The 72,089-nt window shown below is 45.0% G+C and overlaps 2 protein-coding genes and 1 long non-coding RNA gene across 3 annotated transcripts in view; 1 reads left to right on the top strand and 2 right to left on the bottom strand.

Moving 5' to 3' along the window:
- Positions 1–15,147, bottom strand: part of PCTP (phosphatidylcholine transfer protein) — a 20,479-nt gene extending 5,332 nt beyond the window's left edge. The window contains exons 1-2 of the mRNA XM_079965671.1: positions 14,780–15,147; positions 5,636–5,753 (exon numbers count right to left, since the gene is read on the bottom strand). Coding sequence (XP_079821797.1) covers positions 5,636–5,753; positions 14,780–15,130 — 469 coding nt within the window. The 5' untranslated portion in view covers positions 15,131–15,147. The remainder of the gene's footprint in view (positions 1–5,635; positions 5,754–14,779) is intronic.
- Positions 15,148–27,403: 12,256 nt separating this feature from the next.
- TMEM100 (transmembrane protein 100) lies at positions 27,404–47,307 on the top strand. Its single transcript, XM_079965722.1, has 4 exons — positions 27,404–27,423; positions 27,521–27,626; positions 39,256–39,435; positions 46,693–47,307. The coding sequence occupies exon 4, from the start codon at positions 46,758–46,760 to the stop codon at positions 47,160–47,162; it is 405 nt and encodes a 134-aa protein (XP_079821848.1). The 5' UTR covers positions 27,404–27,423; positions 27,521–27,626; positions 39,256–39,435; positions 46,693–46,757; the 3' UTR covers positions 47,163–47,307.
- Positions 47,308–51,130: 3,823 nt separating this feature from the next.
- LOC307209556 lies at positions 51,131–52,956 on the bottom strand. Its single transcript, XR_013835637.1, has 2 exons — positions 52,873–52,956; positions 51,131–52,490 (listed from the first exon to the last, which is right to left on the bottom strand). It is a non-coding gene; the product is annotated as an uncharacterized lncRNA (long non-coding RNA).
- Between the last annotated feature and the right edge of the window lie 19,133 nt (positions 52,957–72,089).

The following is a 72,089-nucleotide window of genomic DNA, read 5'->3' as shown; positions in this document are numbered from 1 at the left end:
ATGTGAAAGGAGTCAGAAACGAATCATAACTGTGTATGTGTCAGACCTCAACAAGGGTCGGGCACAAAGGGATAGACATAATTGGTTCTTTTTTAAAGAATTTGACCCAAAAGCTCACCTAGTCAAGCATCCTGTTCTCACAAAGGCCATCCAAATGTGTATGGAGAACTCACAAGCAGGACTCTCCCAGCTCGTGCTCCCCCAGAAACTAATGTTCAGAGGTACACAGATACAATAGCACGGCCAGCAGCCATTCATAAAGTTATCCCCCACTATTTGTCTAAAAAAAAACCCTTTAAAACCATCCAAGTCAGTGGATAGTGTTATATCTTGTGGTAGCAAGTGCCCATCTAACAATGGGTTGTGTGAATATTTCCTTTCGTCTCTTCTTAATCTTCCAACATTAAATTTCATTATTGTTTTATTATGATTATTTACTGAGTTTATATACCGCCCTATACCCAGAGGTCTCAGAGCGGTTCACAGAAAACATCAATATATGTAATCAAAATAAAAACAACAACCCAATAAGCCCCCCCCCAAAAAAAGAGTCACTTTTTAAAAGGGGATAGGACGTCAATCCGATCAATCAAAGGCCTGGTTAAAAAGGAACGTTTTTGCCTGGTGCCTAAAGGTGCTTAATGAAGGCACCAGACAAACTTTCCTGGGGAGAGCATTCCACAGATGGGGAGCCACTGCAGAGAAGGCCCCGTTCTCGTGTTGCTACCCTCCGGACCTCTCGAGGAGGAGGCACACGAAGAAGGGCCTCAGAAGATGATCTTAGGTGACCCAATGTTCTAGTATTATGATGGGAGGGCAAATTTCTCCACATTAAGCAAATTCTTATTCACCTCTATCATGTCCCTCCTTACTGATCAGGCCTGTCACCACCTGTTCAGACCCTGCAAGCGTATTTGTGAAACTAGGATTTTCCTCTCCCGTGTGCATCATTTGATACCTGCTAACACAGAACTGCTTTTACCATATTAATGCTCTTTCACCCAGTTTGGAGCCCGATTACTTGAGAGGACATTTGTTACCGAGGACTATAGAAAAGAAAGTTGATGCCAGCCCTAATCAAGGAGAGAATTCTAAAACGGCAGTGCCATAACTGAAAAGACCCTAAATCAGTAATTCCCAAATGTGCCCCCCCCCAAAGGATCACTGATGAAGATTGTGGCAGACCACGGTTTTTTTCTGCCTGTTGTACAGTTTGTAATGCACCATGCTAGACGCTATACCATTTTTAAATGCATTTTACAGCTTCTTTTATTTCTCATATATTGTATTTTACTGTATTCCATAGAATTCAAATCATGACACATTAAATTACAATAAAAGAAGCAATTCAAATGCAGTTTAAAAAAACCAACATGAATATATAATGCAGTGGGTGTGTCGTCGCCAATATTTAACCAGAAATCCACTGACATGCCAGAGACCACCTGAATTATTCTTGCAGTCCACTGATAGTTCACAGACCATGGTTTGGGAAGCCCTGCCCTAACTTAAGCCTTCTTCTCAAGTAGGTAGGCTTCATGGACAGATCTCAAAAGTTGGGAAAGTTCCAATGGGGAAGGGAAAGGCATTCTCTAAAGTTCCTTATCGTCCCAAGTAGCTATGGCAGGCACACCATAAAAGTCACTTCAGATGCTGTATTTTCTCCAACGAATGTGGGAATGGCTGCACGAGGGACTATTTTGCTGCAGACACATATGCTGAGATGCCAGTATTCCTCACAAATATATGAAGGGGTCTAACAACAAGTTATTGTCTTAGAAGACATTATTTCCATGCGATGCAATATGTAATGCCAGCTGTTTGATGGATGGTGCTGTTCCCACTATAAGACACCAAATAATATCACATTTTCCACCAGAGGTCACTGGAGTATTAACTTGGTGCCATTTGACAACCTATTCAGCTTCCTACATCTTAAGCAGCAAGCAAACTCAAAATTGAAGGTGTGAGAAAAAGAGTAATATTTGACATGTCCAATTGAATGGGCAATACAGGGAATTCCACTTTAAATGGATATTTTCTCTCACATACCAGAAGGACAAACTGAACCCTATTATTTGAGAAGGCATGCTATTATTGTATCTTAGGTCATCCTATTACTTGCAGAGTCTAGCTTCTTTCAGTATTCCCCGAAGAGTGAGATAGCCTAGATTAAGGGTAGTGAGGATGGCTTGCTGGTTAATATGTCTCAGGTATCTGTAAATCTGTTCATATTTTTACCTTTGTTCACCTTTTATTGCCTTTCCAAAACAACCTTTCCAAGCTCACTATCAAAGCATGGGCTGCCAAAATGTCCATGGGTTCAAAATCTGGGGAAATATGGTGAGATAAGCTACAGTGGCCTACTGAGATGCATGGGTTCTCAGATTACATGTTTGTTTGTTTTTCCAAATCTCCTCACTGCCCCATAAAGCCCTCCCACACTGGGGGTCCTTGGAGAACAGCACCAAAAAGACATGAGAAGTTGCTACTGAAAGGACATTTTGCTTCTCGCCCTGCTAATCTAAGTGGCCTAATCGGTAGGCTTCCAGCATAGACACTAAGGTGAATCCTGCCCATAGATATTAAAATCTCATTATTCATTACCAAAGTTGCTAGAATAATCTGCCGCTTCATTTTAGTACACTGGAAATTATTGAAAGAAGAAGTTTTGTGAGGAGTATTATTAGAAGTATTGTAAAAATGGACAAGGGGGTGGATGATTTGTTAATAGATGTAAAGGCAATATAAAGTTAAGAAATGCATAAGAAGTGGTTAAAACGGTGGATCATGAGAGGTGCTGATGGAAGTCCAAAAAGATTGTATAAGTGATAAGTTTTGTGGTACATTTTATAATTTATATGTTAAAATTAATAAAAAAAATATTATAAAAAAGGAAATTATTGAAATGTTTCTTCTTGTGAATGTAGAGTCCTGTCGGGGAAAAGGTGGAGTATAAAATTAATAACAATAACAATAGTAATGCATACTTTTGTTCCTTAAAATTGATTAATCAAAGTATGCAATATTTTCTACACACACACACACACACACACACACACACACACACAAATTGAAACTTTGCTCTTTGTGGAAGTTCCACAGTCTTAAGTTAAGAAATGCACCAGAAATATATTAGTATTCACCTTTTGAAAACATCTTGTCTGAATGACAATGGACATCTAATATGCTATATATATTGATATTGATATATTAGATAACATAGATGTGAGCATGGCATCACACAAGGGATAACGGAAGATATTTGACACATTCCCTGCTTACCGTAGGCCAAAATATGTGAAGCTCTGCAAATCAGACGTTGTGAGTCATTTGCAGACGGGGACATTCATATCCTATTGCCCTGTCATGTTGAAGTCATGGGTTTCCTTCCCCACCCTTTGTGTCTGTGGCATGCAGCAATAGAGTGTCATCCCAATGGAAGATAGTGTATCTGCTCTTATTAATCTCACAATAGCTAAAAGTTAGCCAAGATGACCAAGCCCTCCCCATGTATCTCAAGGGACACTCAAGTTAACTTCAACATATAATCGATACATGTGGACATAATGGGAAAATCTACATTACATGGTAGGGAAGGGCAGTTGATGCAACTTGGAAGTGCTCTGTCAGTAGCGTGAACCAAGGAAAACTCAATATATAATTAGAACAAACCTATTATAATCAAATATAGGGAGAGACAGTGCAGTGCAGGCAGTGTCCTAAATCACTTGAGCAAAAGAGGTGGGTGTGGGCGATGGCTGGAAAGCAGTTTCCACCAACTCAAGAAAAGCAGAGCACCATTTCTTTGGAAGGATACATCTTAAAATGCTTTTCCGTGGGTGCTACTTAGAATAAATAGCTTTCCAACATCAATCGATGTCACCAAATTCAGTGGGATGTCTTGAGAAATGCTCTCTTGTTCTGGGGCCGAAAAGTCATTGCCATGCTATCTTCTAAAAGGTCTCAGCAGAAACATGTCATCAGGACTAGCTGTGCATGAAGGAACTCCAAGAGTACCGTGGTATCTCTAGATGCGAACGGGATCCATTCCGGAGCCCCGTTCACATCTAGAAGCAAACGTAACCCGTGTCCATGCATCTCCGCGTGTCACATTTCGGTGCTTCTGCGCATGTGCATGATGTCATTTTGAGCATCTGCGCATGCGCAAGCAGCGAAACCCGGGAGTAACGCGCTCTGTTACTTCCGGTTTGCCACGGAGCGCAACTCAAACGCGCTCATCCCAAAGCACATTCAACCCGAGGTATGACTGTAGTGGTTTTAGCAGGCAGTAATCTTAGGTACAGTGGTACCTCGGTTTGCAACCGTTTTGGATTACAATCACGTCAAACCCTGAAGTGTGTATCCCTTTTTTTTTTTTTACAACCCGTTTATTTTATTTTTTTATTGCAACCAATTTTTTTTTTGAGGCTCCAATGGCGAAAGCGCGACTTGGGTTTCAACCTGTTTTGGTTTACAAACGGACCTCCGGAACGGATTATGGTTGTAAACCAAGGTATCACTGTACTGCTACAGCTGCATCACCATATGATATGTTGCACAACTAGATAAGGATCTCATGTATAGTTTATATGGAAAGACAAATAGTCACTTGTTTAAACTAAACATGGAGAAGAGAACCGGAACTTTGAAGTTTAGAATAGGGATGGAAATGCACAAATGTCATTCCGTTAAATAAAGATGTACAGAACAGTATGACATGACACCACCTCTGACAAATTTCACCTAAAGCAAATTTTGAGGCAAAAGTGGAAGTCCAAGAGGAGTCGTGATATTTCTCAGTTTCACACACCCCTAAGTTGCCACAAAATTCACCTTTAGTGCTAGTAAGAGGCAAATCTGGAGGCTTCTGCCCACACAAAACATATGAGGAACTCTGAGGGAAACCTGAAGAATTTCAATAACACTAGTTAAATGTCATAGGGGCATCCCTGATTTGGAGGAATGGAAAGCCATGTAATGAAAATTATTATAATTGTTTTAGGCAACCAACTGGACAAAAATAAGGGGAAATTCTCTCTAGAATCAAAGAGATCAAAGCTAAAGAAGGTCTTAGAGTATAGTAGCCAATTGCAAAAGAGGATAGACTTCTTCATCTTTTCATAGATATTCAGGAGAGGGAATTTCAGCAGATGTGGCTTGCATAACACATGTGATTCCCTTTGCCTCCAAAACGATTAAAGTTTCTGCTTTTGCATCTGACTGCTCTAACAATCTAATAAAAACTGATGATTAAGGGGGTATTAAAACACCAGTCCCCAGATTTCCCAGATTTCACATAATGATCAAGAGACAAGTTCATTTACCCATAAACCAACACAAGAACAGTGTCGATGGATCTAAGAAAGTTGGTTTTAACACAAAAAGTGGCTAGCAAGAAAAACATTGCTTCTTATTTGTTTTTCAGGGCAGCACAAGTGGATGACTATATTAGCATTAATGCTTTGGTAATGGAAATCTACTTCATGCATTTTTCATACTGAAAAACTGTACAGAGCACTTGAAAGAGTGAAGTAAAACAATCTTCAAAACGATGGTGGTCAAGGAGCAGAGGAAAGGAACCTATCACAGCGACCAAAGAAAATGACATTTTGGTCTTGAATAATTTACTGACCTCTAAGATACCGGTCCCATTTTGTTCTGTAGGTTAAATCCATGTACACTTCTGCACATACATCTGGGGAACAATCACCAAGAGTGGCATAGACTTTATACTCGTACAGTCCAGATTTCTGAAAAAGCAAGAGAAATAGGAGGGAGCAGGTAGGGGAGAATCAAGAATCCTGTATTTCAGGCCTTTGCTTGGTTGCACTAGCAATGTCCAAAAAGACTCTTTTATACCACTGTGCTTGCACAATGAATACATTTACAACATACAAATATACTCTGTGATGTTTGCGTTAAAATAGAGGTGAGTTGGTCCATTCGCCTAAAGAACTGGACGGCTTGATGACAGACTTATCTTAAAATATATACCAATCTCTCTGCTAGGCTGGAGATATCTTTTTTCCTCATATTTACACACTAGGTGCCATAGAAGTCATCCTATATATAAGTGGATGTTAGAAATATATCTCAGTTGTTTATTTTAAATATCAGAGACTACTGTATAGTCAAATGAAAATCTTATCAGCATCTAATCCCCCTTTATCCTTTGAAACATAAACTGCAACAGGAGTCATACTTCTGTTATGACAGTCAAGTGAAACAATAAATATATATTTAAGCACTCTGACTGTATTCTACTTTTGTTAGACTCCACCAAACCACCACCACCCCATCTTCACCCTGACCAGTCCAGAAAAATTCACGTTATTTATTTTGTTTTATCTGACTTAGTGGAGCCCTATGCACAAATCAAATAACCCTTACACTAAGAGTTGGATAACCCTTTGTTCAGAGAGTTGCATTATTTGCTAGCAATACCAATTACAGAAACAGAAGTTTTTTGGGTCTAATTCATCGAGGAGATGCAAAGATGTCAAAGCACGGTACACGTGAATGGAATTTAAACTACCTTTTACCCTTTTCAGTCTTGTATTCTGTAAAATATTTTTTAACAGAGCTCTGTTATCATGAACTTTCTCATTCAATAAACATCACTTCATCCTTCAGCACAATCAGCTAGACCCTTTATGAACCCAACATTTAAAGAAAGGAAATATTTAAAATAAAGATACGGCATGACTCACACAGCATTTTGTAACAAGGCATTACAACACTGCTTCACAAACAAATTCTGGCAATGTGAAGTAGACCTCCACCCAAGCCTACGCCCTCCGGAGTTCTATTTTCCAAAGATACATCAAGCCTGCAATTATTTAAGAGTGATTCCTGAAATTTTACACTCTGTAAAATCGCTCTAGCTCCATTTATTTAAAGGACTACCCTTTACTGCAGAACATTACAAGAAGAGTCTAGACCATCATCTACCACAACAGATGGTTTTAGTTGTGGTTTTAGTTCACAAGGCTTGCAATATCTCAGATAACCTGAGCTTTCAAAGGTTAGCAAACCTATTTTCCTGTACGAAAGGAATGTGAATATCAACTGAAAGTGAGATTATGACGTGCCTGCAGATTACAGGAGATGTTTGTTTAGAAGGCTGGAAAACATACAGTACCATGAAGTGTTCTCAGACTGGGCCATCGCAGTAACAAAACAAAACAAAACTGTTAAACATTAGTCTGTATTTTGGAAACAATAAATTCAAAAGACAAACCACTGCCTATAGCTAGTCTAGATTTTAGTATGATCCCACTGCTCTGGCAGTGTTAGTTGCTTTCCACCACGAAGAGACTTTTTTGTATTTAGAGATTTCTACCAAAGTTGCTACAGTGGCACAGATTTCTTTAAAAGCAAAAAGAGAGGTGTGGGTTACAAAATATTTTGGACACTTTGAGAGCTTTTTCTTTCTGGTTTATTTTATAGATTTGTTTATTCTTAGTCTGAGATAAAGCTGGCTTTAGTCAGCAAGCAAAGCCTCTTTTTTTTTTTCTTTTTTAAAGCAACTCTGGGACACTTGCTAGAACCCTTAACGTTCCAGGTTTCGTTTTCCAATCCTCTGTTCCTCAGGCATGTTTGCAAACTGCTAAATTTCTTCAGTGTATCTGAAGAAGTGTGCATGCACACGAAAGCTCATACCAAGAACTAACTTAGTTGGTCTTTAAGGTGCTACTGGAAGGAATTTTTTTATTTTGCTAAATTATTATTTGTCAGGGAACTGCCATCAGAGCTGGAGGCGGAGGGAAGGCTCCAGAGGGATGCCGGAGAGGGTCCCAGTAGGGAGAGAGGCAGCCCATCTGCTGGGGAAGGAAATCAGCGTAACACCAGTGGAGAAGGGGGGCAGAGAGGGGATTTGGAGAGGAGGCTCCAAGACTCTTCGCCAGAAACCAGCAGGGAGAGCACGGGAACTCCGCTGCCCACTCCCTCCCTGCGCAGAAGACTTCCGCGCAGGGAGAGTAGGAGGAGACTTGGCGTCAAAGAACTTCTTTGCTGGAAGAGATTCAAAAAACGCCCACTGACGGATTCTGCCAGCGACTGAGACAGCCACGAAGTGAAGGGCTGTCCAGACAGAAAGGGTTCAACCAGGCAACCAAGCCAAGAGTGGCGGCAACTTACGCACAAGCAACCCCTAGAACCATTACATTATTACTATAATTTTATTACCCAACCTTCACCCTATGGTCCCAGGGCAGGTTACAACAATTTAAAATACAACATTAAACATTTTAAAAACTTACAATTACGCCCCCCCAACCCCAACCCCCACAAAAATAGGGTGGGTCCTAAAATTGTACATCTCAGGTGTCAAAGGCCAGAGCAAAGCATGCTACCATGGGTTACCACAGTATGATACTACTACAATAGTTAAAAAAGCTGTCCATCAGAGAATTAACAAGCCAACCCTAATTAAAAAGAAGTGCAAATGTGTGAAGAAAAGCTATGTAATCCCAATATCCATACACCTACTTATTTTGCATGCCTCTAATTACAGTGGAACCTTGGTTGAAGAACAGCTTAGTTTATGAACAACTTGGATTAAGAATGCTGCAAATCTGGAAGTAGGTGTTTTGGTTTGTGAACTTTGCCTTAGAATAAGAACCATGTTTCGCTTCCTGTTGAGTGTGTTCCATTTGTAAATTGAGTCCCCTGCTGCTATGGGAAAGCACGTCTTGGTTTAAGAACACTTTGGTTTAAGAACGGACTTCCGGAACCGATTAAGTTCGTAAACCAAGGTACCACTGTACCAGATAGATTCCACCACTTATGCTACCTGCCAACTTGTTTTAACTTTCACTGCTGGCATATGTCTACAAACTGCAGCGTTTGTTTTGATAAAACAAATACAACCAATTGCTTCCTTTAAAACCGAGCCAAGTATGACATCTGCCTACTTTCTTCTTGAGGGATGATACTGCATTCCAGTCTCCAAACAATCACCATGTAAACTTAGAATGACCTCCCAGGCAGGGCTTAAATGGCCTTTGAGCCCCACTGGGATGACAGTGTGATTGTTCCTATAGGTAAAGGTAGAGGGACCCCTGACCATTAGGTCCAGTCGTAACCAACTCTGGGGTTGCGGCGCTCATCTCGCTTTATTGGCCGAGGAAGCCGGCGTACAGCTTCCGGATCATGTGGCCAGCATGACTAAGCCACTTCTGGCGAACCAGAGCAGCGCACGGAAATGCCGTTTACCTTCCCGCTGGAGCGGTACCTATTATTCTACTTGCACTTTGACGTGCTTTCGAACTGCTAGGTTGGCAGGAGCAGGGACTGAGCAATGGGAGCTCACCCTGTTGCGGGGATTCGAACTGCCAACCTTCTAATCGGCAAGTCCTAGGCTCTGTGGTTTAACCCACAGCGCCACCCGCGTCCCTGACTGTTCCTATAGTAGCAGAGAAATCAGAAGAGAGGCATTTCTCATTTCAATCATCAGTCTGACCAATGCAGATCTTGTATTCCCATTGAAAAAACAAATTAAACATACAAGCCACATGTGAAATTGTTCTTGATCTGTGCCAGCATTTGCTGACTGGACAGAATTATCACACCAACTAAACAACCCATCATTTAAAATACATTACAGTGGTACCTTGGGCTACATACGCTTCAGGTTACATACACTTTAGGTTACAGACTCTGCTAACCAAGAAATACCGGTAGTACCTCGGGTTAAGAACTTTGCTTCAGGATGAGAACATAAATCTCCTGCGGCGGCAGCAGGAGGCCCCGTTAGCTAAAGTGGTGCTTCAGGTTAAGAACAGTTTCAGGCTAAGAACAGACCTCCGGAACGAATTAAGTACTTAACCCGAGGTGCCACTGTACTTCCAAGGCCCCAATTATCCAAATTCCTGTCGTATCTAATACAGCAGGGCCGTGCAACACACAACAAAATAGGAGAGGCTTCAAGCATTCCACCAACGCACGTCCCAATTTTGATAGCACTTCGGTTGGTAGAGAATTGGGCTTCCTGCCTGCGCTAATCTCCACTTCCAGGCATTTCTGCCAGTTGCTTGAATAACGCTGTCTCTGACCACAGGCAGCCCACAAAGTTTTCCTCTTGGCCAATAAACCAGCAGGGCTTCAGTATTTCAGTGTTTCAAGGCAGAATGCCCTGCTGAGTTGGCCAGCTGTTTATCCTGAAGCGGAAGCAGTCTGAAATCTGTGCTGAGGAGGCTGGGATTTGTCCTCAAACGTATACAAGAGTGAAATCAATTTAAAACAGACAGATCTGGGCCAGACAGATCTAGGAATATGATGGTAAGGACTGGCATACAGGCTTCAGAAATGAATTAAGAGTGGTGTGGTTGCTGCCATCTAGGGCTGAGTGATACCTGGTTTTCAATACAGCGATATATCATGATGTCTGAAATCAGGATGGAGCTATGTAGAGGCCCACACTAGCCCACGGCCAAGATAGGAGCATGGTACTTTTCTACCTGAGTAAATAAGCTCATGACAAGAAATTACCGTATTTTTCGCTCTATAAGACGCACCAGACCACAAGACGCACCTACCGTATTTTTCGCTCTATTGGACGCACTGGACCACAGGACGCACCTAATTTTTAGAGGGGGAAATCAAGGAAAAAAATATTATTCCCTCCCCCCAGCCCCAAAGAGCAATGGACAGGCTGCGCGCTTCCTCTTTAGCCTTGAGAAGCATCTTTAGCCTTGCACAACGGGATGGATCGTGCCCGCTGTCCACCGGAGCTGGACTAGATGACTCCTGGGGTTCCCTTCCAACCCTGCAATTCTGTGACCTCGGAAGTTGTTGGGGGTCTCCACCACTGGAGGCTTTTAAGCAGCGGTTGGGGGACCATCTGCCTGGCGTTCTTTAGCTGTGATTCCTACATTGTGAGGGGGCTGGGCTAGATGACCCTCGGGTGGCCCTCCCAACTCTATACAGTCCTACACTTCTGCGGCAGGAGATCCACAGCCACTTCACACAATGCCCACTCCCAATTTTCATCTGAGAGACATGTGGCTTCACTGTCTAGGTAGATACCCCCCTACCTGCCACTCTTCCCTCACCCCACTTAAGCCGAGGGAATTCCTGCCCAGAGAAGCTCCCAGGTGAGGCAAGGGTTAAGATCTACCTCTGGTAAATGGCTTTGTATCCTCCCTCTTTCCCTTTTCTCTTCTTCTTCTATGCTAGTTCCTTCTCTTGTGTTTTGTTTGATCTGTTTTTATTGTATACTAAAATAAAAGCTGCAAAGTTTCCTTTTTTATAATATTCCCCCCCTCCAAACTAAAACGTTAATCTAGATAAAAACACTGATCCAGAGGAAAATAAGGGGGTGGAGAAAGGATGAAAAAAGAAAAAGAGGGAGAGATAGAGAGATTTTTAAAAAGTTGGCTTCTTTAGCCTTGTGCAGCCTCCCGCGGCTGGAGAGGCACGCACGGCTAAAGAGGAAGCCCGGGCAGCGAGCGGGATGGATCGCGCTCGCTGCCCGGGCTTCCTCTTTAGCCTTGCGCAGCCTCCCACGACTGGAGAGATTGCGCAAGGCTTTTCTAGAGGAGGGAGAAGGGACTGACTGGCCGCGTCAGTCCCTTCTCCCTCCTGGGGAAAAGCCCGCAAGAGCCGCGCGAAGCTTGTGTGTGGCTCTTGGGGGCTTTTCCTGCTTGCCTCCCCCCCTGCATTCGCTCCATAGGACACACAGACTTTTCCCCTTAGTTTTTAAGACGGAAAAACTGCGTCCTATGGTGCGAAAAATACGGTAGTTTTTGGAGGAGGAAAACAAGAAAAAAGAAGAAGCAACAACAGCAAGAGGGATTGCTGTGCAGTGAAAGCAGCAATCCCTCTTGCTGTTCTGGCTTCTGGGATAGCTGTGCAGCCTGCATTCACTCCACAAGACGCACATACATTTCCCCTTACTTTTTAGGTGGGAAAAAGTGAGTCTTATAGAGCAAAAAATACGGTAAATGGAGTAAATTTGAACACACAAGTGCAGCAAGCAGAACTCTTCCGGAAAACAAGCTACTTGAAAGTAGGTTGCAGCGTTTAGAAAATAAATATTGTTCGTCTTCTAACTCTCAAGCCCACTCCTAATTTTTTTAAAAATGCAGTTTTTCCAAGGACACAAACTGCTTTGGAAGGGAGGGAAAGAATAAATTCTGCCTGTGTCTGTACTCCTGGCGTTCTGCCCACCTCCCTGACACATTCAAGGATGCTGTGAAAAGAAAAAGAAAAAGCTAATCCTTGAACCAAGGATTAGATCAGCACAGGTTCTCAAACATTGTCCTACAAAACTTTCTGTGAAAGAGAACAAGGGAAAAGAAAAACAGACAACTGTGGTGCACCCCCATGGTTAAACAAGACAAAGTCCAGCTGTTAGTACTCAAGACTCAGCTCCTCTCAGGTCTGGGAAGCAGAACACTAAAAAAAAATAGAAGCCTCAGGATCATGAAAGGTCATGAAGGATGGGATGACGCAGAAGCAGAACACCCATGAAAAATGGAGCTAACCCCACTATGGTTACAGCAAAATTCTTGTCGATCTAAATCCAGAAGCACCCTTGAGATGCAGGTCTCCACCGTTCCATTTCAAATGGAAATATATAGCAATTTAATCCTTCATCTGTCTGGACTGTAAGTAGTTTTACAGGAGGATCACTTTGAGGAGGGGGTAAAGGTAAACGTAAAGGTAAAGGGACCCCTTGGTCCAGTCATGACCGACTCTGGGGTTGCGGCGCTCATCTTGCTTTACTGGCCGAGGAAGCCAGCGTACAGCTTCCGGGTCACATGGCCAGCATAACTAAGCCACTTCTGGCGAACACGGAAACACTGTTTACCTTCCCGCTGGAGCAATACCTATTTATCTACTTGCACTTTGACGTGCTTTCAAACTGCTAGGTGGGCAGGAACTGGGACTGAGCAACGGCAGCTCACCCTGTCACGGGGATTCAAACTGCCGACCTTCTGATCAGCAAGTTTAACCCACAGCACCACCCACGTCCCTAGAGAACGATTAGCCAATCTCATTTCCTAAATCAAGTTCTATAGTCATAGTAAGTGCTGCACATCCCTTCGGCTTGAAGTATGGCAAGGTGGAGGGAGCAAAGGACACTCCACACCCAGCCAGGTTTGACCCATAGGCTGTCAGTTGCTGATCAGTACTCTACAGAAAGCTGTCAGTCCCTAATTTATGCTTCCTATCTGGAATACCCAAATATTGCTACTACATCTCAGGGGAGGACCCTGTCTATTTCATGGTCGCATAATGCACACTTCCCTGCCCCTCTGCTCCCTTCGGTTGATTCTGTCCATTTGTTAACTCCCACACCAGGGCATTAACTACTTGTTTTTTCCTTCCTGGCAGTGCTATTATGTCCCTAACATCCGCATGACAGGTAGAAAGGCAACAGGTAAGCCGTTCCCTATCACTGCATCTTTGATTTCTGCTTTTCCTGTACACAGGAACAATGAATGCAATGGCCAGGGGCTGCCTTCTGGCATATGTTTTGCAATACTACACGCGTATCCTTTAAAGTTCATTCACAAAAAGTCTAATACTGAAAAGAGAGGTGGAAGTAGATCTTAATTTTTCAAATGAGGTTCAGGCCTCTGAGCAAGTCTTGTAATCTGTCCTGGAAAGAAGAAGCCCTGCTCCTATGTGGGTGTCGGTAAACAAAAAAGGACTATGTAATGGAGGGCAGGAACAATAAAGATCTACATTGGGATCTGCTGCCCCTGTGGATCCTGCTCCAAGACGCAATCACCTTACCTTGCCAGCCCTGTTTTGTTTGATACAGTGGGGCTTCTCCTTAAATAACGAGAGGCTGCTGTTGCCCAGCGGAAAGGCAAGGCATTTTGTTCATGTTCAGGAACTTTGTGATCTATTTCTTTGAAGAAGAGACATGGCCCAAAAACGAGAGCAGGCTGTAGTAGAGAATAGGAGTTGGCAAACCTGATACATTCCCCACTCCTCCAAAGGCTGGAAGTGGTTTTAGAAGTGCAACGGAGGCCTCAGGCCACTTTCTCTCGGCCTTGCCTACCTTGCAGGCCTGTTGTGAGGGCCATGGGGCACGAGGGGGGGGGAGCCCCACTGGCCACCGTGGAGGAAAGGCCAGGTGGAAGTTTGGCCAGGGGGGTCTGACTAACGAAAAGAGCTGCTGTCCCACACAATGTTTCACAACCTTGGGTCCCCAGCTGTTTTTTGACTACAATTCCCATCATCCCTAGCTAGCAGGATCAATGGATGGGAATTGCTGGGAGAACAGCTGGAGACCCAAATATGGGCAACCCGGGCCTAGTGTTTCTCAACCTTGGGTCCCCAGCTGTTGTTGGACTACAACTCCCATCATCCCTATCTAGCAGGACCAGTGGTCAGGGATGATGGGAATTACCACAAAAACAGCTGGAGAACCAATAATATTCAACCCTGGCCTGGCCTAGCTCTTGTTAGACTACAACTCCCATCATCCCTAGCTAAGCAGGACCAGTGGCTGGGCATGGTGGGAACTGCCACAAAAACAGCTGGAGACCCAAGTATGGGCAACCCTAGTGTTTCTCAACCTTGGGCCCCCAGCTGTTATTGGACTACAACTCCCATCATCCCTAGCTAGCAGAATCAGCGGCCGGGGATGGCGGGAACTGTAGTCCCCAAACAGCTTGGAGGCCTCTTCTTTCCCTCGCGTTTCCACGGCAACGCGGCGCCGGTGCCTCAGGCTCCCTTGCTCCGTCTAGGCCTCGGCGGCCTTTTCCACCCCCTCCTGGTCCGGCCGCAGCGCCGTCGCCCCTTTCCGGCCTCGCACCTCGTCGAAGAGCCGGAAGATGCAGAAGCTGGCGGTCTCGGCCATGAGCTCCCAGGCGGCCCTGGCCGCTTCCCGGGGCTTGGTCGACTCCCGGCAAACGGCCAGGAACTGCTCTTCGCCGAAGGGGCCGCGGGCTTGCTCCGCCCTGCGCGAGGAGCAGCACGTGGAGGACGAGGACGAAGAAGACGAGGACGACGACGAGGGGCCGGCGCTGGCGCCGCGGGACATCCCCGACCACACGGGCAAGCAGCGGGCCGGCCACCACCGCCACCTCCGACGCCCGCCCTTCGCCGGCGGCAGAACCTTCGGGCGCCTCTGCAGCAGGGCGCGGAGGGCCTCCGGGGGGCACATGGCCCGCGGCGGCGGCGGAGGCGACGGCAACGGGGGGCCTCGACGGCGCCGGAGGCCGAGCTGCTCGCGGCGACTTTCTGCCGTCGAACGGGGCGCGGGCGGGGGCGGTGCCGCGGTTAGAGTGCCGGGGTAGGGACGCCGAGGAAGGCCTGGGTTCAAATCCCTCCCCACCACCCTCACCCCGTCGAGGGGGGGTCTCTAAAGCTCGCTTGTCGTGCCTCCCAAGCGGGGTCGTTGTTGGAGGGTGGGGGGAGTGTGCTTTTTTGTAGGCAGCCCTCCAGGATTTAATTTTTGGGGGGTTGGGGGGGGTCAGAACCGAGTTATCTGCAACTCAGTTGGCCAGTTAAGTATTTTTTATTTACTTACTTATTTTAGTTGTTTTTATTTATTGACTCGATTTACAGGGGCTGATTTACATTTAATGAGGGGAAATGCAAAAACGAGAGAGAAGGTTAAAAAAAAGTGGTTACAGAAATGCTAAGAATAAAGTAATTATGTATGGAAGTCAGAAAGGGGGGGAGGTCGATGCTCAGTTAGAGCAATGCTTGGGTTTATTGAATTATGTAATGAAACGGTGATCATGATAAAATTGAAAATGCAATAAAATTATTATTTAAAAAATGACTTGATTTATAGGGGCAGCTGTACCCCCCTTGCCAAGCCCATGCTGCCCTCCCCTATGGTCAAAAAGTTGGGGTGCTGCTGCATAGGGCACCCCCTCTGCTGTTTGTGCTATTGTTGTTATTGTTAGAGGTTAAAACATGTTTTGAGTTCAAGCCCCACCAACCTCTTTCTGAAAGGGTCTGCTCTGCGACATGTGAAGGAAAGATGGTGCCCCTGAGTCTGTGCAGAGTGCACTCAGGTTCTCCTTCCCAGTCTTGGAGTGTGTGTCCCATGGGCTTCATTTGAGCCAGGAGGACCAGCCTGAACATAGGAAGTAACTATATGGGGGGCGGGAGAGGGATTTCTCTGGGGTTTGAAGAGTCCTGTGCACCATGACCTAGCCCCATGTCCAGCAGTGCATTTTTCTCATCCCTACTGACACTTCATACATGAGATAATACACCTGTGAAACACTTAGTGATTACATTGCAGTAGCTGCTGCCACCTCCTCCTGTACTCAACATAACTTGGATGGATTAGAATCCCCATTTCACCAGTAAATAATCCAGTTTTTTGCTGTAGGCAAAACAATGATTTACAGCCCCCAGGCTTAAGAGGAAAGCCAACCAGAGCTCAGCATTTTCCAAGGATTCCCCACCTGCAGCTGAAATAGCTATTAAGTTCTGCCAGGGTTCTCTGGATGTTGAAGTCAAAGAGTTTTCTTTCCCCTGACATCAGTTTGAAGGGTGGTGATTACTCCCAGTCTGAAGGTGTTGTGCATTCAATCTGACTAGGGAAACTGAGGTTTTGAATAAAGTATTTGAAATGTTTCCAGATTACGCCTAGATGATTGCCTTTTCTATGCTTTCGTCTTGCACTCTGTTATCTGCCAGTAAGGATCCTCAGTTGCTTTAATGTGTTGTAAATACAAATAACTGAAAAGAACTAAAATTAAATGAATAGAGGGAGATATTCTAGGGCTTCTAAGTCATGCTCAACAATCAGACCAAACAGTTGCTTTTTAATAGTGTTGGATGGGAACTTCATGGTTGCTTATCTTGCATTTTTTAAAAGTCTTCTGCAAGGGCTGTGATTGTGACTGTTTAGTTTTATCAGTAGTTTTACAGGGAACGTTCTGCAAGATTATGTTGCTAATGTAGTGTGGAAGTAGGTGTTGCTTGGCAGTTCAACAGCAACCCACATGTAAAGAGAGCGAGAGCGCAAGAGCAGAGCATCTCTCAAAGCTATCCTTATTAGAATAGTATTAGCATGTTTCCATGTGCATTGTACCCCTTGGGTGAAAGATTGGGTTTTAATGGGTTATATATTTTATGGCTGCATGAAATGCCACATATATTTTTCTCCTTAATGTGTGCCACAGGTCTTCTTGGCCAGGATCCAAAGAGTCCAAGTGCTCACTGCTTCTGTAAGCATATTAGTCCCTTCCAAATTTTTTCTCCGACTGCTGCACTGGAGATTATTACTGAGCATCTTTCAAATTCCCAGAATGACTTTTCAAAGGATGAAAGAGGCGCTGGTGGGAAGTGGAAGCCACAGTAATGCCATTCATGAGTCTTTAGATCCCACCGTCTTAACTCTGCAGAGTTGTTAACATGCACAGAGAGAGCTCAGCTGCATGCACACAAAACATTAAAGCAGAAGTTGTAGTGGATTTTTCTCCTTTTGCCCTGTACTTGACATATGTATTGCTGATTTAAACACCAATTACTCTTGCTCCCCACCTATGCTTTAGGGAAGGTTGTTCACCATTTTAATTCTGTGTTCTTGATTTAACTATGCTCACCTTAAAAAGAAAAACTCATTTTAAAATGTTATGGGGGGGGGGTACAGGTTCATGACAACACATGTGCTGCCCAATTGGTGCTGTGCATAACTGCCTTTGTTTGACCATTTGCAGCTTCCAGATAACCTCACACAGCAGTTTTCATTTAGATTGGAGATGGGGAAACTGTAGCCCTCCAAAAGGGCTCCCAATTCCTGTCACCCCCAGCCTACATGGCCTGTGGTCAGGGATGATGGGAGCCTGGAGTGCAGCAGCATCTCAGAGGCTACAGGCTCCCCATCCCTGATGCAGATGTTGAAAAAAGGGGAACTTGTGACAACCTATAGTTCAAAGGCCATGAAGTGGAACAGCAGTTCCCTAGCACTACCTCCGGGAAGTTGATCCAGCAGGATTAACTCAGGCCACTGCAGTACAGTGCCTCCCACTCCCAGTGGGAAGGGAAAGAGATAAGGAAGGGCAGGCACAGAAATCACCACAGGCTGCTTCAACTGGGGTCCCTCTTTCTCCCTCTGGCCAACTGTCCTTATACAGTGGTGCCTCGCAAGACGAAATTAATCCATTCCTATTAGCGGTTTAGCAGCTTTTAGCGGATCAGCTGATAAGCGGCTTAGGGCTTAGGAAAAGGGGGGGGGAAGGGGGAAAAACCCGCAGGAACTCGCAAGACATTTTCGTCTTGCGAAGCAAGCCCATAGGGAAATTCGTTTGGCGAAGCGCCTCCAAAACGGAAAACCCTTTCGTCTAGCGGGTTTTCCGTCTTGCGAGGCGTTCGTCTTGCGGGGCACCACGGTATGTTGATATTGCTGTGTATTCAAATGTGCATTGTTATTTGAAAGCTACCTTAGAAGCTTTACAATTAATAATAGTAATAATAGTAATAATAATGATAAATTTTATTTTTACCCCACCCTCCCAAGCCAAGACCGGGCTCAGGGCAGCTAACAACCAATAATAAAAGCAACTTGATTGAAATACAACTTAAAAAACAAGATTAAAATTCAACATTAAAATGCAGCCTCATCACAGGAGGAGAAAGGGAAAAAGAAAGAGGGGAAGGGAATCAAATTGATTCTAAGCCAAAGGCCCAGCGAAACAACTCTGTCTTACAGGCCCTGCGGAAATAAATCAGATCCCGCAGGGCCCTAGTCTCATGAGACAGAGCGTTCCACCAGGCCGGAGCCAGTGTCAAAAAAGCCCTGGCTCTGGTTGAGGCTAATCTAACTTCTTTAGGGCCCGGGACCTCTAGGGTGTTGCTATTTATGGACCTTAAGGTCTTCCGTGGGGCATACCGGGAGAGGTGGTCCCGTAGGTACGAGGGTCGTAGGCCGTGAAGGGCTTTAAAGGTCAAAACCAGCACCTTAAACCTGACCCTATACTCCACCGGGAGCCAGTACAGCTGGAAAAGCACTGGGTGAATATGCTCCCATGGCAGAGAACCCATGAGGAGCCTCGCTGCAGCATTCTGCACCCGCTGGAGTTTCTGGGACAGCTTCAAGGGCAGCCCCGCGTAGAGCGAATTACAGAAGTCAAGCCTGGAGGTGACTGTCGCATGGATCACTGTGGCCTGATCAGGGTGGGAAAGGTAAGGGACCAACTGCTTGATACAGCAAAGGTGGAAAAATGTCGTCTTGGCTGTTGCTGTAACCTGCACCTCCATGGAAAGGTAAATAATTAGTAAATAATTCCATTCAGAAAGATGAGTCACATCTGAGAAGTGCAGAAGAATCATCTGTATCACATTCACGCTATCCATCTCAGCATAGGGTATCCTGGTTTTGGCCCCCCCCCCAAACCCAGCCAGAAGCCAGATTGGAAGAGATCGGAATAATAGGTTTCATTCAAGAACACCTGGCTAACCATTGTCGGGATGCCACAATGTGCTCAGAGACCTTGCCTATCTATGGTAAATTAATCTTGCACAAGGTGATCGTTGCTGAGACCTGTAGGCTCATGCAGTCTTCTGGGGTTTTTTAGGAGTCTAGTATTGGCTTTAAGTGCTGCCAAAGTGCAAAAGGATAGAGTTGGATTCAGGCAGAGGAGCCCAGGAGGAAGAATAGGTGGTCAAGTCCAAAGGAATGGGGTGATGAAGGCAAGGGGGGTGAGGAAAACAGAGGCAAGGGGCCACTTGATCAAAAAGTGGAGATATAAACCTCAATGAGAAAGGAGGACGAAGGTTTATTTTTGCTTGCTTTATTAAAGTGTGTATACATAGCCTTGGAACAGGACTGGGTTTTAGAAGAAGAAAAGTAGACCTAGTATGTAGTTGTAGATCAGGGATGAAAACCTCGTTGCCCTCAGCTGTTTCATAAGGAGGTTCTCCATCCCTGCCATAAACAATACAGAGTCAATGAAGCAGGAGAAGTCAAAGAGGTAAAGTCTGGGATTAAAGTTTGAATGCTGCCTTGAACTACCGGTAACTAGCCATTCCTGCATAATTGCACCACAGCAGGGGCCTCAATTTGATTTGGTCCTACTCTGGGGCTTATTTTGTGTAACAGTTTGCAAAGCTGGTGTTTCATTTCATTAAAAGAAAACAACAACCCAACATTGTTCTTTTAAGAAGAATTGAAGCCACCTAAATCCAGTGTCAGCTGCATTGCTTCCAGTCTCCTTACGTCTGCCTAATTGGAAAACATTTGGTATTTCAAAGGGTCTTTTGGCACTCTCACAAAGCACTCGAAACAAATCATGATTATGAAAAGTTACACCCTATCCTTGGATTTGTTAGTTTTCCAGGAAAAGAGACCTTGTTTTCTTAATAACAAGGGGGAGTTTATTAAATCCAGGCACTGACTTTATTGCATCTGGCAGACAGTGTAGTGAGAAACAAAAAGACTTGCTCCTTGCTTTCACACAGACTTTTAAATTCTGCCTCCTGGCCCCTGCTGGGAATTTCCCATTCCAAACTTCCTATGCTACTTGTGGAAGAGTGAACACCTCCCCTTTCCATGTTGCCATGAGGATTTTTGCAACCATTTTGGCAAACAAGTCACGTTCCCTCTTTCTCCTCGTTGAGGCCAGCCAGCCGTGACAAAAATGCAGATCGATATGATTTGAAGCCCTTGCACTAGAAACCACATGGCATATGAGACCAGCTCCAGAGAGTATCAAAGTTCAAAAAACTGACCAGGGCTTCAATGGACCATAAGGGCAGTGGCTACTAAAAATGACTTAATCTCCATGTACAGATCCACGTGCGCCCCATTATATTTTAAACTTAGAGAGGCCCATGAACATATGGTTTACTTCAGTGCATTGACTTTTGTACAACTCCGGAAAGCTTTTACAGAGTTACGATTAAATACAATAAACTCTGCTTATAGAGATGGGAGACATAGAGGCGTACCAGTAAATGAACGTGTTTGTATTAGGTGATGCCCTGAATTAGAGGACCTTACGCATTACATTTTACGCTGCCCCTTATATAATGAAGCAAGAAAACAGTTTTTGACACCTATAACGACAAGGTCCTCTGGCCAGAACCCTCCTGACATGATTCTTTATCTCCTTGCAGAAACAGATACCGTATTTTTCGCCCTATAGGACGCACTTTTTCCCCTCCAAAAATGAAGGGGAAATGTGTGTGCGTCCTATGGGGCGAATGCAGGCTTTCACTGAAGCCTGGAGAGCGAGAGGGGTCAGTGCGCACCGACCCCTCTCGCTCTCCAGGCTTCAGGAAGCTATCCGCAAGTCTTGCAAGCCCAGCAGGAGGTCCCGCGGGCTCGCAAGGCTTGCGGGCAGCAGCCTGTAGCCCAAAAGCTCGGGGGACAGCGGGGAGGCGCAGCGCCGCCACCCCGCTATTCCTCGAACTGGTCTGGAGGCTGGCGGGGGGGGGGGAGAAGCGAGCTTGCTTCCCCCCCCCCCCCGCCAGCCCCACAAGCTCGCGGGATAGCGGGGAGGCGGAGAAGCGAGCTTGCTTCCCCCCCCCGCCAGCCCCACAAGCTCGCGGGATAGCGGGGAGGCGGAGCGCCGCCACCCCGCTATTCCCGGACCTGGGCTGGCGGGGGGGGGGGAGAGAAGCAAGCTTGCTTCTCCCCCCTGCCAGCCCCACAAACTCGGGGGACAGCGGGGCAAGCCGCTGCCCCACGGAGGCTAGAGAGGCTGTCCCTGAAGGCAGAAGAGGGAGACGGAGCGCAAACCTGGGGGGGAAATAAAATTTTTTTCCTTGATTTCCCCCCCCAAAAAACTAGGTGTGTCCTATGGGCCAGTGCGTCCTATAGGGCGAAAAATACGGTAAGTATGTGACCTGGCGTGTAGCATTTTTTGCAACTGCTGCCAGGAAAGTTAGAGAAAATTATATTGCCGAGATAGCTATCAACCGTAAAGGAGATGAATTTATTTGACCCCATCTACACCAAGCTGTTGGCAGGCGCTGGGACCGAGCAGCGGGAGCACACCCCGCCGCAGGGATTCGAACCGCCGACCTTTCGATCGGCAAGCCCTAGGCGCTGAGGCTTTAACCCACAGCGCCACCTGCGTCCCAGCGCCTGCCAACCTAGCAGTTCGAAAGCACCTCCGGGTGCAAGTAGATAAATAGGGACCGCTTACCAGCGGGAAGGTAAACGGCGTTTCCGTGTGCGGCTCTGGCTCGCCAGAGCAGCGATGTCACGCTGGCCACGTGACCCGGAAGTGTCTCCGGACAGCGCTGGCCCCTGGCCTCTTAAGTGAGATGGGCGCACAACCCCAGAGTCTGTCAAGACTGGCCCGTACGGGCAGGGGTACCTTTACCTTTTACACCAAGCTGTGGGACAGGGGTGGTGCTGTGGGTTAAACCACAGAGCCTAGGACTTGCTGATCAGAAGGTTGGCGGTTCAAATCCCCATGACGGGGTGAGCTCCCGTTGCTCGGTCCCTGCTCCTGCCCACCTAGCAGTTCAAAAGCACGTCAAAGTGCAAGTAGATAAATAGGTACCGCTCCGGCGGGAAGGTAAACGGCATTTCCGTGCACTGCTCTGATTTGCCGGAAGCAGCTTAGTCATGCTAGCCACATGACCCAGAAGCTGTACGCCGGCTCCCTTGGCCAATAAAGCGAGATGAGCGCCGCAACCCCAGAGTTGGCCACGACTGAACCCAGTGGCGTAGTGTGGGGGTGCAGGGGGGGCCGGCCGCACCGGGCGCAACATCTGGGGGTTAGGGTTAGGGATAGGGTTAGGGGGCGCAAATCCAGGGTTAGGGGGCGCAAATTACTTGCCTTGCCCCGGGTGCTGACAACCCACGCTACGCCACTGACTGAACCTAATGGTCAGGGGTCCCTTTACCTTTACGATGATTTTAGCTTATGAATTTTATTGTCTAATGTTTCAATTTGTATATTAAGGAGTTTCTATAGCTTTGTGCAGATTAGGTCATGTTTTGTCAATGTAAATGTTTTAAGTTTGTGTATCAAACTAGTATATATTTTATTGAATGACATTGTATACATTGCAGCAGCCTTTGGCTATAAGCAATAAACTTGACTGACTGACATTGCACATACAGAAGCTGACCAGATTAGTTGTTGAATCTCGTTTCTCTGGAGGTGACAGGACAGCATCTTCCACTGCATCCAAGGGGAAACTGACTAGCTTATGGGATGCAAGGCATCTCTTCCCTCCAGCACTTTGCCTGCCAGTATCCACTGCCTCCTCACTCTGCCTAATGGTAGGACCGGTTCTGTCCTGAAGAATATATTGCTCTAAGAGCACCACTGTGCTGATCTTTCTCAGAGCAGCTTAGGAAGCCAGAGGTAATGTGAGAGGATACAAGCTCCATGTCTTCCAGATTAATGGGGTCCAATGGCTTGCCCAAGAGCCCCCAAAATACCGGACATGAGCCCTGAACGCACTGTCGCTGAGCCCAAAAATAAATCTATGGCTCAGAATTTAGAGAGGAAGAGTTCCCCAGCCCCTCATCACTGAGGACCATACTCCTCTGTGCAGTTGGTGGTAGTCTGGTATCATTCCTGTAGGATTTGTGGGAAATAAAAAATAGTGACCACCAGTCATACAGAGAAGCACCATTACTATCAAAGCCCACATTTTCCCCCTAAATCTCCCATTCACCAAAATGTTCCTCCCCAATTTTTATTTTGCCAGCTGCAAATGGGGCAGTGAAATGTCGGATATCAGAGAGTATTCCTGGTCAGCAGTTAATAATAATAATAATAATAATAATAATAATAATAATAATCTTGATTCACTTACAGTGGTACCTCAGGTTAAGTACTTAATTCGTTCCAGAGGTCCGTTCTTAACCTGAAACTGTTCTTAACCTGAAGCACCACTTTAGCTAATGGGGCCTCCTGCTGCTGCTGCGCCGCCGGAGCACGATTTCTGTTCTTATCCTGAAGCAAAGTTCTTAACCCGAGGTATTATTTCTGGGTTAGCGGAGTATGTAACCTGAAGCATATGTAACCCGAGGTACCACTGTATTTACTAGCTTTTTACTAGTTTGTATACCTGTGTATTGTTGATTGATTTGATTAATTATATTCTGTATTTTGTGCTTTAATATTGTAACTTTGTGTTGTGAAATGCCCTGAGACCTATGGATATAGGGCGTTATACAAAACAAATAAACAAACAAACAGAGTGTGTGTGATTGTGAAGAGTCTGACATACTTGGAATGCACTATGTAAAATGGCAGGTCAGGCAGGAAGGAGGCAACCGGTTTTATTTCCGACTGAGCAGATGGGTAGAAGCCTGTTTGCATGTTTTCCCTTTTGACACAAGTTCTTCTAATAGCAAACTCCGGTGGTGAGTGGTGATGGAAATGAAGTGAAAACAGGACTGCTTAGAATCCAGAGTGTGGCAGAAGCAAACTATCTATCTATCTATCTGTCTGTCTGTCTGTCTGTCTATCTATCATCTATCTATCTATTTTTTTCTGGGGTATGCATACCCCTAAACATTTTGTGAATCTAAGTTTGGCCTCACTGAGGGGCAGTATTTCAATATGAGTAGGAAAATGAGAGTACCCCTAAACTTTTTCTCTCTTTTTTAGACGCTGGTGACAATAATGGTGAGCCCTTTAAGAAAAGTGGATTTATAAATTAAGAGACTATATAGAATTGGCAAAATTAACTTCAATTATAAGATATCAATCAAATCAAAAGTTAAGAATGGAGTGGAAGTATTTCGAAGATTATATGTCAAAATATTGTTCTAAAAATGACATGTTAATAGGCTTAGAATAAAAAACGTAAGCAATAACAAAACCAATAAAGAAAAAAGGAAAAATCAGGATTTAACAAAAATAATTTATTAAAGAGTGCAAGGGAAAAAAGGTAGAAAGAAATATAAAGAAGTTGAATTGCTGTGGAGAGAAGTAGAGGGGTGGGGGTTTTAGAATTGTGTATAATTATGCAGCTGTTCTAATTTAGATATTTTATGTGAGGGAATCATTGGGAATTTGGGTTATTAGGTATATATGTTAAGTTTCAATAAAGATCTTTGAAAATTAAAAAAGAGAGAAAAAAGGCTGAAAAGCAGAGAATGTTTAGCCTAGAAAAGAGGCCGCTGAGATATGATAGCAACCATCAAGTATTTGAAGCCCTGTCACATAGATTTGCAGCAAATTTGGAGCTTACTGCTGTTGTTTGCTGTTGATTCATTGGTTCAAATGACAATAAATGGGATTCTTACTGATCATTAGGAAGAATATCCCCTCCCCTGACTGGGGAAGATCCTTCCCCACTTACCAAAGGTGTCATGGACTTTGAAGACGCTCAAACTCAGGCCAAAAGGGAGAAAGAGGAAGCGCTTGTTTGGCAAACCCTCACCATGATCAACTCTTGTCCGGAAACCTATGTCCCCACTGTGGAAGGACGTGTGGATCCAGAATTGGCCTCCACAGTCACTTACGGACTCACTGATAAAGGCTGTGTTCATGGAAGACAATCTTACTCGGCTACAAGATATCACCAAAGAAAGAAGACTTGGCAGAGGCTGACCTGCAAACACTGGTACCTGAGTAAAACGCTGCCCTGATATCAGCTGGGCAACTTACAGTGTTGTGGGGAACCTGACGGTTTGCAGGGTTAGCTTGTGCAACCAGCATCAGAGGGTATGGAATTATCTGACCCCCAGAGCCATCTGAAGGCAGCCCTGTAGATGGAAGTTTTAAAAAGTGTTTAATGTTGGCTCCCAGTACCTTTCTGAGCACAATTCAAAGTGTTGGAGCTGACCTTTAAAGCCCTAAATGGCCTTAGCCCAGTATACCTGAAGGAGCATCTCCATCCCCATCGTTCAGCCTGGACACTGATGTCCAGCTCCGAGGGCCTTCTGGCAGTTCCCTCCCGGTGAGAAGTGAGGTGACAGGGAACCAGGCAGAGGGCCTTCTCGGTAGTGGCTCCCAACCGTCAGATGTCAAGGAAATAAACAACTATCTGACTTTTTGAAGACATGTGAAGGCAGCCCTGTTTAGGGAAGTTTTTAATGTTTCATGTTTTATTCTGTTTTTAATATTCTGTTGGGAGCTGCCCAGAGTAGCTGGGGAAACCCAGCCAGATGGGCAGGGTGTAAAGAATAAGTTATCATTTTTATTATGTTTTTTATATATGTTGAAAGCTGCTCAGAGTGGTTGGAGCAATCGCCAGATGGTGGAGAATAATAATAATATAGGTAAAGGTAAAGGGACCCCTGACCATTAGGTCCAGTCGTGGCCGACTCGGGGGTTGCGGCACTCATCTTACTTTATTGGCCGAGGGAGCTGGCATAAAGCTTCCAGGTCATGTGGCCAGCATGACTAAGCTGCTTCTGGCGAACCAGAGCAGCGCACGGAAATGCCGTTTCAAACTGCTAGGTTGGCAGGAGCTGGGACCGAGCAACGGGAGCTCAACCCGTCGCGGGGATTCGAACCGCCAACCTTCTGATCGGCAAGACCTAGGCTCTGTGGTTTAACCCACAGTGCGACCTGCATCCCCAATAATAATACAGTGGTACCTTGGGATGCGAACGGGATCCGTTCTGGAGCCCCGTTCGCATCCTGAATGGAACGCAAGACGCAACAGCGTGTGTGCTTGGGTCACATTTCACTGCTTACGCGCATGCGCTTGACGTCATTTTGACTGCGCATGCACGAGCGGCGAAACCCGGAAGCGCTCAACCTGAAGTGTATTTATCCCGAGGTATGACCCACAGGATGTGGGTGGCGCTGTGGGTTAAACCACAGAGCCTAGGACTTGCCGATCAGAAGGTCAGTGGTTCGAATCCCCGCGATGGGGGTGAGCTCCCGTTGCTCGGTCCCTGCTCCTGCCCACCTAGCAGTTCAAAAGCACGTCAAAGTGCAAGTAGATAAATAGGTACCGTTCCGGCGGGAAGGTAAATGGCGTGCTCATGCTGGCCACATGACCCGGAAGCTGTACGCCGGCTCCCTCGGCCAATAAAGCGAGATGAGTCAGCCACAACTGGACCTAATGGTCAGGGGTCCCTTTACCTTTACCTTATGACTTTATAGGCTGTCCCTATTTCCATCAGAGCAATGTTGGAGGGTACCCTAATGTACGGGTTACACACACGCAGCGGAACTAAATGTTAAACACCCTCCTCCGGGGAAGCCCCTAAAATGAACCATTCTGAACTTTCTGTCTCTTTCTCTCCTCCCTATCTCAGAGTCAGGCAACAAAACAAAGGATCTATTTTCCTTTTCTCCTGCAAAACGTCCTTCTGTGGCGCCTCCCCCTTTTGCGCAGCCCCCCAATCAGGCCAGTGCTACCCTTGATGAGCGTCTGTTCCCTCCCACACAGCTTTCCTTTAATCCTGTGAAATTGTCTCCGGTCCCTTGATCTTTTCCTCTCTCCCACTTCTTTTTTTTAAACTCCGGCTCAGCAGTTTGTTTACGGTCCCTTGCTTCCCCTTCTTCTCGCGCTGCCGGACAAGTGTCTGCCCAGTGGCATTCCGAGCGAGCGAAGGTAAGCTCCGCGCACGGCTGGCTGGATTTTGTCCCTTTTTTATTCTTATTTTTGTTCCAAAATTTTTTTTATTATATATTATTATTTTTTGCTCCAGCTGTTGGTCGCGCTCGAGGGAGGGAGCCCAGCGCCAGAAGCGTCGGCGGAGATCTGCCAAGCATTTGCTGAATGGGAGAATATTCATCGCATCGGAGCTTTTGAAAGTGGGTCTATTTCTTTTCCTTCTCTCCCCGCTCCTCGTTTGCTATTGTATTTCGCCTTTTCTGCTTCTTAAAAGTGGGGGAAGTATTAGAGTGGATGGGGAAACCCAGCCAGATGGGTGGGGAATAAATACACAAACAAACAAACAAACAAACTATTATTATTATTATTATTATTATTATTATTATTATTATTGGTACCCGCGCCAACTCCAAATTTCACTTTTCCGGGACTTTATATCAAAATGCCATGCTATGATACTATAAGAGAAAACGACGTTCTTTCTTTCTTATGAAACGATGTGCTTGGGATAAACTTCGATGGTGGTGGAGTGTTCAGATGAGAGATAAATTGGGCAGCGAGCACTTTTCTTAATGGCTTGGGAAAAAGAGACCACCCCCATCCCTCCAAGATTTCTTGGTTTCCTAGTCCTCTTACACTCTCCCCCTTTTGGGCTTCCAACAGTGCAATCGTCTGCCAGTCTACTCGGAAGTAAGTCCCATTGTGTGCAGCGGGGTTTGCTCCCAGGTAAGTATGCATAGGATTGCAAATGTAGGGCGACTTACTGGAGAGTAAGCCCCCATCAAACACAATGGGACTTACTTCTGAGTAGACACACGTGGGACTGGAACTTATGGTTGCTACTGTAATAACTGAATTCGAACCTCGAAAGAGAATTTCCTAAAAGTTAATGCCCCGGGAGAGCTAAGCCTGTGTTTTCAGAACTGGCTTCTCTACCAGAATCATGGGAGGGAGAGACTGACCCAATGTAAAAACCCTTTCCCTATGAATCCCCATTAGAATCTTATTATTGAACCCAGGTCTCTTGTCGCCTTGAGAAATATATTAAATATTTTGCATTTCTCTATGTTACTGTCCTAACAGTTTAGCAGTTTTCATCCTGCAGCACACACAGGACCAGAGTGGTCTTATTTTATTTTATTTTATTTTTTGAGATTAGGGGAAAGGGGGGGGCATGAACTTTTACTTTTAATGCTTGTATTGTGGTATACAAGGACACCTCCCAGCAAACCAAGTATGCAGGGCTACGCTCAACAAAAGGATCTGATCCGGTAGACATGTGGCTCAAATCACCTGACATCAAATGATCAAAAAGTGTGTGTGTGTGTGTGTGTGTGTGTTTTTTTGGGGGGAGGGGATTGTGGTTGCCAAGGAAGGAGCAAGGGAGATGGCATGGAAACTCTCCTGTACGTTACAATTTTCTTAAAAAGCAACAGGTCTCTGTTTTATTTACTGGTGTGTGTTTTTAAGTGGGTAAGCGGAAAAGCAATTTAACCTCCTTCTCCCTTCCCCATACAAATACTACTGCTCTAATTATAGCATTAAGGCTGCAAGCCCATGCAGACTGTGTCAGGAGTAAGTTTCATGGGTAAAGCTTACTTCTGAGTAAGTTGCATGAGATCACATTAAAACTGCAGGAAACTGTTACAACCCAGCAAGGGTCTTCTTCTTCTTCTTCTTCTTCTTCTTCTTCTTCTTCTTCTTCTTCTTCTTGCTTATTGTTTACTGGATCTTTGTATTTTTAAAGAGGAGCAAGGACACAAGTGGCAATTCACATTCTTTCAAAGGTGCAGAGTGTTGTAGTTAGTCATGGAGATTTGCTCTGCATGTGCTCAGTGACTTTCTCAGTGCTTCAAATACCCCCAGGGCTACATCCTAGCCTGAAAACAGGTTCTGGGGTGACCACAGATTTTCTTGATGATGACTTAATGTTCTGTAGCCCCAGGAATATGTAGGGCACATTATAGGAGACATAAATGCCCAGAGGACCTGCAGCCTAGTTCATACAGTTCTTGTGGAGTATAAGGAGACATTTGAGAATGTATAGCAAAGGTTGGTTAGAAGGGATTTTACTAGGGCAAATCTGAAAGGGGGCTGAAGATAGAACCCACTCCTCACCCTCTCCAGAATATCGTAAGGTTAGATCCATTTTGGTGGTCACAATCATTCTGCCACAACCCCTGTCCGTAAAACTCTGCAGAGATTTAAATATCTGCAAAACTTTCCTGACGGGAGATGACAGTGGGACAAGATGAATGCCTTATGGACCATCACAGCCTTCTGAAAAGCCAGCTATTATCTGCCTCTGGCCTTGGGTGAAGAAAATAAAGTGGTCATTAGAAGGACACTGAATAGATTAGAGAAGCGTGTTCTGAACCCACATGGAGTGTCGTGGCAGGAAGACATAGGAAACAGTGCTTTTCAGACTGAAATCTCTCAGAAGAAAAATTTCTTTCTTCATTAGTGGGGCATTACTTCCAAGTTAAATATGCTTAAGGTTGCAGCTGTTGGCTGCAATTGTGTTCCCACTTACCTGGAAATAAGACTCATGGAACTAAATAGCGCTTACAATCTGAGTAGACATGCCTTGAAATGCGCAGTCAGTGACAAAGTTGCATATGTCAAAGCAATATTTATCATCCTAACTCCCTTTGCGCCTGTTCTATATTACCTCTCCTGAATCAGTCCTGACGCATAAATCCATTTTATTCCTAGTTGATTACCGCTTATAAAATTGGTGAAATTTGAAAGTGCTTACTCCTGTGTACTCAATGCTCGTTCTGCTTGGGGTTCTTCAGCTGGGTCCCATCCAAACAGACTAGGTCTACATCTAGGAACACAGGAAGCTCTTTTATACTGAGTCAGACCATTGGTTCATCTAGCAAAGTTCTGTATACACCAGGGCCCTCCAGAATTTGCTGGACTACAACTCCCCAAAGCCCCAGCCAACAGAGCCAACGTTCAGAGGCACTGGGATCTGTAGTCTCACCGCATCTAGAGGACCAGTGATTCCCCATCTCTGTTCTGTGCTGCCTTGCAGTGGATCTTTGGGATTTGAGACAGGAGATTTTCCCAGCACCACATAGAGATGACAGTAATGCCTACTGCATTCATAACCCTTCCTTTGACACCAGGTTTCCCAAACTTGGGACTCCAGATGTTTTGAGACTACAATTCCCATCATCCCTGACCACTGGTCCTGCTAGCTAGGGATGATGGGAGTTGTAGTCCAAGTTTAGAAAACCCCGATTTGACACAACATCACCTACATCTAGTAAACCAATCTGAACAAAAGCTTGATAAAAGGGTTGTCTGGAAGTTCTGCTTTGTCTCCATCCTCCTCAAACAATTTAAACCTTTTGTCTTTTGGGATTTTCTGTACAGTGGTACCTCTGGTTACATACTTAATTCGTTCCGGAGGTCCGTTCTTAACCTGAAACTGTTCTTAACATGAGGTACCACTTTAGCTAATGGGGCCTCCCGCTGCCGCCACTGTGTGATTTCTGTTCTCATCCTGAAGCAAATTTCTTAACCCGAGGTACTATTTCTGGGTTAGCGGAGTCTGTAACCTGAAGCGTCCGTAACCCGAGGTACCACTGTACTAGCTAGTGAACTGAAACCAACAGCTTGTGTCTCACATTTTGCCTCAAGGTTGGTCAGTTTCACCTCAGCCTTTATGCTAGCAGAATATGGTTTCCTCGTCCCCATGCACTGAAACACCTATCGGCCGGAAACACCTAGGTCCGGAATTTCACGGACATAGCCGGGATTCGTCCTTCGAAAATGGCGTCTGGGCGGAATTTTCGGAAAGTGGCAAAAACGACGGGAAACCCGGGTGTATGGCAGCACATATTGGAAATGTTGCTTTTGGGGGGTGATTTTCCAGGGAGGCACGGTACCTTCATGGGGGGGGGGGGGTTGTGCAAAAGCTAAACTCCCCCCCTCAAAAGTAACAACTTTGCCAAACAAAAAGCTCAAAACCCTTTTTGTGTCTGGATTTTCACTTTCTGAAACATCAGGGAGAAATGGTGTCTGTTACATGCGTATGACATATTGTCCTATATTGCCTTTGAGCTGGTTTTCCCAAGACCTTAGGTGCAGTTGCATGTTATGAAACACAGAATCATAGAGTTGGAAGGGATGCCCAAGGGTAATTTAGTCCAATCCCCTGCATTAACTCAATCAACTCAAGCATGAATAATAATAATAATAATAATTTATTATTTATACCCCGCCCATCTGGCTGGGTTTCCTCAGCCACTATGGGCGGCTCCTAACAGAATATTAAAAACAGAATAAAACATCAAAAACTTCCCTAAACAGGGCTGCCTTCAGAAGTCTTCTAAAAGTCAGATAGTTGTTTATCTCTTTGACATCTGATGGGAGGGCGTTCCACAGGGCGGGCGCCACCACCGAGAAGGCCCTCTGCCTGGTTCCCTGTAACTTGGCTTCTCACAGTGAGGGAACCGCCAGAAGGCCCTTGGAGCTGGACCTCAGTGTCGAGGCTGAACGATGGGGGTGGAGACGCTCCTTCAGGTATACTGGGCCGATCCATGACAGATGGATACTTTATACAGGATTCTTCACAACATGTTTGCCCTGGGTATAAGAGAGCTTAAATGTCTGGTGTGGGTGTGACCAACGGCTGCTTCAAAGTCCTGTGGCTGGCACTACATGACTAAACCTGAATGGCGCACCATGTGCACAAATGGCTCCTGTTGCTAGCAAGGACATGTAAGTGGGTGCTGGGTGGCATCTTTACAGGTCTGCCACTCCTATGTTTTGGTGGCGCAAGACAGAATATGCGCACACATGTGCGCCAGCCCAAAAGTGTACTGCTGATCTCTGCTTGGGAGTCAGTTCCTCTGAGTCTAAAAAAAGTGATTGCTGAACTTTCCGTAGGTATTTGAATCATCCCTTGACTTGACTTGGCTTGCCTGTGAGGTAGAGGGAGAGTCTTGTCCTATAAACCCTGATTGCGATTGAAAATAGATTGTGTCTCATTGACATGCTTGACTCGTTTGCGTTGGTTGGGGCATCACAGCAGGGCTTTGTTTTGTTTGCATGTTGGGTGAAGGGAAACCCTCATCCTAAACACATTTACTTGGAACATAACAGCACTCCGTGGAGCAGGGATGTCAATGGCAGTGTACCTAATCCCGAACTTGCATTTAGAACTCGTTGTTTTTGTTGTTTAGTCGTTTAGTTGTGTCCGACTCTTTGTGACTCCATGGACCAGAGCACGCCAGGCACTTCTGTCTTCCACTGCCTCCCGCACTTTGGTCAAACTCATGCTGGTAGCTTCAAGAACAGTGTCCAACCATCTCGTCCTCTGTCGTCCCCTTCTCCTTGTGCTCTCCATCTTTCCCAACATCAGGGTCTTTTCCAGGGAGTCTTCTCTTCTCATGAGGTGGCCAAAGTACTGGAGCCTCAGCTTCAGGATCTGTCCTTCCAGTGAGCACTCAAAGCTGATTTCCTTCAGAATGGATAGGTTTGATCTTCTTGCAGTCCATGGGACTCTCAAGAGTCTCCTCCAGCACCAGAATTCAAAAGCATCAATAGGGTCACTTAGTCCAGCATTTCCGATTCTGGCCAGCAGCAAGGCTCTGGGGTGCTATCTGGATTTTTTAAACTGAAAATCTAAGATAGATCTTTTGTATGTGCTCTGTCTTGGAGCTACATACAGTCCCTTCCCCTAAAGGTTAACTTATCTTCCCTAAATTTCATAGATTTGTCTGGGAAAGGAACTCAGGGCCTCTTAAGCAGCTGCTTCCTCCATTGAAATGAACAGGGTAGGCCGGGAGGGTATAGAAGATCCAGGTGTGTATCAGGGCTGCCAGGATGAATTGCTGGAGCAGAGCGAGGAAACATGACTCAGCAAAATAAAAGAAACACGACCCAGACAAAAAGGAGGCCCATTTTGCACTACTATTTCAGTTATTTAAGCTCTCATAGACAATTCAGCTGTGCAGTTTTGAGAACCACAATGGGAAAGGAAGGACAGATTAATGTTTTCCTCCAATGACCACTATTAAGGCTGCTCCTTTGGGACGTATCATGTGTGCTAGGAACATGGGGATTTGCTTTACAGTGGTACCTTGGTTCTCAAACTTAATCTGTTCCAGAAGTCCATTCCCAAACCAAAGCGTTCCAAAACCAAGGCACGCTTTCCCATAGAAAGTAATGCAAAATGGATTAATCCATTACAGACTTTTAAAAACAACCCCTAAAACAGCAATATAACATTAATTTTGCTATCTAGCGGGACTATTGATCCATAAAATGAAAGCAATAAACAGTGTACTTCAGTCACACAATCAATCAATCAATCAGTAGCTGAACTGGGTTCCACACAGTCACACAAAAAAGAGAGCCGCAAAAACACAAAATAAATAGCAAAAACAGACAGACCTCAGTGTAACACTCAAAACGGAAGAGTAACACTCAAAATGGAGCACACTCAGCTTCCAAAAAAAAGTTCGCAAACCAGAACACTTACTTCCAGGTTTGCAGTGTTTGGGTTCCAAGTTGTTTGAGTACCAAGGCGTTTGAAAATCAAGGTACCACTGTATATCAGAACCACTAGTTCATCAGTCATGTGTACACTGACTGACTGGTAGTAGCTGTCCGGGGTTTCAGGCAGGAGTCACTCCCAGCCCTACCTCGAGTTGCCAGGGATCGGGACCTTCTGCCTGCCAAACAGAGGCTCTGCCCCTGAGCTACTAACGGTCACGGTGCTGAATGTTGCTCTTCCTCTTGAATATCCCACACCTTTCCAGCTTGCGCCGGCTGCCGTGTTGAAATGGCCCTAACAATCCCTCGCAACCACACATGCGTACCAAAGGAATGTCGAGTAAGCTTAGTAACAAATCTTTTGCTGGTTCAGAAGGTTAACCCGGCTGCCTGGCGGTTTCACAGCTGTTGCTCCTGTTGACAATCGCTTTGGCTCTCTCTTGGCTGAGATGTGTCACGGAAAAGTGTCTGCCCTGAGTTCTGGCTCGTCAAAGCGCAGGTGGCTGAAGAAATCTCTTAAACATGTTGCATTTAAACAGGGTCTTCTCCTAAACTGCCATGGGGCATGGCTTAGGGCTGGGGTGTTTGTTAGGAATGAATGTTTTTTCATGATAGTGTGTGTGTGTGTGTGTGTGTGTGTGTGTGTTTGTATTCTAGACACAATCTGTGGAGGACCCATGCAATCTAACTTTAGTGCTGTGCTTCTTCCAGCACTACCTCAGGGGTTTCTCTGACCAAGGATGGGAAATACAGTGGTGCCGTTTCGCGAGTCTCTTCGTCTAGCGGTTTTTTCGTCTTGCAAAGCAAGCCCATTGACGGCTTAGCGGATTAGCGCTATTAGCGGTTTAGCGGCTTTTAGCGGCTTAGCGGATAAGCAGCTTAGCGGCTTAGAAAAGGGGGGGGGAGGGAAAAAACCCCACAGGAACTCGCAAGACATTTTCGTCTTGCGAAGCAAGCCCATAGGAAATTCGTTTTGTGAAGCACCTCCAAAACAGAAAACTCTTTCGTCTAGCGAGTTTTCCGTCTTGCGAGGCATTCGTCTTGCGGGGCACCACTGTATCTGTGGCCAAGTCATCCTTGAAACTATAATCAATTATTTCAACAGGCAACAATGTTTTCAAGCGTTGCTTATCCCATTCTACGATAATTGCATTTCTGCATTAAAACAAGCTCTTTTCCCCTGCAGCAGACCCTCCAACATTTCTCCGATGAAAATAAGGACATCCTATTCCATAATAGTAATAATAATTCTATTACTTATACCCCGCCCATCTGACTGGGTGGCTTCCAACATATATAAAAACATAATAACACATTAAACAACGTCCCTATACAGGGCTACCTTCGGATGTCTTCTAAAGGTTGTATAATTACTAATCTCTTTGACTTGTGGATGGCATAGCTCCATACTTGCCAATGTTTCTTTGATGAAAATAGGGATGTCCTAAGGGACGCAGGTGGCGCTGTGGGTTAAAGCCTCAGCGCCTAGGGCTTGCCGATCGAAAGGTCGGCGGTTCGAATCCCTGCGGCGGGGTGCGCTCCCGCTGCTTGGTCCCAGCGCCTGCCAACCTAGCAGTTCGAAAGCACCTCCGGGTGCAAGTAGATAAATAGGGACCACTTACCAGCGGGAAGGTAAACGGCGTTTCCGTGTGCGGCTCTGGCTCTGGCTCTGGCTCTGGCTCTGGCTCTGGCCAGAGCAGCGATGTCACGCTGGCCACGTGACCCGGAAGTGTCTCCGGACAGCGCTGGCCCCTGGCCTCTTAAGTGAGATGGGCGCACAACCCCAGAGTCTGTCAAGACTGGCCCGTACGGGCAGGGGTACCTTTACCTTTACCTTTAAGGAAAAGCGGAACATTTCAGGATCAAATCAGAAACTGGGACAGCTTCTGTAACTCTGGGACTGTCCCTGGAAAATAGGGACACTTGGTCTTCTGCAGCAACAGACTGCCACATTTATTTTTAGTAACTTAAAAAGAAAATAACCTTCTCAGTGTTATTTCTGCACCTTCCTGCTGCTGCCACTAAGTGGGGTATGGATGCGGAAAGAAAAAAAAATTCATAATGGGTTTATGTTTGCCTCTACATAATTCCATCCTTATTTCAGACAAAGTGATATATCCGTATATCACAATGTTTAGCTGGTGATACATTGCTATGTTGATAAATAGATACCTCCCAGTCCTACTCCAGTGCTGGGCTTCTTCCTGCACAGAGGGAAATACGAATCTTTTATTCCAACTACTGCAGGGATGTGTGGTTAGGGAAAGGGCAATCATAGAATTGTAGAGTTGGAAGGGACCCAACTCCATCTAGTCCAGCCCACTGTAATGCTGGACAGTGGCGTAGCGTGGGGGGTGCAGGGGGGCCAGCCGCACCGGGCACAACATTTTTTGGGGGGGCGCGCTCGCACTCGCAGCTCTCTGCCCCTACCTGGCTCACTCACTCTCTCTCACTGCAGTGCTGGCTGTGCGAATCCGATCCGAGCTGCCGGGTCGCCGCCCACTGTGGAGGGGGAGGGTGCCAGGCGTGCGTTGTGGTACAGAGCGGAGAGAGAGCGAGGGAGGGACTATCTGGGGGAGGGACAGTGCAGCGGCCGCCCAGCGCAGCGCTGAGCGCGGGAGAGAACCACACCCGACCAGCCCAGGCAGCAGCAAGAAGAAGCTGGCAGCGGCGGCAGGTTAGGGGTTAGGGGCGCAAATTACTTGCCTTGCCCCAGGTTAGGGGGCACAAATTACTTGCCTTGCCCCGGGTGCTGACAACCCACGCTACGCCGCTGATGCTGGAATCACCCATGTTGCCTCTTCTCCCAGTGATTGCCTCCAAGCTGTTGCTACTCCCCTCAAAAAAATCAGATTGTTGCACAGTGGAGGTGTGCTCAGGGAAGTGTGAGTTAGCGCTCGCTTTCAAGCGCTGTCATCATACAAATCGGAGTGAATTCTTATTAAATAGACAGCGTGGCCTCATTGCCCTGAAAACAGATCAGGCTGAACCCTCAATAAACAAGTCTTTTGGAAGCATGCTGTATCTCTTTGTCAGATAAGGCTGCTTGTGGGAAGAATTATTTGGAAAGCTTTATGGTGAGCACTGAGGTCCAGCTCCGAGGGCCTTCTGGCGGTTCCCTCGCTGTGAGAAGCCAAGTTACAGGGAACCAGGCAGAGGGCCTTCTCGATAGTGGCACCCGCCCTGTGGAATACCCTCCCACCAGATGTCAAGGAGAAAAACAACTACAGTGGTACCTCGGGTTACATATGCTTCAGGTTACATACGCTTCAGGTTACAGACTCCGCTAACCCAGAAATAGTGCTTCAGGTGAAAAACTTTGCTTCAGGATAAGAACAGAAATCTTGCTCCAGCGGCGCGGCGGCAGCAGGAGGCCCCATTAGCTAAAGTGGTGCTTCAGGTTAAGAACAGTTTCAGTTTAAGAACGGACCTCCGGAACGAATTAAGTACTTAACCCGAGGTACCACTGTACCAGACTTTTAGAAGACAGCACTGTTTAGGAAAGTTTTTAGTGTTTAATAGACTATTGTATTTTAATATTCTGTTGGAAACCGCCCAGAGTAGCTGGGGAAACCCAGCCAGATGGGCAGGGTATAAATAAATTATTATTATTATTATTATTATTATTATTATTATTATTATAAAGAAGGAAGGCAATAGCAGGCCACGCAACATGAACAATGGAACTTGTGGAGCTATGGATGTCTGTTCTATGAACTTCTAGAGGAAAATGTTCTACTGAGTTTTGGAAATAGCCTGGAATCAGGGTGATTCCCGTGGGTGGGGAGGGAGATCTGGCAATATTTGATTCCAGAGAATCCTTCACAAAGTGGTATTTTATTACGGAAAATCCCTGAACCCCACATTTGAGGAAGGAGAGATCCTAAAGTGTGTGTTTCCTACCCAGTGTAAAGCAACAGAACTTTTCTTACATGGAATGCTGTTGAATGGTTCATATACCGTATTTTTCACTCTATAAGACGCACCAGACCACAAGACGCACCTAGTTTTTGGAGGAGGAAAACAAGAAAAAATATATTCTGAATCTCAGAAGCCAGAACAGCAAGAGGGATCACTGCACAGTGAAAGCAGGCAATCCTTCTTGCTGTTCTGGCTTCTGCGCAGCCTGCATTCGCTCCATAAGACGCACACACATTTCCCCTTACTTTTTAGGAGGGAAAAAGTGAGTCTTATAGAGCAAAAAATACGGTAACTATAGAGTTCTTTTTTTAATATATTTTTTTGTTTGATTTTAGAAAATGTAAACATACAACAGGAAACAATTCAAAATCCAAATATCGAGATTGCTCTGAATCTCCTGACTTCCCCCTATCCCTTCCATGGGTCCTAATGGTAATATTTACAACTGCGTACCAATACTATCCAAGTTTTATCCTTCCAAATTGTCCATGCTGTCCACCAGTTTACAAGTGTGGTTAAAATCCTGCTAACATTTTAACCTGCTTACAATGTAAATAGAATGTAAACTTTTCCCACTCTTTTTTTTAAAAAAATTGTCCTCTTGATTTCTAAGCTTCCCAGTTAATTTTGCCATTTCAGCCTAGTCCATCAACTTGGTTTGCCATTCTTCTCTGGTTGGGATTATTTCTTCCTTCCATTTCTGGACTAATAGCACCTGTGCGGCTGTTGTTGCATACATAAACAGTCTTTTCTGATCACTTGGCATCTCAGTACCTGTTGTAACTAATAAGAAGGCTTCTGGTTTTTAAACAAAAGTTATTTAAAACATTTTTTTTCCATTTCATTATATATTGTCAGGGAACTGCCATCGGAGCCAGAGGGAGAGGGAGGGCTCCAGAGGGATTACAGAGAGCGTCCCAGGAGGGAAAGAAGCAGCCCATCTTTTGGGGAGGGAAATCAGCGTAGCACCAGTGGAGAAGGGGGGCAGATGGGGGAATCGGCGAGGTGGCTCCATGACTCCTCGCCAGAGACCAGCGGGGAGAGCATGGGTCCTCCGCTGCCCACACCCTCCCTGCGCAGAAGGCTTCCGCGCAGGGAGAGTAGGTGGAGACTAGGCGTCAAAGAGCTTCTTTGCTGGAAGAAGTTCAAGAAACGCCCACTGACGAATTCTGCCAGCGACTGAGACAGCCACGGGTGAGTGGCTGTCCGGACAGAATAGGGTTCACCCAGGTAACTCAGCCAGGTGTGGTGACGACTTACGCACGAGCAACCCCTAGAACCATTACATATATCATCTCCTAGAATTTTTTTATTGCTTTGCACATCCACCACATATGATAAAAGGTACCTTTGTATAACTATATAGTTCTAACATCACATCTTCTTCCTTCCTAGGTCACCTCTCTATCTGATCCTCTGTCTGGTTTTAAAAAGGAAGCCACATAAAATCGGTTTATTTCTGGTGTTTGGGAGAAGAGGTGGTGGTGGGAAACCCAGGGAAGATTTCCAGAACATACCCTCAAGTTTATCTCTTTGCTCACCAAGCCAAGCCGTCATGGACTTCCTATGGATGAGGTAGGTGGATACAGGTAGTGGTGTGTTGGTTGCTTGCTGTTTCTTAATTTTGGAAGCAAACAGGAGGATCTCTCTGTTGACAGCTGGCAACCCTGGTCAAGTCTAGCACTCGCTAAGCTGGAGCTACCTAAAGTAATATGCCATCCCAAATAGGTGCTGTGTGCCCCCTTTCCCCCCTCTGCCTGGGCAATTTGTGGAAATAAAAGGTGTCAAAACAGCAGGAGAAGGGACAGGAAAGCAGGTGTGTGTGCTTTGGAGTCGAAAGACAGAGCTTTACCAAACACAAGCACACAGATTTCCCTGTCCCTTCTCATTTGCAAATATGCTCGGGCTGCTTACTTAACTGGGAGTAAGTGCACTGAACTTACGTACAGGTGTAGGGTACAAGATGGGCAAGGTATTATTATTCTTATTATTACTATTATTGGAATAGGACGTCCCTATTTTTGTTGGAGGGTATGATAAAGCACTGGTGGGTTAAACCACTGAGCCTAGGGCTTGCTGATCAGAAGGTTGGCGGTTCGAATCCCCGCGACGGGGTGAGCTCCCGTTGCTCGGTCCCTGCTCCTGCCAACCTAGCAGTTCGAAAGCACGTCAAAGTGCAAGTAGATAAATAGGTACTGCTCTGGCGGGAAGGTAAACGGTGTTTCCGTGTGCTGCTCTGGTTCGCCAGAAGCGGCTTAGTCATGCTGGCCACATGACCCGGAAGCTGTACGCCGGCTCCCTTGGCCAATAAAGTGAGATGAGCACCGCAACCCCAGAGTCAGTCACAACTGGACCTTTACCTATGATAAAGCACTACTGGGTCACTGCCACCAGAATTATATGTGGAACCCCAAAGCAATTCTGTTCTGAGATGCCTCTAGCCTCCTGAGCTGTAACTCTGGAAAGATACGCAGGAATCTATAGGTCTAGTTCTGTGACATAGCTAAGCCCACAGACCCTTTTAAGCTACGTAGACTTGTGGCACCTATGCCACAATTTGGGCATCCCTACCATAAAACAATTTCCAAAAGATGTATCTATTGAAGAATCAGATGGGCAACCTCTAGGTGCCCTTTATATGTTGCATCCATGCCTGGATAGCTCCACTACTACTACTACTACTACTAGTAGTAGTAGTAGTAATAATAATAATAATAATAATAATAATAATAATATAATATATTATTTATTCCCCACCCATCTGGCTGGGTTTCCCCAGCCACTCTGGGCGGCTCTCAACAGAACACTAAAAACAGAATAAAACTTCAATCATTAAGAACTTCCCTAAACAGGGCTGCCTTCATATGTCTTCTAAAAGTCAGATCGTTGTTTATTTCTTGACTTCTGATGGGAGGGCATTCCACAGGGCAGGCGCCACTACCGAGAAGTCCCTCTGCTTGGTTCCCTGTAACCTCACTTTTCACAATGAGGGGACCGCCAGAAGGCCCTCGGTGCTGGACCTCAGTGTCCAGGCTGAACAATGGGAGTGAAGATGCTTCATCAGGTATACTGGGATGAGGCCGTTTAGGGCTTTAAAGGTCAGCACCAACACTTTGAATTGTGCTTGGAAACGTACTGGGAGTCAATGTAGGTCTTTAAGGACTGGTGTTATGTGGTCTCGGCGGCCACTCCCAGTCACCAATCTAGCTGCCACATTCTGGATTAGTTGTAGTTTCCGGATCACCTTCAAAGGTAGCCCCACGTGGAGCACATTGCAGTAGTTGAGCATCCCCTTTCAAGAGCATTTCCTACATTCTTTCCTATGCCAAGGAAGCCCCTCCCCCTTTTTTGCATGGTCTCTCATCCCTCAGCGCTGCTGTCGTAGAACCATAGAATTGTAATCTAGAAGGGACCAGCCCTCTTGCAATGCAGGAATATTTACCTCAATATGGGGCTCAAACTCACAACCCTGAAATCAAGGATCTCATGCTCTGCTGACTGAACTGTCCCATGTTCAAGACCTGTAATGTTATAGCTGCATAATGGGGAATGCTGCTTTCATGGCACTGCAAGTGTGAGCTAGTTGATATAATGAGGCGGCTGCAGGCCTGACTCTCATATAGCCTCATTCTTGGCGATTCCTTTCCATCATGGAGGGATAAGTGATAGAAAACCTTTGGGTTTGGTTTTTTTTTTGCTGGGAACCATCTTTCCCTGTGAAGGGTGCCTGCCCAGTGTTCTTCTTTACAGAGCACAGTCCTCTGCTTGAAGGCATCCTCTATTTAAAGGGCTGCTGTGTCCAGTTCAAGTCCATTTTAAAGACAAAAGACCTTAAAAAGGAAGGACAGAGCTCTTGAATTTGCCCATCAAAAGTTAGCAGCTGGACAACAGACTTGGTGATCATGTTGCTTTAAGAGCAGCAATCCATTCTCAAAAAAGAGGTGTGTGTACTAGGCATAAAAGGGCAAAGGAACTATATGGCATATGAACCCAAATTGTCCAAAATAGAATTGGAACATCCTTCTGTGCTAACAAAAGTCTTAGTTAGATTCCCTCTGTTGCCTGCTAAATCTACATGGCACATAGCTTGTGGTAATCACCTGCAGCAATACACTTTACAGCACACTCACTGTGATGAAGAAACTTGTCAGGGTGCGATAAGGTCTGTTTTACCATGACTTTAAAGGTAAAGGTAAAGGTACCCCTGCCCGTACGGGCCAGTCTTGACAGACTCTGGGGTTGTGCGCCCATCTCACTTAAGAGGCCAGGGGCCAGCGCTGTCCGGAGACACTTCCGGGTCACGTGGCCAGCGTGACATCGCTGCTCTGGCGAGCCAGAGCCGCACACGGAAACGCCGTTTACCTTCCCGCTGGTAAGCGGTCCCTATTTATCTACTTGCACCCGGAGGTGCTTTCGAACTGCTAGGTTGGCAGGCGCTGGGACCGAGCAGCGGGAGCGCACCCCGCCGCAGGGATTCGAACCGCCGACCTTTCGATCGGCAAGTCCTAGGCGCTGAGGCTTTAACCCACAGCGCCACCTGCGTCCCTACCCATGACTTTAGTTGTCTTCAATTAACCTAATGGAAAATTTGTTCTGATTGTGGAATGGTTGAGAGGGTTAGATATTTGTTGTGAACCTCGAAACTAGCTGGGATTTTTCTTGAAAGAAGCATGCAAGAATTTCCAGAACAATGCCACATTTTTTTCTATTTTTTTTTTCAAAGTTTAAAAAACAACAACATTTTTTTTATACACACACACGTTTACATTACATCACAGTCCATATCAGTACCTTTCTGGGGTTCCCTGAACCCCCAGACTTCCCCCGACCCCTCCCTTGGCTTCCAAAATTTATCTTCCTTTTTTTACCGCATTTAATTACATTTATCTAAATTATTACACTTCCATTTTATCCTTTGCCGTTTTAAATTACAAGTGCTATATCAGTCCTGCTAACATTTCTATAAAGTTATGCCATTCTTTGTTGAATTTATTATCCTCTTGGTGCCTGATCTTCCTAGTCAGCCTTGCCATTTCCGCATAGTCCATCGTCTTCATTATCCATTCTTCTTTCGATGGGGTTCTTTCTTTTTTCCATCCCTGAGCAAATAACATTCTTGTCGCTATCGTCACATAGATAAACAGTACTTTTTTATCCTTTGGTAATTCTTTTCCACAGAGCCTAGGGCTTGCCGATCAGAAGGTCGGCGGTTCGAATCCTCATTACGTGAGCTCCCGTTGCTCGGTCCCTGCTCCTGCCAACCTAGCAGTTCGAAAGCACATCAAAGTGCAAGTAGATAAATAGGTACCGCTCTGGAGGGAAGGTAAACGGCGTTTCCGTGCGCTGCTTTGGTTCTCCAGAAGCCGCTTAGTCATGCTGGCCACATGACCCAGAAGCTGCACGCTGGCTCCCTCAGCCAGTAAAGCGAGCTGAGGGCCACAACCCCAGAGTTGTCCGTGACTGGACCTAATACTGAGGGGTCCCTTTAATTCTTTTCCTGTTATATCTAATAAGAAGGCCTCTGATTTGTTTTAAAAAAGTTAATTTAAACATTTTTTCCCCAGTTCATTTTAAATCATTTCCCAGAAGGCCTTTGCTATTTTACAAGTCCCCAACGTGCCACATTTTTAAGAAGAAGAAAGAAAGAAACTCTCTCAAAAACGAATATTGGTCAGATCACTGCTCCTTCTCTAATCCCACGTAGCAACGCAGAAAGGCAAGATTTTTCATCAAGGATGGTGTGTTTTTTCTAATGAAGTCCACTTTTAAGTGGAAACAAAATGGCCTTAAAAGGTTTTTTCTGAGAACAAGTTAAAATGGAAGTCCACAGAGAAGTAGCCTCAACAATCGCCACAGTTGCTCTGTTGTAGCACCCTGCTTGTGGTTAACGCTTAGCTGGAATGAAATATTCAACGCAGCAATAGAGAAATTAAAATAATAATTTATTTGTCGGACAAATAAATATGAGGCACAGTGGTATATGGTTACCAAGCTCTGGCCTCGCCTCCTGCCGTTATGGCCAGCACTTATATTTCCTTAATCCAGCCCCCTTGCTCCTCCTTTGGCTGCCTCTGTCCAATCAGCCTGGTTGAAATTCCTATTGGCTGTTTGCTAGAACCAATCACAAAAGATACACCCATTTCCTTTTGCCCTTTTATGGGAAACAAAAAGCTATATATTCTTCTATCTATAAATGACAAATAAGTAGTAATATATCTTACATGTGTCTCAACAAGGAACCTTAATTACCAGCTCACCTCTTGCCCTCCTTGCCCTATTGCCCTCCAAAACAAATGGTTAATCTTAAATTTTTATCTTAAACAGATGTCAAGGATCTTGAGTTCACATCATCATTGAAAGATCTCCTTCTTTTGGAGGTCTTTAAACAAAGGCCTGACAACCATATGTGTGCTCTAATGATGTTTCCTGCTTGGCAGGGGGGCTGGGCTGATGGCCCCTGTGATCTCTTTCAACTATATGAAATAAGAATCTAGCATAAGGATTTAACATTTCTTAGTTTCTAAATCCTTTGCATAATTACATTTAAGCCAATATATTTAATACATAACATAAATAACCTTTTAAAAGGAAAAGAAATCTTAAAAGGATCTCAGTTTAAGAAAGAAACAACTTTAGAAAAAGACTTCCCAAAATACTCTCTTCCTTTCTGCCAGCCAGATGCTCTTGGCCTTTTAACCTTAGGAAAATATGGCTCAAGTTTAATGGGAGGCACATGGTTTTATTTTACTATTTACCAACTCTTAATTTAACCACTCTTACAGCTTAATTGTACTTTGCAACATGCAAGGTCAGTGTCCTCGCTCTCAGCCTGTAATTCCCTTTTTACGACTTTGAGAATTGTTTTCTGCTATAAATCAGGGGGCCCCCTTGTCCAGGAGGATAAACATTGCCAAGGTTCTTAGGCAGCTGGTCTTCTGCCTGGCATGAAACATTTGAAAATCTTTAAGCTCATCTTAATATACAGGCCTTAATCAAAAATATAAGCGTTGATAAAAATGCAGGCTTATGATTAGATGCCTCACTGTGACTCACCATAAAAGAATCTGAAATCAGAATTAATATTTGCAGAAAATGAGCTTGTGTGGTGTGTGTGTGCGTGCGTGCGTGCAAGGAATGCTTGATAAGCAGTTAAGCAAGCTTGAATACTGCTGGGCCCTAGGAAATTGCAAATGAATCTTTGTTCTTTCTTATTTGGCAACTATTCCTGACCAGCGGGCGATATCTGATGATTTAGGCAGTGATGGCAGTTTACTATGCAACAGGCGAGAACAAAGACTGATGAGAAATGGGAGTGTGCAAAAAAGGTTGTGAAGTATTTATAGGCTTTGTTTTTAAAATGCAGCAATATTGGATGTATTATTGTGTAAAAGAAAACCCTCCCTGTGTTTCATAGCTATGCTCTTCTTATAAGGGTTTCAGTTTCATTAATTCACGGTAAATGATAAAGTGGACTGCATTTTAAAATCGCCTCTGAGTGTTAAAACAGTTAAAACTGTTGATTGCTGAGATATATGTGTCTAAGAAATGTGAATGTATCTATCGTTCTAAGGACAAATTTAGGTAACTTCTGCTTATCAGTTTTGAAGCAAAAATAAGGTATTGGTTTCTATAGATCCGAGGTGGAGCAGATATATATGTTCATAACTTAAGAGAGATTTTAAAAATCAGGATAACTGTCAAGGAACTATGAACCTCCAGACTTGGGCTGTGTATGTATTTTGCTCTGGCTCCAGTGGGACACCCACAGTGTTTGAAGCTGTGGACACAGGATGTTAGCCACAATCCGTATTTATCCTGTGGTTTCTTGAGAAATATTGCTGTTTGATCAAACCAGCCCTCAAATCAAATCAGCTTCCATTTGATTCAATAAGTAAGCTGCGGTTAAGCTGAGGTCTATAGCAATTGGGTGGAGACATCCAACCTGCTGCTATGTACAACATAAAAGTGCAACTCGAAACACAACCTCTCTGCATTTCTGTTGAATTAAGGGTAGCAAAAATGAATTGAACCAATGTCCAGACTTTCAAAAACTTAACTTGCAGAAACGTATCGTTCTAGATCAAGCATAGGCAAACTCGGCCCTCCAGATGTTTTGGGACTACAACTCTCATCATACCTAGCTAACAGGACCAGTAGTCAGGGATGATGGAAATTGTAGTCCCCAAACACCTGGAGGGCCAAGTTTGCCTATGCCTGTTCTAGATGAATTAAAACATAATATTTATAGTCACATGCTCATCCAAGCATGGGCTTACAAGTCTCTTCATCTAGCTTCTAAACAACCGTGTTTTCCTTCCTTTCTAGAGCTCAGCACTCAGTCTTCTGTATCTCAGTTAGGCCATGCCTTGCAGCTCCTATGAGAGATTTCCTCTTTTACTTTCTCCTGCAGCTTTGCTCTCTTTCTTTCAAACCGAGAAGAAGCACTCACACTATGCAACTTAGCAGTGTTCACAGTGGAATCTAAAACAAAGTCATCTTGCTTCACATAAAATGGCGTCTCTCCTTCACTAGATGGTCCCATGTGACCAATGTTAGCCAATTCCATGAGGACTACTAGAGAACTCCCTAGAATTCAGTTGCCAACCAAATTTGAGCACATAGTAATGCATGCAAGCACTTACAATTTCAGTGAATTAAATGACCGTACTTCACCATTTCAAGTTGTTAGTGTGTGCATAGCCTTTGTTGTTGGTGGTTGAGCCTACAGAGAGAAGAAATTCCAAAGTTTCACCCTTTTGTCTGGGTGAATCATTCTAAAATCCACCCTCAAACACTCACCCATTCCAATGCTTCCTCCCCCACTTTCCACAGCTGAAACGTTTTCAACAGCACCCGGTCTATCTCCAGCCGTGCAAAATCCAACCAGAAGTTGCAAGATGACTGACGAGCCCATCAAAGAGATACTGGGAGGTTCCAAATGTCCTCAGTGTGCAACGCTGGAAAAGTGCAACAACAATGACTGCAGGGTGACAGCCGTGCCTCTGGTGAGCGAGTGCCGACTGACAGCTGCCACGGGGGGAGCCGAACTCTCCTGCTACCGCTGCACGATCCCGTTTGGGGTGGTCATCCTCATCGCCGGGGTGGTGGTCACAGCGGTGGCGTACAGCTTCAATTCCCATGGATCCATCATCTCCGTGCTTGGGCTGGTCATACTGTCCTCCGGACTCCTTTTGCTGGCGTTGAGTGCGTTGTGCTGGAAAATCCGACAGAAGAGCAAGAAAACAAAGAGGCGAGAAAGCCAGACGACTCTAGTGGCAAATCAGAGGAGCCTGTTTGCTTAGAACAGAACAAAACTGCAAGCGAATAGGGATGGGGGGAGAGGTGGATCGCGGAACGGACGAGCCTATTTATTTGCAGTTGGGCTGCAGGATTTTATTAATGGCTGAATCGGATTTATTAAAAATAGGAGCTAAAACACGCTTAACAGCTCAGGAGTCCTTGGTATCTGTTTAATCGCAAGCGTGCTTCAAGATGCACTAGGTTCGGTGTTTTGCGTTGGGTTTTTGTCCTCCTCCTCTTCTCTTTCAGCTGACTTCTGTCTTTCAGTTACCCAACTTGCATCGCAACGGTCAAATGTTATTGTTTTCATTCTTTGAGGGGTGGGAGGGAGTTGCCCTCCATTTTGTAGTGCAATTGTGGCCAAGCACCCAAGTAAGAAGGCCCAGATGGGAAAACGTAGTCTGGTCAAAGTTAGCTGCGGGAAGCTGGTAATGCATGTCTGAAAAATTGACAGAAGCCAGGTAACCCACAATGGCCGGTTCTCTGATTTGTGGTAGAATTAACATGTTTCATGTGTCTGCATGTGAAGAGAAGCCTGGTTTGATTATCCTTTCCTGAGAAGGACTGTCTTAAAAACTTGGGACAAGGTGTACAGACAGTTTTATTTATTCATTATTAAATTTATAGCCTGCCCTTCCTCCAGAGGCTATTTAACCTGTCAGTGTTGATCTGCCATAAATTTGGAAGGGACCATGGCTACATCTTATGTGGAGTTGGCAGGGAAAGGGTCAAATCCCCCCCCCCAACAGCTGCCTCTGTGCTTCAAATTCTGCTAGAAAAAGTAGCTATCATTCCTTTGTTCCGGGAATTCCTGGACCTCCAGATGTTACAATACTCCACATCCCATCAGCCCCAGACAGCATGAGCAATGTTCAGGGATGATGGGAGTTGTAGCCCCAAAGCAGCTGGAGGTAGATAAGTCCCCCAGCTCTGGTGTTTCTTCCGGATTAAATAAAAAAACTTGCACAGCATGCCATGTTAAATCCAAGTTTGTTTGCTTTGACTGTTGAAAATTGTCCTTGCCGTTGCTCAGGAAAGCACTTTCCTCTTTCCAAGGTAAGGAAAACTCCTCTGCCTGCAACTCTCTCTTCTCCCCGCTCCAAAAAGACACTACCTGCCACCCAAGGTAATAGCAACAGAGCCGCCAAGTGTCCCTAATTTTCCAGGGACAGTCACAGATCTACAGAAGCTGTCCTGGTTTTTGATTTGATCCTGGGACATTCCACTTTTCCTTAGGACAGACACCCTTATTTTCATCAGAGAAATGTTGGAGGGTATGGAATAGGACGTCCCCAGGGTTTGTTTGCTTTTCCAGCCGGAACTCAATTCCGGCACCTCTCAGGTGGGCACCATTGCTGTTATGTAAGAGAACAAGGGAGGCATTCACGGTGAGTTCCGGCACCTCTTTTTCTAGAAAAATAGCACTGGACCGTCCCCATTTTCATCGGAGATACTTTGGAAGGTATGGAATAGGATGTCCCTATTTTCATCGGAGAAATGTTGCAGGGTATGTAGCAAATATTTGGACAATACAGTGGTACCTCGGGTTACATACGCTTCAGGTTACATACGCTTCAGGTTACAGACTCCGCTAACCCAGAAATAGTACCTCGGGTTAAGAACTTTGCTTCAGGATAAGAACAGAAATTGTGCTCTGGCAGCAGCAGGAGGCCCCATTAGCTAAAGTGGTGCTTCAGGTTAAGAACAGTTTCAGGTTAAGAACGGGCCTCCGGAACGAATTAAGTACGTAACCAGAGGTACCACTGTATTGGAGAAGAATATCAAGAAAAATCAAGGATGTGACCCAATGGTTCCAGGGACCTGCTCCTTAGCACTGTTTTTCAACAGACGACAAGCCTATGGACCAGCTTTTCCCTCCGACATGTTGCCCTCTAGATGGTGTTGGACTCCCCGCAGCTCCAGCCAGCATGGCCAATTGCTAGGGATGATGGGACTTGGAGTCCAGCAACACCTGGATTGCAGCAGGTTAGGAAAACTGTCATTCATACATGGCTTTGACTTACATATGTAGAGTTGGGGCTCCTCGCCCCTCTCCAAGGAACTGTGATAGCTGCATCAGCCCGGTTCTTGGGTATCAGCTTGGCTCTCCATTTTGTTCCCGTGACGTTTCTCTGTGGTACTTTGTAAAGAGTAATATTGATTTTCTTTTCTTTTTTAATGATTATTTTATGGGAAGGGTTGCTATTGTTTAGATACAGGGTGCTCTCTCTGTACTTATTAGCCCGAAGTAAACAGAAAGGTATGTTTATAGCTTTTTTAAAAAGTGACCTTTTTTTTTTTGTAAGTTAACTATTATAACACTGTCATACTTAGCACTTTGGGTGGTTTTGATATAAAAAAAATGGTTTCTAAAAATTGTACCCTCCATTTTAAAATAATAAACCATCTCTGCTGCTACAGCATTATAGAACCTAGTCCTTTGCATCCTGTTCTGAAGCTTTTTGCCCCGGTCCATCAAAGACAATCTCTGCAAATAGGTGGATTTTCTTTGTGAGGCTCATCCCAGCTCCATTGAATTGGATGGCTGCATCTCATACAGGAGAAGAATCACAGTGCCATCCAGGACAGTTAGTTGGCATTGGTCAAAGCACGTCAAAGGTAGGGTAGGGTCTTTATCCATGCCTGAGCGCTTCTTTTTTATTATTTATTTATTTATTATTTTGACAGAGTAATAATCACAAATAATTAAGAATCAAAATGTGCACCCCACCCCTGCGACCATTCCATTGTAACTATCCAACCTCCCAAAATTTCAACACCTCTTACGATGGTATGACCCTTTCTGGTTTAACAGTACAAATTCTACAAACACCTTCCGTATCTCTTCGAAATCATTTCTCCTGAATATTCCCAATGTTACCTTAATGGCACATGTTAATCTATCATTAATAGCTATATCCCACACCTCTTTATACCATTCTTCCATTTTATATCCTGCTTGCCCCTTCCACCTCCTAGCTATCCTAATCCATGCATCTGTCAATAAATTTGTGAGCAGGTTCTTCATAGCGAGGAATTATGTTCACATGTGGTGGGGGTGTAGATATGTACAATTTTTCTGGGAAATGGTGTTTAAGAAGATAACAGAAATCACTGGGTTAAAGCTGACCAAAAGTCCAGAGATATTATTATCAATTTAAGATGGGGTGGAATGTTCACAGGCTATGAAGGCCTGAGCGCTTCTTAAACTATGGATAACTTTCTTTTTGCACCTTTAAACGCTGACCCTTATCTTCTGTAACTCATTCATGGAACTCACTGTCAAAGGATATGACTGGTTGGTAGCTAATAGGCTGTTTTCAATGGGGAATTGATTGAGGATGGAGCTCAATTTAATATGTAGATTATATATTATAAATTACATATTATAAATTTGAAGGAAGTGCCTTTGATTTGTGTTGTGGCATCTTACATGATAGAAAACAAGGTAGAAATGGATGGTGGACATCTGTAGGGTTCTTACATTTAAAGGGTACAGACATGGAGATTTTGCTGCCACATTGTTAATGATTTTAAAGCACTCTCTTGGATAGAAACAAGATTGTGGTCCAATCCTCTGCGGAATAGGAAGAAACCCTACTTTTTCCAATAGGGCTTCCTCCTAGGTAAGTGTGCACAGGATTGCAGCCTTCAAATGATTGCACACATAATACTGTCTTGCTGTGCATTGACCAAGTTTCAAAACCATGCCCCGAAGCATATGCCCGATTGTTACTTCTTCCAGATGAATGAAACCCTGAAGCCCATCATTGCACAGATAGCTAGCTTATGTTTATATATTGCTTCCCACCGGTGCCTTTCTTCTGAGGAAAAAAAAAGAGTGGGGGAACTCACCACCAAGTTCATTTGTTTATTTATTGCGGGCCCAATCACAGTGCCACCCCCACCCCAACCCCCAGGCAGCTGCTAAACGTAAGGTGTGTTTAATAAACTCAAGCAGACAATGATCTAGATTAGAAATGACCACAACTTTATTGATTACAGATACTGTATTCTTCTTCTTTGGCGATCACTCGTAGCCAAGTAAGATTGTCTTCCATGAACACGGTTTTAGCAGTGAGTCCGTAAGTGACTGTGGAGGCCAATTCTGGATCCACACATCCTTCCACAGTGGGGACGTTGGTTTCCAGACGGGAGTTGATCACGGTGAGGGTTTGCCAAGCATGCCTTCCTCTTAGCACGTTTCTCCCTTGCATCCTGAGTTTGAGTGTCTTCAAAGGCCATGACACCCTTGGTCAAGGCTGTTCTCCAGTTGGAGCACTCGCAGGCCAGTGTTTCCCAATTGTCGGTGTTTATGCTACATTTTTAAAAATTTGCCTTGAGAGAGTCTTTGAACCTCTTTTGTTGACCACCATCATTATGTTTTCCATTTTTAAGTTCAGAATAGAGTAGTTGCTTTTGAAGACAATAATCAGGCATCCACACAACATGACCAGTCCAACGAAGTTGATGTTGAAGAATCATTTACAGATCTAGACAGATTTTCAGCTCAGGCATTGGGTGTATATCTGTTACAGCCCCCGCAAACTAACAAAAAATCAATTATTTAATTTTTTAAAAGGTAAGGGAATTCAGTTCCCCTGAGTTCCTACTGGGGAAAAAAAAAAACCCTGCTTCCCACAACCAGAGGTGTTCTGATGCTATTTTATAATAACGAAATGCAGAATATCCCCTTATCCCTTGCGCAGCACTGTTCAAGCTTATTTTAAAAATCCATATACCCACACGTATATACCCCTCATAGCTGAGATCCCTGGCCTTGTAAAGTGGAAGCTGTGATTTAAATAGAGCAGGCGATACCTATGGGAGGGGATGTTTAGAGTCAGTATTTGTGTTGCTACACTCCGCTGTTACCAGACGCTATAATAAAATCGCTTGCATCAGAGGAAAGCTGACCACACATTTTAGCACTTTTCATAGCTCGGACTTAATCACGGCAGGAAGCTTTCCTGCTGCTAGGGGAACATATTGCGTCACCAGAACATCTGACACGGGTATCGTGTGTCAATCACTTTGCTTAAGGTCATTAAAAATATTAGGGGGTGTCCTCTTACAATATAAAGCCTTTGCACGGAGCGACAATTAACGGGGCCCGTAGCAATGACAAATAATTGAACAGGTGGATTAAAAAGAAACATCCCTCCCGTTCGCAGCGTGGAAAGTGATTAACATCAGCAAGACTCTGCAAACTGATCTGTTGCCGAAGGGAGAGCATTTAGCAGGTTTCAGCATGGGAAATAAAAAGGATATCTTCCGATGCTGTTCCCCTTTCTGTTCCACCACCACCTCGTCATTAGTGCAGCAACCTGCTTTGGTCATATTTTGAGTTTAAAGGTAAAGGTAAAGGTACCCCTGCCCGTACGGGCCAGTCTTGACAGACTCTGGGGTTGTGCGCCCATCTCACTTAAGAGGCCAGGGGACACTTAAGAGGCTGTCCGGAGACACTTCCGGGTCACGTGGCCAGCGTGACATCGCTGCTCTGGCGAGCCAGAGCCGCACACGGAAACGCCGTTTACCTTCCCGCTGGTAAGCGGTCCCTATTTATCTACTTGCACCCGGAGGTGCTTTCGAACTGCTAGGTTGGCAGGCGCTGGGACCGAGCAGCGGGAGCGCACCCCGCCGCAGGGATTCGAACCGCCGACCTTTCGATTGGCAAGTCCTAGGCGCTGAGGCTTTAACCCACAGCGCCACCTGCGTCCCTATTTTGAGTTTAGATGCACTGAAAACAGTTGGGAGACTGACATTAGCCCTACCCCCACCCCCCACCCCCGCTCCAACTGACACAGGTTTTTTAAAAACAAAAATAATTTTTTATTTCAGTTTTTTTAGGTTACAAAACTACGTACACTGTCTCTTCCCCCACCCCACCCCCACCCCGATCATAGAGTCATTTCTGTAGATCAGTTCATTCAATGTGAGACTTTACGGGTGTATACAGTACAGTGGTACCTCGGGTTAAATACGCTTCAGGTTACATACGTTTCAGGTTACAGACTCTGCTAACCCAGAAATATTACCTCGGGTTAAGAACTTTGTTTCAGAAATCGCGTCGCGGTGGTGCAGCAGCAGTGGGAGGCCCCATTAGCTAAAGTGGTGCTTCAGGTTAAGACCAGTTTCAGGTTAAGAATGGACCTCCAGAACGGATTAAGTATGTAACCAGAGGTATCACTGTATAGGTTTGGGGGAAAAGAGAGAGTGGGGTGGTAAAAATTGCCTTCTTTTACTTAGTGTATGTGGGGGGGGGGGGGGGTTGTGTTGATGTTGATATGATACAGCCAAGCTTGTCCAGGATGTGGACCTCATCCCATGATTGCCTCTCTTCAGTGGTTTTTATGAGGCTTCAAAAATTCCCTAAACCTGTTTCACGAGACATGATTGCACATGGCAAGTTGGTGAGAAACCGCCCTCGTTAGTTGACTGGCATTTGATAACCTCATGTGCAGATCACCTTGAGACAGTTGTTTAGCTATTAATAAATCAAGGATGATTATGGCGGTGGTGATAATTAATCAGTCAAGGAGGAGAGTTTTGTGTCTATCTGTGTGTGCATGCATATGGGTTAAGGTAAAGGACCCCTGGACGGTTAAGTCCAGCCAAAGGCAACTATGGGGTTGTGGCGCTCATCTTGCTTCAGGCCTAGGGAGCTGGCGTTAGTCCACAGACAGCTTTCCAGGTCATGGGGCCAGCATGACTAAACCACTTCTGGCACAACAGATCACCGTGACGAAAACCAGAGTGCACGGAAACGCCATTTACCTTCCCACTACAGTGGTACCTATTTATCTATAGTGGTACCTTGGGTTACAGATGCTTTAGGTTACAGACGCTTCAGGGTACAGACTCCGCTAACCCAGAAATAGTACCTTGGGTTAAGAACTTTGCTTCAGGATGAGAACAGAAATCGTGCGGCGGCAGCGGGAGGCCCCATTAGCTAAAGTGGTGCCTCAGGTTAAGAACAGTTTCAGGTTAAGAACGGACCTCCAGAATGAATTAAGTTCTTAACCCGAGGTACCACTGTACTTGCACTGGTGTGCTTTCGAAGTGCTAGGTTGGCAGGAGCTGCGACAGAGCAACGGGAGCTCACCCCGTCGTGGGGATTTGAACCACCTACCTTCTGATCGGCAAGCCCAAGAGGCTCAGTGGTTTAGACCACAGTGCATATGGGGAGAATACACTCACCACTGAAAGGTGGGCCCTGGAGAGTTGACCAAGGGTAAACCATTGTTGTTGTTGTTTAGTCGTTTAGTCGTATCCGACTCTTCGTGACCCCATGGACCAGAGAACGCCAGGCACTCCTGTCCTCCACTGCCCCCCGCAGCTTGGTCAGACTCATGCTGGTAACCTCAAAAACACTATCCAACCATCTCGTCCTCTGTCGCCCCCTTCTCCTTGTGCCCTCCATCTTTCCCAACATCAGGGTCTTCTCCAGGGAGTCTTCTCTTCTCATGAGGTGGCCAAAGTACTGGAGCCTCAGCTTCACAATCTGGCCTTCCAGTGAGCACTCAGGGCTGATTTCCTTCAGAATGGAGAGGTTTGATCTTCTTGCAGTCCATGGGACTCTCAAGAGTCTCCTCCAGCACCATAATTCAAAAGCATCAATTCTTCAGCGATCAGCCTTCTTTATGGTCCAGCTCTCACTTCCATACATCACTACTGGGAAAACCATAGCTTTAACTATACGGACCTTTGTTTGCAAGGTGATGTCTCTACTTCTCAAGATGCTGTCTAGGCCTGCCATTGCCCTTCTCCCAAGAAGCAGGCGTCTTTTAATTTTGTGGCTGCTGTCACCATCTGCAGTGATCATGGAGCCCAAGAAAGTAAAATCTCTCACTGCCTCCATTTCTTCCCCTTCTATTTGCCAGGAGGTGATGGGACCAGTAGCCATGATCTTCGTTTTTTTGATGTTGAGCTTCAGACCATATTTTGCACTCTCCTCTTTCACCCTCAATAAAAGGTTCTTTAATTCCTCCTCACTTTCTGCCATCAAGGTTGTGTCATCTGCATATCTGAGGTTGTTGATATTTCTTCCGGCAATCTTAATTCCGGCTAGGGTAAACCATAGAATCATAGAATTGCCGCCTCGGAAAGGTACCATGAAGGGACCTCTAGTCCAACTGCCTGCAGTGCAAGAATCTTTTGTCCAACGTGAGCCTCAAACCCACAACCTGAGATTAAGATTCTTGTGCTCTACCAGCTAAGCTACTCAAATGAAGCCTTTGAGACCAAATAGAGAGAGAGAGAGAGAGAGAGAGAGAGAGAGAGAGAGAGAGAGATTGCCAACCCCTGATCTAAAGCACACATGTTTTGGCTTTGCTTCAAAAAAAATTTATCAAAAATTCACAGTGGCTCACAACAAAAATATGATAAAAGTACAACAACATTGCTAACAGCGCAAAGTTATTTGCCTGCTCAGAAGTAAGTCTAAATGAATGCAATGCATTGGAAGGAGAACTTGGGGAGAGAGCATGAGTGATGATGTCATCTGCCATGTGACTGATGGACGCTCCTCGCTCGGGGAAATGAATGAGGTGAAAGTGAGGTTTTTCGAACTATGCTAGATTAATGGAGAAGAAGTTGGAGGAAGGAGATAATCACGAAGAGGCCGGATACTTCGTTTCTTTCCGACGTCACACAAGCAGTTCACACAAGAGCATTTCTTTGCCAGGTTGTCGGGATTTCTTAAGAAAAGCGAAAGGTTGCGTTTCAGCTGGCTGGAGCTATCTGGTGAAAGTTCAATCGGTTTTACGAGTGGAATTTATTCCGTAAATGTTTATACAAAGGCTGTCAGCTGATCCTACTAAACTGAGCATTATGCTATATAGTGCTGCTTTTGGCAGGAGGTCTATATGTATGTACATAAATGGTTCAATACAGCGGCCTGCATTTCTGGAGACTTCTTGGAGGTGTGGCTTATGAAGACTGCCCTTGTAAGCTCCTGCAGTTAACAAAATTACCACAACACCACTATTCCTATGTAAATAAGGAATGGCGCTTAAATGACTAGAATCAGCAGAACCTCATACCTCTCCCAACCATCCAACTATTTACCCCAGGCATAGGCAAACTTGGCCCTTCAGATGTTTTGGGACTACAACTCCCACCATCCCTGACCACTGGTCCTGTTAGCTAGGGGTGATGGGAGCTGTAGTCCCAAAACATCTGGAGGGCCAAGTTTGCCTATGCCTGATTTACCCCTTCCAGACCTTTCAGCCCAACCACTGGTTCCCCAAATTCCCTTCCACCACAGTTATGAAGCAGGCTGCTATAGGAGCACTCCAGGAGCAACTGAAGAGAGAGAAAAAGATTAGAGTCTCACCTTCCCTCTTCTGCCTAGTGGCAGCTGGAGAAGAATTTAGAAGTCACAATACTCACCTCATTATTTCTGATTCACAAAGTAGGAGCACAGCAATAATTGCCTTTTGATAATGAATCTGTCATCTTAGGCAGGCCATCTCACCTTGTTGATTTCAGCATCCAGGTAGGCTCATATGGAGACAGGCAGTTCTTGAGGAGAATTTTCATGACAACTTTCTCTTTAAACCACAATGCTGTGGAAATGGTGAATTTTCATGATAACTTTTTATTTAAACCACAATGCTGTGGAAATGGTAATTTTCATGGGGAATTTTCATGATAACTTTTTCTTTAAACCACAATGCTGTGGAAATGTTGAGTTTTCATGATAACTTTTTCTTTAAACCACAACGCTGTGAAAATGGTGAGTTTTCATGATAAATTTATCTTTAAACCACAACGCTGTGCAAGTGTGACAAACAGAACTCAATACGGGGGGGGGGCATTTTGTCCCTCCCTCCCTCCCTCCCGCCCTCCCTCCCCACCCCCAGCGCAAACCCTCCAAGCCAGCCACAACCATTCAAATTCAGCCATATTCCCCTTTCTGCCTCAAGCACTCACTTTGTGAATTGAATTAACAGCTTTCCTGGAAAACTGGCCTGTGATGACATGATTTCCTTGTGAACTCCATCCACCTGTCATGTTAAAGTTTGGGAAGCTGCCAGAACTGGCAGGAAATAATAGGCAGCAGGATACTGGTGTGTGTCAATGCCCCTGACCCTCCCATTCCTGAACATGAATAAGTTTGAAGCTCGCAAGGCGTCAGAGCCCATCAGCTCCTGGATCCACAGAAGCATATGGGTGGGATGCACAGCTATTAAAATAACATCCAGCTGGCCAGGTTGCTGCAGAAACCCTTCACAGCATGGGAAGCTCAAGGCGGTGACATTCTCTCCGGCCGGTGGCTCCCCACTCATCCCTTTGTTCTCTGGCAGGCGTAAGGTTCTGACCGGTTCTAAATGAAGAACGAAACACAATCCCTCTACCAGTCACCGTTTGACACAAGTTGAAATCAAAGTTCACCCTAGGGAAACATGAAAACGAATGGTCACAGTTTCCATGTTTCAAAAGCTCCTCTTTAGAAGGAAGTGTGGTCAACGGCAATGCTGAAAAATATCACAGTGGAAATGGGTTTCCAGATGATTTCATTGTTATTTTACAGCTTTTGTGGTGTGGGACACGGGTGGCGCTGTGGGTTAAAGCACAGAGCCTAGGACTTGCCGATCAGAAGGTCGGCGGTTTGAATCCCCGTGACGGGGTGAGCTCCCGTTGCTCAGTCCCTGCTCCTGCCAACCTAGCAGTTCGAAAGCAAGTCAAAGTGCAAGTAGATAAATAGGTATCGCTCCGGCGGGAAGGTAAACAGCGTTTCCGTGTGCTGCTCTGGTTCGCCAGAAGCAGCTTGGTCATGCTGGCCACATGACCCGGAAGCTGTACGCTGGCTCCCTCGGCCAATAAAGCAAGATGAGCGCCGCAACCCCAGAGTCGGTCACGACTGGACCTAATGGTCAGGGGTCCCTTTACCTTTACCTATGTGTTCAAAATCATCATCATCATTATTTATTATTTATACCCCACCCTATTAAGCATTAAAAGCTTCCCTAAACAAGACTGCCTTCAGATATCTTTTAAAATTTTGGTAGTTGTTTTTCTCTTTGACATCTGGTGGGAGGGCGTTCCACAAGGCGGGTGCCACTACCAATAATGCCCTCTGCCTGGTTCCCTGTAACTTGGCTTCTTGCAGCGAGGGAGCCACCAGAAGGCCTCAGTGTCTGGGCAGAACGATGGAGGTGGAGACGCTCCTTCAGGTATACTGGACCAAGGCCATTTAGGGCTTTAAAAGCTGTCAACATGGTTGCCTACTTCAGGTAAGTTTAACCCATGCACCTCTTAATTAAGGCACACCCCGTTTTAAGCAGGACACCCCAGAATTCCAGAAGACATCCTGGCTTATGATTGGGTCCTGGAATGTCCTGGTTTTTTGTCCAGCACTCTGACATGAGTTAGCTGACTCACACCAGAGCGCTGGACCAGATGATGCTCGGTTTTTTTGTTTTGCTCTCTCACATAGATCAGCTGGCTCCCACGAGAGCCTGGGACCAAAAAAAACGAGCGTCTCAATTTTGATCAGTGGGATGTTGGTAGGTATGCTAAGGCGAAACGGCTTCATCCTGGGAGATACTTCACATTTTATAGGGCAGCAAATCCTCTTAGACCACTGACTGCAGCGGCTCACAATCAATCCATGGTTCCTGCTGAGTTTACCTTTCCATGCATCTGCCAAGAACACGCTTCTCCCTTTACTTCATTGCAAATTATGCGTGCAGTATATGGGCCTGCTCTGCTTTGGGAATCTAGCACCACCACCACCACCCAAATTTTATTATTATTTATACCCCGCCCATCCAGCTGGGTTTCCCCAGTCACAAGTTTGTTCTCATGTTTATGTATTGATTAATTAAATTAACATATTTTTCCGTGTATAAGACACCCCCATGTATAAGATGCCCCTTACTTTGGGGGGCCCCAAATTTAGAAAATGGGCACATGCACTATCCATGTATAAGATGCCCCCAGATTTTTAACCTTATTTTAAAGTAAAAAAAAAAAATGTATCTGGTCTTATACACAGAAAAGTACAGTAAATTTATCACGCCAATCCTGTGCAAAAGCCACAGGATGGTTGGCAACAGGCAAATAGATTTAAATAGTAATGATAATAATTTATTATTTATACCCCACCCATCTGGCTGGGTTTTGCCAGCCACTCTGGGCAGCTCCCAACAGAATACATAGCATCTGTAAAATAACACAATCCTTTAAAACATTTTTGCAGAAGCAATCAGCTCTCACCTCCTCCAAACGCTGTCCCCCCAATGTGTTGTAACCAACCACCTAAAATAGTGTTGAATGGTTATATGTGTGGATAGCAGCTGATGACAACAGACACTAGTAAAGTAATATTCCTTGGTGTTTTACACATTTAAAAAACAGACCCCCAAAGAGATTTTAGCAAAATGAAGAAAAGGAGTCTAGCCAAGTCAGAACTGAATTGATATTGCTGTTTTCCCTCCAGGCACTAATTTTAAATTAATGCATCCCCCCCCCCCCCAAAAAAAAAAATTCAGAAAAATCTTACATCTTTTTATACCATAAAATAAGAGAGAGCCCTTCTGGGCTGCATCAATAGGAGTATTGCATCTAGATCAAGGGAAGTAATAGTGCCACTGTATTCTGCTCTGGTCAGACCTCACCTGGAGTACTGTGTCCAGTTCTGGGCACCACAGTTCAAGAAGGACACTGACAAACTGGAACATGTCCAGAGGAGGGCAACCAAAATGGTCAAAGGCCTGGAAATGATGCCTTATGAGGAACGGCTAAGGGAGCTGGGCATGTTTAGCCTGGAGAAGAGGAGGTTAAGGGGTGATATGATAGCCATGTTCAAATATATAAAAGGATGTCACATAGAGGAGGGAGAAAGGTTGTTTTCTGCTGCTCCAGAGAAGCGGACACGGAGCAATGGTTCCAAACTACAAGAAAGAAGATTCCATCTAAACATTAGGAAGAACTTCCTGACAGTAAGAGCTGTTCGACAGTGGAATTTGCTGCCAAGGAGTGTGGTGGAGTCTCCTTCTTTGGAGGTCTTTAAGCAGAGGCTTGACAACCATATGTCAGGAGTGCTCTGATGGTGTTTCCTGCTTGGCAGGGGGTTGGACTCAATGGCCCTTGTGGTCTCTTCCAACTCTATGATTCTGTGATTCTATGATTCTATGATTCATTTCCTGGGGAAAGCAAATTTAGCAGCCATCAAAACAGTGAAACACACACAAACAGCCTCAGAATGTAAAGAATAGGAACCAGAATGCAACCAGTGGCTGGACATCTGATATTTAGAAGCTTATTTCCAAACATGTTATGCTTCCCCCAACACAATGCCAGATTATCTCTGAGAGGAAACTGAGCTGAAATGGATGCTGAGGAGGCAGAACTGGTAGCCCAGCCCTCCTGATATTGTTGGACTACAACTCCCATCATCCTTGGCCATTGGCGCTGATGGGAACTGGAGTCCAACAACACAGATTCTCCATCCCTTGCTTAGAGCAAGGTAGCGTAACAGGACTCACAGACTGATTTCTGAAAACAGCATCACCTACTGCTGGAAAAGCACCATTGCTCACTTAAAACTCCCCATGGCATTGTATAACATGGTGGATGCTGGGAGTTCTGCGTACCCCATCTTGTATCCTGTCCATGTGCATAATTTTCAGGTAGGAAATGGTTTTCCTGGTGGTCCCTGGCATCCCCACCTCCTTTCCCTTGGAAATTCCCCAAAGGTGAGAAAATACCATCATTATTAGAATGGCAAAGTAAACTCTTTGCGTTTGTGGAAATGGCAAAATTGATGGCAGCTATTAAAGAGTGGGAGGGAGTGAAGGAATATATGAAAAAATATAGTTCCAAAACTGGAATATTAATAGATAACGTGGAAAACGTGCAGGGATAAGCAAGGAAATAATAAAAGAATCAGCTGAACAATGATTCAATTATAACAACACAACAAGGTGGAAGAAGTAAAAAGAAAAGAGATCACACATGGGTGAAGGGGAACAGGGGCTATAGGGGAATTTGAAATATTATTTATAATATAAAAGCTTTAATATAAAATTTGTATTTGTGTACAGCAAAGAGAAGTTTAGAGTAATTGGTTATATTTTAATTTAGTTAATTATGTAATAGGTTTATGTTAGAAAATGAATATGGATGTTGAATTTGATGTTTGTAATTTTTCCTTTTTTGGTTTTGAAAAGAAAAGAAATTCTCCAAAGGCTTCTCAACCATTTAGAAACACCATGAATCTTCCTTATTGCAGCTGGCTTAATTTTTTAGTGATGGAGATTAACCTTTGGGGGATTGTACGTGAGTAGTATCTCGCTTAGTTGTCCATAGGCTTCTCTTTTCTTCTTATTACTTTATTACCCAGCAGCGTACTTCAGGATGGAAGATTGAAATAAATGCAGCGCCAGAAAATATAGTCTACCGGGAATCGCAATGAACCTGGCTCTGTATTCTGTCGGAGAAAGGAAAGCAGCTCTGCTTCCCCAAGCAAATACAGAGATGTCTGTCTAACATTTGGCAATGCTAAGCATGCAACCCAAAAAAGAACCTTTATTTCCGGGGCTTGTGGAAGGAAGCCAGGGTATGTCGGAATGGCATTCTGGGATTGCGGCTGAAAGGAAACTGTTTGTTTGTAAGCAAGCCATCATCCATCTGCATTTAGTCCTGCTGCTACTATGGAGGGTTTGATCCTGCAATCCTTGTTCTGGCAAATCACATCCCGGAGAGATGCGTGCCAGACTGGGATCACTGGAAGTTTTTTTTGCCCGAGATACTTTGGCTTTTCAGACTGCATCAGTAGCAAAAGCAGCCTTCTCATTCTAACGCCCACACACGGTGTTCACAAAATTAACCCGGGGAAATTTTGTCCTAAATTTCTCACGCCTGCTGAGCCACATTCCTGGAAGAAGAAGAAGAAAATGTCTCCCGACCAGCATGACTCTTCTGAGATAAAGTTTTGTGTTTTCGTCGTGAAACAAGATACCCGATCAGATGTTCGCTGTCCTGCATTGAACGAACCTTCGTGAATCATCACCAAAGCTTTTGTGAGTTGGAATACATATTTAGATGCAATCTGGCCAGGGTTAGTTTATGGCTTAAAACAAGCTTCCTCAGCCTCGGCCCTCCAGATGTTTTTGGCCTACAATTCCCATGATCCCTAGCTAGCAGGACCAGTGGTCAGGGACGATGGGAATAGTAGTCTCAGAACATCTGGAGGGCCCAGGTTGAGGAAGTCTGGCTTAAAACTTTAAGCAGTTTCAAGACCCAGTGATTTTAATGAGGAAGTAAAGCCACTTTCGCTCTAAGGAGGAAGTGGGGTTGCGGGCTTCACAGCCCCTCCACGTGCGCTGTGGGTGGAGGGCAGCCCCTGTGCGATTGGGGGGATTCTCGGCCGCATCACCCCCTGGCAGGCCAATCGGCCGCTTCAGGGGGCGTAGCCTGCCCTATAAAGGCAGGACGCGGCTGGAGATCTCCCTCTTTGCCGCTCACCAGTTGTTCCTGCTTTTCCCACTCTCCCGCCCTATACGTTTTCGTTCTTTGATCTTGCTATGGACCTTGGTTGGTCGCCATTGAGGGGCCTGGTAGGAATTTTTCCACTTGGCAAATTGTCACCAGCCACTTGCTTTTCACCTACCTCGTAGCAAATCTTCACAACTTTCTGGGTATTGCTGGTTAGGCATTGGTATTGTTCTGTAGTTGGAAGAGGGGCCATCACCTGCCCCGCATATTGAAGGGTAGTCTGATAAAGGATTCCGGGGGGCTTGTCCATGTCCGAAGCCTAGGGAGGTTAGGGCCCCTGAGCGGTGACCCCGGGGGGAGTTCCTAGCCAATGTTCATCAACAGGACTCCCCCTATCGGTGGTTAACCCTTCCTGGACTTCGAGTGGACTGGCTGAAGTCAGATATAGTCAGTTAGGACCAATGCCTAAGCCAATACCGCTCATCACTTGTAACCAATAAAGTTGTGGCCTTTTTTAGCCCATTAACTTTATAATTATGTCATGTGTTATTATTTCCACCTGGGGGGGGGGACTCGCCACACATATATGCAAGCCTATCCTTATTTGGGGGTAAGGCCTTTTGAACAGAGTAGGGTTTACACTACATCCTATTAGGTAGACATCAAACTGTGCCAAACATCTCCCCATTGCAATCAATGGGTCTTAACTTTAGTTCAGTCGTATACATTGTTTGAAACACTCCAGAGCAGCAATTTCTCCTAGGAACAAGGACACTTTGGGACAACCTTTGCTTGTATGTTTTATCTCCTGCCTTTTGGCTCATAAGATAGAGTAGCAAACCTTTGGAAATGTCTTCAACGTCTTGATCTCTGCTTTAAAAAGTGATGGAAGAAAGGAAAGCAACATGCATAACCCAGCCAAAACCAAAGACTATTGCTCCCTCCCTCCAATTGGTGGGCAACGAAGCTGTCAATTTCAGTTTCTGCTCGTTTCTCATTTTTAAAATCTTAATTTCAGTTCTCTCCATTCCACAGTAATTTACAATTTGAAGGGAGGGAAAGTCAGGAAAATTCATCAGCATTTTTGTGCCATTTTCTCCCAATATGTAAATTTTAATATGCAGTATTGACTAATATACACATTTCTGCAAGCATTTCCTCCTGATATAATGCATTTTTGTAAGTTTATTTCACTGCATGCATTTCTTAATAACATTTCTCCCCAAAAATAGATTTTTGTATATGCGGGCAGGAGAATTGCATCGCTAACTTTGGAGAAGTGTGAATTTCAAAGGATAGCTGTGCTTTGGTTTACATATGGGTTTGGAAAGTGTGGTTAGGTAGTTTATCGTTAAAATGCAAACAAAATCAAATTTCACCCCCGTCTCTATCCACCACTTTCACTGAGAAAGTTGGGCTAAACTTTCCCAATGAGACACGGGGGACAACTCACAGCACTCCTCCAAAAAAACCCATAATGAAGGAACTAAACACACCTTAGCAGGGACTGTTGTTGTTGTTTAGTTGTTTAGTCGTGTCCGACTCTTCGTGACCCCATGGACCAGAGCACGCCAGGCACTCCTGGCTTCCACTGCATCCCACAGTTTGGTCAAACTCACGTTAGTAGCTTCGAGAACACTGTCCAACCATTTCGTCCTCTGTCGTCCCCTTCTCCTTGTGCCCTCCATCTTTCCCAACATCAGGGTCTTTCCCAGGGAGTCTTCTCTTCTCATGAGGTGGCCAAAGTATTGGAGCCTCAGCTTCAGGATCTGTCCTTCCAGTGAGCACTCAGGGCTGATTTCCTTCAGAATGGATACGTTTGATCTTCTTGCAGTCCATGGGACTCTCAAGAGTCTCCTCCAGCACCATAATTCAAAAACATCAATTCTTCGGCGATCAGCCTTCTTTATGGTCCAGCTTTCACTTCCATACATCACTACTGGGAAAACCATAGCTTTTACTATACGGACCTTTGTTGGCAAGGTGATGTCTCTGCTTTTTAAGATGCTGTCTAGGTTTGTCATTGCTTTTCTCCCAAGAAGCAGGTGTCTTTTAATTTCGTGACTGCTGTCACCATCTGCAATGATCATGGAGCCCAAGAAAGTAAAATCTCTCACTGCCTCCATTCCCCCCCCCTTCTATTTGCCAGGAGGTGATGCGACCAGTGGCCATGATCTTAGTTTAGGAGGGACTACGTTCCATAAAGTACCAAGAAGGACCTGTCATGGCACAACACCATCAAGAGCGCCTCCTCTGCCAATTTTAGGGTCCAAATAAATTGATGTCAGGGGAGATTCTCTTTTAGGTACTTAGGTCCCAGGTGTGTTTTTTTAGTGCTTTCTACACCAGAACTTACACTTTGAATAGGGCCTGGTAGCACATAAGCAGCTACTGCAACACTTTCAGGGCTGGTGCTACATGGTTCCATTCAGCTGCACTAGGATATTGTCTGGGAATGGACTCAAGACGACAAGATGGAGGAGGAATGGTGGAGAACCGCCTCCCCCTTCTCCTGATGCTGCAGGAGAAGAGGAATGCAGCATTGATTTACATCAGGGGTTTGAGGAAGGTCACAGCTCAGAGATAGAAGAACTAGAATCATAGAATCATAGAGTTGGAAGAGACCACAAGGGCCATCGAGTCCAACCCCCTGCCAAGCAGGAACACCATCAGAGCACTCCTGACATATGGTTGTCAAGCCTCTGCTTAAAGACCTCCAAAGAAGGAGACTCCACCACACTCCTTGGCAGCAAATTCCACTGTCGAACAGCTCTTACTGTCAGGAAGTTCTTCCTAATGTTTAGGTGGAATCTTCTTTCTTGTAGTTTGGAACCATTGCTCCGTGTCCGCTTCTCTGGAGCAGCAGAAAACAACCTTTCTCCCTCCTCTATGTGACATCCTTTTATATATTTGAACATGGCTATCATACAACATGGCTATCATGGCCAAGAGATTTGGGAAGTGTTAGAAGAAGGAGACAGAGGCAGGGCAGCCAGCTGACACATTGTCACTGGAGAGTATTTCTGATCCCCCTTCTCTCAGAACTCGGCGTTCATTAAGAGTGCAGGAACAGAGGACTCAGCGACAATTGGCCACAAGCAGCCACTGTAAAGGGAGATGCTGTGGCTAGGGAGGAGGAGCTTAGTTGGAGCAACGTCATTGTCTGGGCTTGCTGTGTTCTTTTGTCTCTCGCTATTATGAATTAATAAACTCATTAAAAAACGGACCCCGCCTTGGTTTCTCCGCTCTTGCTGCAACTGGGGGAGTAATAGCTTTCCTGCAGCCTTGACAGATATCCACTACAACTAGACGGTGGTCACATCTGCATCCATCCCTCCTGCGAGCCTCCCACCTGCGAGGTCAGGGCTACACATCCTTGTTTATGTAGATCATCTATGTCAAGGACATGTCATATTCCATCAAGATCCAGAAATGATAATACAGTGGTACCTCAGGTTAAGTACTTAATTCGTTCTGGAGGTCTGTTCTCAACCTGAAACTGTTCTTAACCTGAAGCACCACTTTAGCTAATGGGGCCTCCTGCTGCTGCTGCGCCGCCGCCGCACGATTCTATCTATCTATCTATCTATCTATCTATCTATCTATCTATCTATCATCTATCATCTATCTATCTATCTATCATCTATCTATCTATCTATCTATCTATCTATCTATCTATCTATCTATCTATCTATCATCTATCTCTATCTGTCATCTGTCTATCTAGACTACTATGTGTTTATTGATTTAGTTCCCATATGATTAATATATTTTGTATACATAAAATGGCTCTTCGCTGACTGGGAAGGTTGTGGGTGGGATCTCTATGCCTGGGGGCTTTCAAAAGCAAGCTGGACAGACACCTGTTAGGGATGTTTTAGGTCTAGGATATCCTGCCCAGGGACATGGTCTTGAACACAGTAACCCATTGGATTCTGTCCAACACTATAGCATTCCTCTGCATCTTGGTAACCATACCATTTTAAATGAGTCTGGACCAGCCCCCTTCATAATAGTAAAATGTAGATCTCTTTTCAAATGTCCTGCTGGCAAATTACAATTTTCGAGAAAGCACTATCTTTATCTACCGTGCAAGAAGAAAAGGCTGTTTGAGACCACGGTCACACGGTTGGCTTCTTGAAATAAGATTGCAAATAGACTTCCTGCTGTCCTAGCCACTTAAACTAAAAATAGACCGTTTTTCGTCAGAATTCCTGCAATTGGATCAATTGCTTCCTGATCTGGATGCGAAATCATTGCCGCTTGATTGATGTGACAGCTTGATGTGACAAAGGGTTAATAAAACCTAGGCTAGAAATAGATGTTCACATTGTACCATCTGTGTCTTCCAAGCCTTAAGAGGAGGAGGGGGGCAGTACCGTCTGACAACTCAGCAAAGGTGGAGCAGATGTTCCACTAGGTAAATCCAGGAAAGAGGTAGAAGCAGGATTGGCCTGTGAGTTTGAATGATTTACATATTCTTTATTGGGCAAAGTTGAACTTGGCACTCTGGGTTGGGGAGCCACTTGGGGGACAATCAGTTGTGGGGAAATAGTGGGCCGGAGAAGGATTCAACATTCCTTTCCCTCCCCAATGCCCACATTCTTGTCTCTGGCCCTGATTGCTCCTACAGAATATGGCTTTTCAGAATGTATGTCAAGGTGATGCTACTGGCTTGTCTGTTAGCCCTCAGCCACAGAACAGATGTCAAATGTGACTTGTGACAAAGATGTGGAATGGGCATGGATAAAATGGGCTATCGCTGCCCCCTAACTCACCACCACACAACCTTCCTTCCAAGGAGTACAATATGGCAACCTTGGTTTTCCCACTCTCAGTTTTATCCTCTCACACAACCCTGGTTAAGCTGAGAGACCATGACTGGCCCAATCTCACCCAATGAAGTTCATGGCTCACTGTGGATTTGAACACCCACCTCCCAAGTACTAATCCAACAACACTCTAATGGCCACACCACAACTTTTTCCCAGTATGTGTGCGTTTTAGTATCTTTTTCCTTTCATTTTCCTTGGATAAATCAGAACCAGTGAAGGCAGTGAATGTATTTGGTGGCGGTTAGAGGACATTTTTATTTATGGACAGATTAAAATTTTTATTTCAAGCTGTGTCTCTGAAGAATGGAATGCATACAAAGTTCCAAACTTCCTTATCGCTTGTTTGTGGGTTGCTGTTTTTTTGCAGGAATTTGATACTGACCGTTACGCAAAGAGCAACCAATGGCCTCGCCAGCTGAAGGAATGTGGGGTTTTTCTACCCACTTTAAAAGAAAAGGAATTTGAATTGGCTCCAGAACCCCTTTAAAAACAGAGAGGGAAGTGGGGGGGGACTATTCACACAGTAAACCCTATCCTTCCAACCACACAGTGGCTCCAAGGCATCACCCATTTGTCATTTCAACCACAATCTAATCAACTGCACTGTTGAAAACAACCAGGCCTGTCAATGGTGCACAAAGGGGTGGCTGTGAAATGTCAGTCTATCACCAACAGGAAAATCAACATTCCATGGTGTTTATGGACCCAGCTTTGGGATACATTAGCCTAACCCAAAAAAAACACTTCCTCAGCGATAGATGTTGACGTAACAGCAGACTATTGAGATCCTGTCAACTGAGGTCAGTTGTTGTTGACTTGTTAGATTATAAACGGCCCCGTGAAGTAGTCTCTCAAACCAATGGTTCATTTCAAGGTGATGAGGGGTGGAGAGATTCTAGGCTTCGACCCATGCTATTTTTCTAGAAAAAGAGGTGCTGGAACTCAACATGAACACCTTCCTCGTTCTCTTAGAACGGCAATGGCGTCCACCTGAGAGGTGCCGGAACTGAGTTCCAGCTGAAAAAAAAGCCTGATACTGTCTGGAGATGGCACCTTCTAGGTCAGCAAACTTTTTGAGCAGGGGGCTGATCCACTGTCCCTCAGACCTTGTGAGGGGCCGGACTATACAGTGGTATCTTGGGTTAAGAACTTAATTCATTCTGGAGGTCCATTCGTAACCTGAAACTATTCTTAACCTGAGACACCACTTTAGCTAATGGGGCCTCCCACTGCTGCCGCGCCGCTACCGTGCAATTTCTACTCTCATCCTGAAGCAAAGTTCTTAACCCGAGGTACTATTTCTGGGTTAGCAGAGTCTGTAACCTGAAGCATCCGTAACCCGAGGTACCACTGTATTTTTTTTTGGGGGGGGGGATGAACGAATTCCTATGCCCCACAAATAGCCCAGAGATGCATTTTATAAAAATGCACACATTCTACTCGTGTAAAAATGCCAGGCAGGCCCCACAAATAACCTAGAGATGCATTTTTAATAAAAGGACACATTATACTTTATGTAAAAACACGCTGGTTCCTGGACCATCCTCTGTCCAGATTTAGAAGGCGATTGGGCCGGATCCGGCCCCTGGGCCTTAGTTTGCCTGCCCATGTTCTAGAATGAAAACCAGGATGGACTATAGATCAGTGATAGAGCACATGCTTTTCATGAAAAAAAGGTCCCTGGTTCATTTCCTGGAGTCTTTAGGTAGGGCTAGGAAGACTCCTAGCTATAATTTGATGGAGCACTAAGGAGATTGTTCCACCAAGCAAGCAAATAAGGGGGGCAACCTACCCTTTCTTTCCACCCATGCTGTTTTGAGGCTTCTTCCAACCCTCTACAGGGTTTTGAGGGTTCTTCCAACCCAGTTGTGCTAGCAAGCAACTTTGCATGGGCTTCCACTGGCAGAACTAGTTAGTTAAATCTGGTCCTGAGTCATTATTTCCAAATTTGCATATACATTACTAATGCAGATTTGTATCTTCCTTCAGCTTCTTTTTTGGCAATGCAAATCCTAATTTTTTGGGCACTGCTGGGACCAACACATTAGTTGTTTTCTTGCACTGATCAACAATATAAATTGTTTTTGCATCCAATCCCTCCCTACTGCTGTTTTCATTTCATTTTAAAATTGAAGCCAGTTTAAAATTAGCAGGAATAACAAAATATGCAACAAAAACCACATATTATAGGCAATTTGATTTTTTAAAAAAAGGTTATAATGAGTAGTATAACTGGGGGAAAAACAATTTAAAATGGATAAACATGAAACTCATAAGACCATTTCGTAGATTACAAGTTAGCATGAACTGAACCAAATATCAGCAAATGATTAAACAGTCCCTCCCAACAATTACAAAAAAAGCATTGAATAATTATAAACACCCAGAACAATAATACCAAAGAAACAATACATACACAATGTCATTGCAAAAGATATATTTCTTTCTTTCTTTTTTAATGTGGAGGAGTTTAAAGTCCCGGGTGTGGGAAACTTCTGAAAAGGAAATTCTGTAATAAAAACAACCATAGCTTGTCACATCAATTTCACTGAAAACTATAATAGTACGTAAGTACATATCAGAATTAATTGTTTCAATAGGTAGTCAGGATGCCTGGCGTAATCCAGGCTAATTCTACCACAAAGATCATGTGTGCTTAGTGCAACATTCCTTGCACACTTCTGAATATCAGTGCAAATCCACTAGGATTGCAGGCTGCCTTCCAGTGGTTAATAACCACCTGAAGGGGGGTGGGGTGGGGAATGGCCAGTGAGCCAGTTGTTTTTTTATTGCTACTCATAAAATTGAAAAATTGTGCTTGCAAGCCATCACATGCTTACAAGACAGATGCCTGTTACAGCAGACATTTTCTCTGTCAGAACATACAGCCAACCACCCAACCTCTAAGACCTGCTTCACAAACACACACGGGACTCAGCTACAATAGTAAAAAAAGAAAGGGGGAGGGGGGGGAAGCATTTTAAATGTGTTACAACACTGTGACACCAGATGGCGCTGTAGAGTTCGTTCTTTTGGCAATGTGATTTCCCCTTATGAGGTTCACAACGCATTTTCCTGAAGCTTTTTTTATGCGTCTAGATCCAGCTATGAAAGCTTTCGTCACTTGTTCTTGATGTCTCAACCATTTGTGATATTAAGTGATAAGAAAGTGATAGCAGTGGTCCTGTAAAGGCTGCTTTCAGACATGTTGCAGTCATTCGCTGATAAAGATGCATGTTTGAACAGAGCAAAAACATATTACTGTATTATTTTTTACTCATTGTGGCAATATCTCAGTAGAGGACCTTCTCGGTAGTGGCGCCCGCCCTGTGGAATGCCCTCCCATCAGATGTCAAAGAGATAAACAACTACCTGACATTTAGAAGACATCTGAAGGCAGCCGTGTGCAGGGAAGTATTTAATGTGTGACATTTTAATGTATTTTTAATCTTTGTTGGAAGCTGCCCAGAGTGGCTGGGGAAAACCAGCCAGATGGGTGGGGTACAAATAATAATAAATAATAATAATAATAATAATAATAATAATAATAATAATAATTATTACTGCAACTGTTCTGAAATCTGGTGGGATGGTGATGGCCAAGGGAAATGTCACAGGTAATGTGACCAGCCAGTGCTCCCAATGCCTTCATTAGTTAGACGTACAAGAGAAAGTGGCTTAAGTATATATTTATTAGGTAGCGTTGCCATACGTCTGTAATGTCCAAGATTTAACAGGCGAAAATATTGTCCCCAGAGAATTTTGGAAATTTTGAGTTTGATGGCCAGAATTTTACTTCTAGAAATATGGCAACCCCCTATATTAGGGATGAGCCGAAACATCTCACAGTTTTTCAGAAACACTTTGGCAGTGCTGAAAAACACACCTCGCTTTTTGATGCTTCGTCAGCACATCTTGTGGAAATCTTCACCTGTTCAACTTGCCCTTACTCTCCATTGACAACATTTGCCCCCACTTACATTGTGATTCCTGGCTGAGCAGGACCGTCCATGTGCCTAGTCCAGGAAGAAGGAAGAAACAGCAGCTGTAGGCAGTGGTGTAGCATGGGTTGCCAGCTCCCATGGCCATGCAGAATGGAGGTGGATGGGAGGGAAATGGACGGAGTACGCATGCACATTCAACTGCTTAACGGCGTCCATGTCACCCAGGAGATCACCCAGGAGCTGCAGAGATAAGAAAAGAAGAGTCATTATGTTGTCTGGAGAGGTCACTTCCTGGATCGTATGGAGAAGCCATTTTCAACGGAGCCCAGCAACGAAAGTGCACAATTCTACTGAGGCAGCACTGGGTGTTGAAATTTTGTGCCCCTAACAATTCTGCGCCTGGGGCAACCACCCATGTGCCCCACCCCCCACTACACCACTGGCTGTAGGAACTTATGATGCCAAATAAAATATTGGTGGTGGGGTCTTATTTGGGGGGAGGGTTCTTCTATGTTTGTTTGGGGTTTTTTTATCCCAAAGGGGAAACTGGATAATATATGTTCTATATATATGTTCTACTCTACCTGTAATATAAACCATCTTGGTCATCTCATTAAAATGAAGTATGTTTCTTGTTTTCATGCACATCTTCTATATTTCTTCAGAATATGCTGGCTTTTCTTTTAATAAAGGAAAAGGTAAA

The sequence above is a fragment of the Podarcis cretensis genome, assembly GCF_951804945.1.
Source record: "Podarcis cretensis genome assembly, chromosome: 2".
NCBI classification, from domain to species: Eukaryota; Metazoa; Chordata; class Lepidosauria; order Squamata; family Lacertidae; genus Podarcis; species Podarcis cretensis.
Note: the sequence above shows the minus strand (reverse complement) of the source record. Positions and strands in the feature narration are given on the sequence as shown.

What these genes read in the sequence shown, in the direction of transcription:
- TMEM100 (XM_079965722.1), top strand. Translation starts at nt 46,758, where the DNA reads ATGACTGACGAGCCCATCAAAGAGATACTGGGAGGTTCCAAATGTCCT.